This window comes from Trachurus japonicus, unplaced genomic scaffold (genome assembly GCF_045865225.1).
Source record: "Trachurus japonicus isolate A0001 unplaced genomic scaffold, Traja_1.0 AP030749.1".
Taxonomy (NCBI): Eukaryota; Metazoa; Chordata; class Actinopteri; order Carangiformes; family Carangidae; genus Trachurus; species Trachurus japonicus.
In genome coordinates, this window is record NW_028220882.1 from 467,252 (window position 1) to 539,340 (window position 72,089).

Consider the following 72,089-nt stretch of genomic DNA (forward strand, 5'->3'; position numbering starts at 1 on the left):
ATATATATATATATATATATATATATATATATATATATAATCAATTAACAAAATGCAGTGAATAAAGAGACAAGAATCCTAAATCAAATCAATATTAGGTGTGACAACCCTTTACCTTCAAAACAGCATCAGTTCTTCTAGGTAGGTTCCTGAAGGACCTGGGTCGGTGGTTTTCTCCTCAGATCCTCCTGTCTCTACATGTGATCCCAGACAGACTGGAGGATGTAGAGCTCAGGACTTCAGGACTGGTTCTTCTTCATGCTGATGATACTGTAGCTCTAAATGACACTGGCTGAATGTCTGGGGTTGTTGTGAATACATTTTGGTCCAATCAGACGCCTCACTGATGGTACTGCATGATGGAGAAGCATTCTGACTGAACATTAGCATTTTTTCACGCCTGCTTAAAACTTTTTGCACAGTACTGTATATATATATATATATGTATACATTTCTTGATTTATATTGTTCACCTCTAGCCTCGTAAACCAGCCGCTCCCGGAAATGCATTTCTGAGTGAGAGTCTGGCCTCATCCCTGTTGTAAGCGTTTGGGGTGGGCGGGAGCTGGGCGGGAGTAGTAGCGTTGACAGACAACCCCATTCAGCCAATCAACAAGTTGGTGTAGTTAGAGCTCTGTAAAAGAGAGTAACGACAGCATTGGTTCAATGGCAGCGCCTCCTGGTGGAGGAATATGGGTTTTACAAAAGAACTGACATCTCTGCATTGTTGGTGAATGAGCAGTGTGGTGTTTTCAATAATTTAAAGGGATAGTTCACCCTAGAATGATATTTCGCTCATTATCTACTCACCCTCATGTTGACTAAGGGCTGGAAGAAGTTTCAGAGTCCTCCGTCCCTTCTCTGAGTTACAGGGGGTCTTGGCGTAGCAGTGCATGTCCATATAACGGTTGTAAAGGGACACCAGAGCTCTTCGTAAAAATCACACACCAGAAAACATCCAAATACCTCCATGCTGCTCGTATGTAATGTCCGTCTTGTGCTGAAGCCCCAAATTGCGTAATTGTCCCGAAAAAAATTAAATAAGTCTATATTTTAAGCTTGTTTGTAGCGGAAGCTTCTCGAAGCTCCTCTTCCTGGTCCGTCCAAATCTCGCGTGATTCGCAGTAACCGCACTGACGCCGGCGCAAATCACGCGAGATTTGGACGGACCAGGAAGAGGAGCTTCGAGAAGCTTCCGCTACAAACAAGCTTAAAATATAGACTTATTTAATTTTTTTCGGGACAATTACGCAATTTGGGGCTTCAGCACAAGACGGACATTACATACGAGCATCATGGAGGTATTTGGATGTTTTTTTGTGTGTGTTTTTTTACGAAGAGCTCTGGTGTCCCTTTGCAACCGTCATATGGACATGCACTGGTACACCAAGACCCCCTGTAACTCAGAGAAGCCACGGAGGACTCTGAAACTTCTTCCAGCCCTTAGTCCACATGAGGGTGAGTAGATAATGAGCGAAATATCATTCTAGGGTGAACTATCCCTTTAAGGACATTTCTAGATCACCCACGTTAATAGCATCATTGAGGATCCTTTACAGATAAATATTAACACATAGGCCAGTAAAAAACATACTACAAAAAAACAGTTGTCTACATTAATGTTTCAATCTACATTTTGTAATAAACTAATTATCAGTATAATCTGATATGACCAAGACACCTAAAAACAAAAACACGGCCGTTTTCATCAATTTACAAGCAAGTGGGCAACACACATACATTGGAGTGAATGGGTTTTCTGGGCGCTTTTGCAATACCCATATCCTGCCACTAGGGGCGCAAAACCCTTAAACCCTTAAACCCTTAAACCCTTAAACCCTTAAACCCTTAAACCCTTAAACCCTTAAACCCTTAAACCCTTACCACGGGAGTCAATGGAGGTGTCCTTACTCTCTTTTACAGTGCTCTATAGGTGTGGTGACGGGGCTTTGCACCAGCCGGTCCCTGATTGGCCAACGTGCTGTGTCAATCACAGCGGCGACGCTGATTGGCTCGGCCTTCTGAGGGTTTCAGGCCAAACGTTTACAACGGGGATGAGGCCAGACTCTCCCTCAGAAATGAAATGAAATGAAATGAAATGCACTTCTGGGAGCGGCTGGTTTACGAGGCTACGTGACCTCATCTTTAGGCAAGGAATCTAAGATGAGGTCTGGCTGTTTAAAGACATACGGTCATGTTGAGATGAATCCAGTCTGAGAGTCTCTGTGCTGCTGATATGGACGTCATCACATGATGATAGAGTTGTTCAAGACTGTTCCAGTGGACAGACCAGATGCTTTGCTTGGGTGTGTTTAGCACACGTGCTAATTTTCACCACCATGCATCCATAGGTGACTGTTCTAGAAACACAGAGCACATTATCAACATAGGAGATGAAACAAAGTTCATGACACAGTAACAGAATCTAAAAACAGTCCTGACCACAGCAGTGACATTATAACAATGAGAAAGTCTCTGTGTATTTATACATGTGAACATTGTTGTTCCTGGTCTGGAGCAGCAGTCAACGCTGTCGAGTTCGATTCCCGGGGCCTCTGGCTTCCGACCACACACACACACACACACACACACACACACACACACACAGTTGTTCTCCTTAGGAAAGTACAGCAGAGACACAATGAACTCTGGGAAACTACACACACACACACACAGAAGGGAACTCTGGTTTTTCTGAACTTCCTGTTGTATGAACTCTTGGAGGAACCACAGTTATATAATTAATATTTATATATTATATTGATCTCTGATCAGTTATTAACTTATTAACGGGTGTGTTACAGTTTTACTGTGGAGCAGCTGATTGGACGATTCATCTGACACACAACAGCGTGTTAAGCTTAAGCTCGTTTGGTGAGGTATCTTCTATCCAGGCAGAAATAATACTAATAATATGTCTAGTATAACTGAAATGAATTTGTACTTTTAAGGATATTTTCTGTTTGTTTATTGTGTGTTTCTTTGTTGCTTCCCCTTCTTTGCTTTTTTCTCTTTTCTTATTCTACTAGTTGATTTGTTTTAGTGATTTTCTATTGAGGGGGATGATTTTATATAAGACCTTTGGGCTCCTTTTCCTCTCATGCACAATTATTACGTAAATAAAATTCTTGTTTTATCATTGAGCATATGAATGAAATAAAATAAAAATCATCTCTGAACCTGTTCTGTTGGACCTGGAACTTTATTCTGAAGAGTTTTAACACTTTTTAAGAGAATAAAAGTCTAAGATGACATTCAGACTAATGTTCTTATTCTTTATGATCCACTGAGTCCAGATGTGGTGTCTTCTACAGATGTTGGAGATGAATCTTTAAATGTTTGTGTGTGTTGTGTTTGATGTTAAAGTATTATCTGATCTTTTTTTTTTTCTAATAATAATGCTGCAAAGAAAACATGTTGATATTTATTCCTAAACAACACAGCAAGAATATTTGAACTCAGGAAGAGTTTATAAACCAGTTCTTGTGGGATAATGTCGATGTTTAACCCAGCAGTGGTTTTTATTCATAATCTTCCTATAAAACCAGATAGAACCAGAGCACTTTCACAAATGTTTCTTAAAAGCATCTCTACATGTGTGACAGTCATTCTTTTCTTTTCCTGAGTTAAAATATTCCTGCTGTGTTCTTTAGGAATAAATATGAACATGTTTTCTTTGCATTAAGGTCTGAAAAGACTTGATATTTCTGTTATTTAGACCAGTTTAGTCATTTTCAGCCAATAAAAGCTCTAAATGACAATATATTTTTTTCAATTTTGGGAGAAATGTTGTCGGAAGTTGATAGAATAAAACAAAAAGAAAAAAAAATTGAATTTTACTCAAACACAGACCTATAAATAGTAAAACCAGAGAAACTGATCATGTTGGGAGTGGTCTCTTCATTTTTCCAGAGCTGTATACAGTATAGTCAGTCAGTCGGTGTATTATCCTGATCTCACACACCCTGGACTACCTCAATACATATTGCAATACACCAAACTACCTCACATACTGTGCAATATACACAAATTCGCTGTGCTATATACTGTGCATATTATAATTTATTCCTATCTATTTATTTTTATATTATTGAAAGTGTCTTTATATTGTATTTTTTATAGTATGCTTGTTTGCACTGAAGGGGGGGAGGCCTTAAAATGTCGTTATACAATAATCACAATAAAGATCTCCACTCTGCCCTCAGTGACCTCGGTGCTTCTCTCAGCAGTACATAGATATATATGTCAGCAGCGGAGGGGGAAGCGGGAGTTTCCTCACCCTGACAGGAGTTTCCTCTGTGGGCGGAGCTTCCTCTTGTGGGCGGAGCTTCTTCTTGTGGGCGGAGCTTCGCTGCAGCAACACAATGCAACACAAGTCCCAAAACATTAGAAAGATTTAAACTTGATGTTGAATATTCCTGTGATTTCTGTGGTTTGTTTGATGAATCTATAAAACACATTTATTGTTTCATTGTTTATACTGTCAAATGTTTTTGGTTAAATGTACAAAATGTTATTGAAAACAAAACTGGACATTCACTACAACTACATGAAAAGGACATTTTGTTTTACTTTGAAAATAACAAAATGGAAAATTATTTTATTTTTTTTGTACAACTTGTTTTATATTTAGGTAAATTTCACATAAACAAACAAAAAAAGGACTAACAGCAAAACAAATTTTACACTTTTTTTTTTTACAGGAACTTTATCAATACAGCACCGACATTAATGGACTTCAATTTCCAAAAGCTTTAAAAACAAACTCTATTTTGCAGAAATTTTTATTTAATCAATACGTTTTCTTTTTCTTTTTTTCTCTCTCTTTGTATATTTATACCTTTATTTAGGCTATTTTCTGTCTTCCCCTGGCTTGACAGTTTTTGTTATGTATATAATTATTAATAAATAAAGTTAAAAAAAAAAAAAGCAGTGGAGGAGGAAACGGAGAGTTTTTTTTTATTTTTTATTTAAAGTATCTTCAAAATACAGACATTAAAGGCACATTGCTAACAGATAAATTCACAGTGCTGAATCAGCTGTCTGGATCAATGAAGAACAAAAGTCCACAGTCCACAATAGTAAATAAGTCCAGCAAAGAAAATAACTTTAGGGCATTTTTGTTTTTCATGTAGAACTAATGCAAAGATGTTTTCTACATTCTGAGTTGGTTTCTCCATTGAAGTGGTTTCACTTGGAGGCGGATTGTTTCCTCACCGTGACAGCTGGAGTTTCCTCTGAGGGCGGAGCTTCGCTGCAGCAGCAGGAGCAGGAAGTCCCGGACTGTAGCAGACTAGAGACCGTACAGACCTGTTGATCCGGTCTCAGTCCTCACTGAGCCGATCGATGCCTCAGGCCGTGCTGCTGGACCTGCTGCACGGCGGCTGCTGCCCGGCCTGCTGCGGCGCGGCTCTGCAGGAGGAGACCCGGTCCGAGTCCCAGTCCGCCTCAGCCTCAGCCCCCCATGTGGCTGTGCTGCTGCCCCCCCGGGACACCAGCGGCTCCGTGGATCCGCTGCTCCTGAGCTCTGGGTGCGGGGCCGACCAGGTCCAGGTCTGTAATAGAAACTTTGGTAACACTTTAGATCAGGGAACAGATTCACCATTAACTAGGCGCTTATTAATGTGTATATAAGTATCTTACTAGCTCCTTAGTAGTCATTATTAAGCACATATTAACACCTTATTCTACCTCTGTTACACCATGAATTAAGACTTTCCCTGACATTAACTCCTAATTATGGCTTATTCATTGTAAATGTATTGTTGTTTCTGAATAATGATGTGAATAACCAGTGGGCTATTGGGGAACAGTCATTCTTCCTTTATCACTCTGAATTAGTAGCATTAATGCATTAATTTACAATGAATAAGCCATAATTAGTTAGAGTTCATATCTGTGCTCTCTGTCTGATACAATAGAGAGATACATGTTGTGCTTGTTGTCACCTCACATCGCCTGGTTCTTGTATTTGAAGCCTGTAGCTGACCTGGGTGTTACATTGTAATCTGTTTCAGCAAGATAAAGTTCACTTGTGTGTGTGTGTGTGTGTGGGGGGGGGGGGGGGGGGGGGGGGGGGGGGCAGATTAAACAAAACTCCTCTGTTCAATGTATTTTTTGTTCCATTCCTTGCAAGGCATCTTTATTTATATAGCGCATTTCGTACCAAGGCAACTCAATGTGCTTTACATAAAGACAAAACATTTAGAAAAAAAGAAGAAGCATAAAACAGAATAAAAACAAACAAAACACTAAAAACAGAGTTAAAAGCAAGAGCAAATAAAAAGTAAAAGAAAAGAAAAGAGATCAAGTTTGAAGTTCTCAGCTAGAAGCAGGTGAAAAGAGAAATGTTTTTAACCTGGATTTAAAAGTGCTGACAGTTGGGGCTGATCTCAGTTCTGCTGGTAGTTTGTATTTTGTAGACTGCGTTGCACTCTGTCTGACTGAGAACCTTCATTGCAAAGAATAAAACCCTTAAAGGGATAGTCTCATTTTTTTAAAGTGTGGTTGTATGATCTACAACAAATAGCCCCTAAGTACTTTAATTGCAGTAGAAGACTCTCTGCACTCCTCCCGTTAGCAACGCCAGCCCATAATAGCCCTGCCCAGAGATTTACAACATACAGTGTTGTGAACAGACCCAAAGAAACGGCCTATTTTCACGGCCTAAAAGAGGTTTTACCTGAAAAGTTTTTATTTGGACCTAACCAACTGCTGATCGGCGGGCGCTAACCCTGGGCGGAGGGATACGTGAGTTGGTTAGGTCCAAATAAAAACTGTGTTTTTCCTGAAAAAATTATATTATAGTGAACAATGGAACTGTGTATTTTTTTTTCAGGTAAAACCTCTTTTAGGCCGTGAAAATAGGCCGTTTCTTTGGGTCTGTTCACAACACTGTATGTTGTAAATCTCTGGGCAGGGCTATTATGGGCTGGCGTTGCTAACGGGAGGAGTGCAGAGAGTCTTCTACTGCAATTAAAGTACTTAGGGGCTATTTGTAGATCATACAACCCCACTTTTTAAAAAAATGACACTATCCCTTTAAAAGACAGTCGATCTCAACATCTTTATTTCAGATCTTCTTGCCTAACAAATTTCCGCAACAGGTCCTGGCCTGCGGCTCCACGGCGGAGAGTCTGTTCCGGTTCAAGCAGACCGTGGACCGGCTGCAGCTGAGCGCGGTGCGGGTCCGGACCACGGCGCGGGGCCGCGCGGCGCTGCTCCGGTACCAGCGGCTGCTCTTCACCGGACTCTACAGCTTCCACTACCGCGTGACGGCCGAGGAGGAGGACGTCACCTGCCCCAGCTGCCCAGGCCCCGCCCACACGGACTCACCTGATGACGAAGAAGAACGAGTCCAGGTAGGCTATGGCAAGAGGATTTAACATTTAAAAGCTACGTTTGATTTTGTTGATGATTGCAAGAAAAATTATTAGGGGAGACCGGGACAGGTGCAACACTTTTTGCATTTGGCTCTGTTACTCAGAGACGGTTTGGATTAGACAAACCACATTTTTATACAATAAACTTACATTTGTCTGTTAATAGTCAACACAATTAATAGATGATTACAGAATCCACATTCTTCACAGTTTGCATTTGAGTGTAAGGAGTCAGATGTTGCAACTGACCCCGGGCCAGTTGCAACATGTTACAAATACAATATATTTCATGTCTAGTAAAAGGATTATTATCAAAAATGTAAGTTCTATAGTTATTTATTCATCAGCTTTGATCAGATGGTAATTACAGTCTAGATTTGTCTAGATTAGGAGGAATTACTGCATGTGCAGATGTCAAATATTCAAATTGAAAAAAAAAGACTTTCAGTGATGAATGGAACAATTTGTGAGGGAATAGGCTAACTTTTATATTGCCATTGTCATTTATTCTCTCATCAATTTAATATTAGCAATACAACAGTAAAAAAAAAAAAAAAAGTCAAAATACTGTTTTGTGGTCTGTTTTTATATTCATATATCCATGATTAAACCCCATGTGCTAGCTAAACAAAGTGCTCTTGATACATGCTAATCATATCACCTTAAAGTTGACATATCACTCCTTTAAACCATAGAAGTTTGAGCAGAATCACAAAAAGAGTGACAACAGTTCTAACGAAAACAAAGCTCAAGAAAAAAATACTTTCATACCTCAAAAACTGTTTTCTTTGCAATAAATCCTGGAGCATCTTTAGAATTGAACTGATTTTTCTCTGCAAGGGGGGGGGGGGGGTCCAACTGAGCATGTGCAGTGTGATGTCATCACTCTAGCTTGTTCATGATTGGAGAAAAATGACATGTTGCAACCATCCCCTGTTGCTACTGACCCCGGTCTCCCCTACTGTACATTGGATGACGACTGACCCCACCCCCCCCCCCCCCCATGATCACTCAGTGGTTACAGAAAGTAAAACATGTCTACATGATGGAATATATGACGGCCCAATTACAGCTAAAAGTACCTGTTTTTATGAGAAAGTGGACCCCAGTTACCGATTATATCGCTTAAGACTCTTATACACTATTATTATCTAAAATATCCCTTTTTTTCCCTTTTTTTTTGGAATATAGAACCAGATAAAATATGTGCAATACCCTTTACAGTGCTATTTGTGTGACAGATGAGACCCAATCTCAAGATGTTTTGATCTGTTTTCCTTTGTGATGTTACAGTAATTGTCTGTTAATGTGCATAAAGGCAATAAAGTTAAAAAAAAAAAAAAAAGCTAAGTTTGACTCTCCGTAATTAACATTGTAGATATCAACAACGTCTTTCTGACTGGTCCTAACTACATTTTGAATAGTTGGATTTTTTGTTCAAGATATCTGTGATTCAGTTTTGCCTCTTGTCAAAAAGAACATTTCAGATCCACAACTACGTTCTTTCTATAGGACAAATGACGTCACTTTAACCATTCATGTGTATGGGGTTTGTCATTACAGATATCTACAATTCAGTTGCAGATATCCACTATGTGAATTACAGATATCTGTAACTGAATTACCACTAGTACTAATTCCAGTTTGAGATATCTACAATTTGATTTTGACTAGTCATAATTCCAGTTACAGATATCTACAACGTCATTTCGCCTAGTCAAAACTTAATTACAGATATCTGAACAGGGACATGTAGATATCTGTAATTGAGGTGAATTAAATATATCTTGAACTGGAATTATGACTAGTCAGAATCAAGTTGTAGATATCTCAAACTGGAATTTGAAGGAAGAACGTAGTTGTGGATCTGAAATGACAATTGTGGAGAGGAAGAACGTAGTTGCAGATATCTGAAATGTTCTTTTTGACCAGAGGTAAAACATATCTACAACACACATCCAGTCTGGTTTTTACATGTTAAATGTCTCCTTGTGCAGGAGGAGGTGGCAGCGTTTCTGCAGCAGCTCCCGGCGCTGGGAGGTGACGTCACCGTGCTGACCTCAACACTGATCCCAGGTATCTATTTTTTATTTTTTTTTATTAAGAGATATAGGATATATGCATACATACAAACAATAAAAAATATATATATATATATACATCAATCAATCAATCAATCAATCAATCAATCAATTTGTTTATTTCGGGCATGTCAAACACATGGCCGAAAGGGAAAGCGGGAGAAGCAAAAATACATACTATATATATACTATATATACTATATATACATAGAAAGGGGTATTAATATTATAGGTATATATTATAAGTATTATTAAATCATATAGTTGTTGGTAATAATTTATCATTTTATTAGTTCATCAGGAACTAATGTATTTACTAATACTACTATTATACTAATATTAATAGGTACTAATTTACTAACTAATTTTATTAATTTATGTATTTATTAATTTAACTGTGATCTAGGGCTGCAATTATTTTCATTATTGATTAATCTGTCGATAATTTATACAATTAATCGATCAGTTGTTGTAAAAGAAACCAGAAATATTCACATTTAAGAAGCTGGAATCAGAGAATCTGGACTTTTTTTTCTTAAAAAAACGACATGTTGAGATGAGTCCAGTGTGAGTGTCTCCATGCTGCTGTTGTTTACAGACCTGCACTGCAAAAACTCAATATCTTTCCAAGAATATTCGTCTTATTTCTTGTCAAAATGTCTCATTTCTAGTCAAAACTAATCTCTTTCCATTTAAAATCAGACTCATCAACTAAAAATTTACTTGTTTTTAGATCATTTTCACTTGTTTCAAACTAATTTTCACTTGAAATAAGTAGAAAAAGTTTTTTGTGTTTGTAATAAGAAAGAAAAACTTGCTCCACTATCAGATTTTTCTACTTATTTCAAGTGGAAATAGACTTGAAATAAGTAACTAACTAACTAACTGTATTTATTTATGTATTTATTAATTTAACTGTGATCTAGGGCTGCAATTATTTTCATTATTGATTAATCTGTCAATAATTTATACAATTAATCGATCAGTTGTTGTAAAAGAAACCAGAAATATTCACATTGAAGAAGCTGGAATCAGAGAATCTGGACTTTTTTTCTACTCAAAAAACGACTCAAACTGATTATTAGATTTTCAGAATAGTTGATGATTAATTTAATAATTGATTATTGTTCGATTAATCAATGAGTTGTTGCAGCTCTACTGTGATCCACTGGTGATCATCTATTGATAATCTATTGATATTTAATTTAATTTATTGGTTTATTTGACAGCGACAGTGCAACTGATCAACAGAATTTAAAAGAAACTGAAGTGATCATCAGACTGTAGTTTCAGCTGCATTAGATTTATATCAAACACAACAATACATGATACAGTTATAATCAAAGTAAATGAGGAAAAGAACTAGAGAAACCTGTTAGCAATGCAAAAGCCAATATAGAAAAAAATTGCTTAACAAAAAAAAAAAAATTCTTAAATGAAAAAGAATAAAGCAAAAAGAATAAATGCAAGGTTAGATATCAATTAAAGACATTATATTAGTACAACAGCTTGTTTGTTCTGTAGACAGGACAGGGTTGAGAAACTGAATTTGTTTTTTTATTTAAACTTTACATTTGTGAATGTGGCATTTGGCAAAAAGTAAAATTGAATATACATGTATTAGAAGCAGGTCCGTTAGTTTTATGAATGAGCGTTGGTGTGAGTGTGTCGTCATGACGACTCTGTCCGTCAGACTGCTTCGGTCACGGCTTCAGCTCCCGTCCGGGCGGCGTGTCCTACGTGTCCACGCTGTCCTCCATGAACCTGTTCAGCAGCAGCCGGCGGAGAGACCCCGTCGCCGTGGTGACGGAGAACAGACGCCGACTGGCCCTGCACGCCGGTTTCCACCCCAAACCGCTGCACCTGGTCAAGGTAGAGTCACCTGTGTCTGTTTCTGTCTGTCTGTATCTGTCTGTATCTGTCCACCTGTGTCCTAGTGTTGTAGTAGGCTACTTGAGAAGGGTCTTGGTCTCGAGACCGCATTTTCAAGGTCTTGGTCTCGTCTCGGTCTCGACTGCATTTTTACTCGGTCTTGTCTCGGTCTTGGTCGAGCCGGTCTCGGGATTTTTTGTCAAGACCAGCCGAGACCACAGCTGCTGTGGGGTTTTTTTTTTAAACCGCAAGAACTTCCCGAATCAAAATGTAACAATACAGTCTTTTATTTTGAAAGTGTTGACGCTGCCACCTACGTGTCAGAGAGGAGAAAGGAGGGCACCATGCAGCAGAGATGCCGTCAAAGTCGTCAATCATTCAATTTTCTTATTCAGCCCACATTTATCAATGTTTTCGTTCCAGGTGACGGTAAAAGTGTGACGTCGCCCCAGGCAGCCGCTGGCTTTAACTTTATGTTCCACTCGGCGGAGCGTCTTTTCTTCCCATTAATTTTTCATCAGAGAATCAAGTGTTGTTCTTCATACATTGGTTGTAACAGCATCATTGCTGCTTTTGAAAGCACCATGATGTAAAAAGGGTTAAGTACTTCTGCAGGCTGGGTGGCTTTACCAACAGTTTGAAATACATTTATTTTTCAATATGACCAATAGACTATAATTCTTCTGTTTGGTCTCAGCCTTGTCTTGGTCTCGGGTTAGGTGGTCTTGACTACAACACTGGGTGTCAACAATAATGGATTTGGCGATGCATTGCAATGCGGGACATGCACGATTCAGCATCGATGCGGCAACGTGCCATAATCCATTATGTCACTGTTTATTTTCTGGCCTCAAATAAAGTTGTGAAGTTTCAATTACCTCCGGGGGCGTTTCCGGAGCAACGACATGCGCAGCCTGTAGCTACATGCTAAGCAGCACTTTTTTTCTCACCCGCGGTCGGGTTGAGAATTAATTAATTAACGCTCATGAGTCCGGTCGTGGGCGGCACGGTGGTGCAGTGGTTAGCACTGTCGCCTCACAGCAAGAGGGTTCTGGGTTCGAACCTGCCGGCCGGCTGGAGCCTTTCTGTGTGGAGTTTGCATGTTCTCCCCGTGCATGCGTGGGTTCTCTCCGGGTACTCCGGCTTCCTCCCACAGTCCAAAGACATGCAGGTTAGGTTACTTGGTGACTCTAAATTGCCCATAGGTGTGAATGAGAGTGTGAATGGTTGTCTGTCTATATATGTTGGCCCTGTGATAGACTGGCGACCTGTCCAGGGTGTACCCCGCCTCTCGCCCAAAGTCAGCTGAGATAGGCTCCAGCTCCACCCGTGACCCTAGTGCAGGATAAGCGGTATAGAAAATGAATGAATGAATGAATGAGTCCGGTCGTGTTGGGTCCGAGACTCAACAAGCCGGTCGGGTTTTACCGTTACTACAGGTAGTAGTTTTACCGTTACTACAGGTAGTAGTTTTACCGTTACTACAGGTAGTATCAGTATGCCCGTTTATCACCAATAAACACAGTAGAGGAGGGTAAAAGTTAGCCTCGTAAACCAGCCTCTCGCGGAAGTGCATTTCATTTCATTCTGAGGGAGAGTCTGGCCTCATCCCCATTCTAAGCATTTGGACCAGGCACGTGCACACATAGGGCCCAAAGGGTGCTTGAGCCCCTGCCCTTTTTGCAATGTTTTTTTTTTTTTTTTTCTCAACAAATGCATTCCTGTTGTGCATGAGGATGTAAACAACCGCGCTGTAAAAATGCCACGGTTATCTACCGTACGCATTTCCTTGTAATACACACGGTATTGTGTATGTACGTCGGTGTGTGTGTTGTCCGCTGCTGCTCCACTCTGTCCCTCACTGAGGGGTGGGGGGGGGGGTGGGGGGGCTGCCCCGCGGTGCGCGCTGCCGCGCTCCCTCACATGCACGTCCAGAGAGAGAGAGAGAGAGAGAGAGAAGTAGATAACTCTGTGTGTGCCACTGCCGCACATAGATGAGACGTGACAGTGGAGAGACTTGTGTCGAATCTTGTGAGTTAAATCCACCAACATAACTTCCTTGTCGGTTCTGACAAGTCGCCGTCCACTTATTCAACGAGCTTAATTTGAGTCATATTTCAGAAAAGACCCATTTGTGTTTGTTTAGCTCACTGCTTGTTAAGAGTTAAGCCCCACCCCCTCCTCTGTCTAACATCACCTGACTGTAGTGAACAGCAGCAACAGGAGGAATCACTCACTCAGCTTGATTTCACTGACTATTTGAATTTGTTTCCAGATATTGAGTTACTGCTAATTGTGACTTTGCTGTAGCAGTAGCAGTCACAGTCGTCATTTCTTGGTTTTGTGTGTGTAGCCTGTAGGCTTAGCCTATACTATTTTGCACTTGCACTCACATGATTTTTTTTTCTGCAAGCCACGTTAATGTGCACCCAATACCATATTGGCCTTAGCCACCAGTTCAGAAGTCATGACTCTGTTTCGGGAAGTTGGGAAATTGGTCCAGTGTGTTGACTGCAGTCCTGAAGGCGTGCAGGCTTTCTCTACCGACTAAATAGTAACTGTAATTTATTTTAATTTATTTGATATTTTGATATTAAGGCCTGAAAAAAATGTAGATCTGCCCTTTTCTGATGTTGAGCCCCTGCCCCTCTATAGTCATGTGCACGTCCCTGGTTTGGACTGAAACCCTCAGAAGGCCGAGCCAATCAGCGTCGCCCGCTGTGATTGACACAGCACGTTGGCCAATCAGGGACCGACTGGTGCAAAGCCCCGTCACTACACCAACTTGCTGATTGGCTGAATGGGGTTGTCTGTCAACGCTACTACCAAAGATATTAAACCGTCTTTGCTACTACTCCCACCCTGCTGCCGCCCACCCCAAACACTTAGAGAGGGAATGAGGCCAGACTCTCCCTCAGAAATTAATTGAAATGCATTTCCGCGAGAGGCTGGTTTACGAGGCTAGGTAAAAGTGACTGAGCTCAGGCTGTAAGACGGGGGTCTCTGATGCAGAGAGAGAGAGATATAGTTGAGTCATATTGATTTTGAGTTAATATTGACAAAACACGGCTCCAAAGGTTTGTTTGTTTTTTCCTGCGACCAATCGGCCAATTAAATTTTGGTCGGCTAATTTTTGGGGGCAGCCCTAGAAGTGATTTATGTTTTCTTTTTCAGGTTTGAAAATGCCATATCCAATACCCTGTAGGCCTACCATTCAATTTTATTTTATTTAATGACATTTATGTCAAAGATACAGGAGAGTGATAATACAAACATAGCAGCCCATAAAATCTGTTGTTCAATATCTCATGACTGATGAAAAATTTGCCGTGTTGCGTGCAGTAGAATTTTGATGCATCGCAATGCATCGGAGAATCGAATCGAATTGAATCGTGCCAATGCACAAACCTAAACACTCCTGTATCTGCCAACCCGTCTCCTGCAGGTGAACCACGGCGCAGACGTTTGGGTCATGGGGAAGTCTGAGCCCGACAGCTACGACGGGATCGTGACCAATCAGCGGGGCGTTGTCATAGCGGCGCCGGGGGCCGACTGCATGCCGCTGCTGTTCGCCGACCCGGTGTCAAAGGTCATCGGAGCCGCTCACGCAGGTGAAACACTGCAAAAACTCAACATCTTACCAAGAATATTTGTCTTATTTCTACTCAAAACTAATCTCATTCTACTTAAAATAAGACTCATCATATTAAAAGTATCTTGTTTTTAGACACTTTTTACTTCTTTCAAGCAGATTTTCACTTGAAACAAGTAGAAAAATCTGATAGTGGAGCAAGTTTTTCTTTCTTATTACAAGCACAAAAAACTTGCTTTCACTGGCAGATTTTTCTACTTATTTCAAGTGAAATTTTGTTTGAAACAAGTGAAAATGATCTAAAAACAAGTACATTTTTAGGTGATGAGTCTTATTTTAAGTGGAAAGAGATTAGTTTTGACAAGAAATAAGACAAATATTCTTGGAAAGATTTTGAGTTTTTGCAGTGCAGAGTCTGACCTCATCGTTTCCTGCTGCTCACTCCTCCTCAGGTTGGAAAGGGACCCTGATGGGGGTTGCCATGGCGACGGTGGAGGCCATGGTGACGGAGCTGGTCGGCTCGCCCAGCATTTCCACCACCACTAATAATAACAAAATAACCATAGAGACAAAACCATAGATTTATCTAAAATGGACCATTAACAAGTGGTAACGTAGATTCATCCACATTAATATCAGACTTTCTTATTGTCGCAGAATTTTTCGTTCTGCCGATGGAGAAACTCCTCGTTGTCCCTTTAACATCGTAAAAACACCAACTGTCTTTTGCTACGGACTGCAACAGTCCGTTGTCATGGATGCATGACAACAACTTCCATTACCAGTCATACGTGCCTGAGGCGGAGTGATAGCCTACGCTGTGATAAGGCTTTAGAATAGAGAGCCGAAGCAGAAGCAGGAAGTAACATCGCCATGGGACCTCAACTCGGAAAAAGTCTCCATGTAAGTGAACGATATACATGGAGACTTTTTCCGAGTTGAGTTCCCATGGCGACGTTACTTCCTGCTTCCACTCTATAGTAGCCGTGGTATATGCTCATTATACCACGGTTAACAACCAATCAGATCGCCGGATTTCACCTTTCCGTTTTATAAGTCAGATTACATCATGTGTTTGTTTTCCCGCCACCACAGGCTCCTCCTACAGAAAGGTGGCGTCCTACCGGAAAACATCCACGACCACACGGTGACGGACCGCCCCCCCGTCACGCCCTGCACTTCCTGTCACCCGGAACTCTTCTTCTCCCACGTCAGGGACGGACCCAACTTCGGCACCCAGGTGGGATACCTGTGGATCAGGGACCCGGCGGAGCAGACCTGACCTCACGCTAGACTCGCTAGAGGATGACATTTGTCGGGAATTCCTGTGGGTCACGTGATTCCCGTGGGATTCCCGCAGGATGGGAGTCAAAGTTGTATTAATCCCGTGACTGGGACGGGACGGGAATAAAAATCAACGGGAGCGGGCAGGAGTGGGAACGCCATCACTAGATGATGATTTTCAGCCATGTTAAACAACCAAAAAGGACAGACGCGTCCATTTTTTATTTATTTTTCCCTTTTTTTTCTCTTTTTTTTCTCAATAGATTTTATTGATTTTTATCGACAACATACAAGTGCTCTCTGTATTCACATATCAATACGGAAAGAAAAACAAGCCACCATCCAAACCCAAATGTAAACTTAGCTCATGACTGTCCTTACCCCAAAAGTTAAAAAAAAGCATCAGAAAGGAAAAGACAAAGAAAAGAAAAGAAAAGAATAAAATAAATAAATAAATAATAATAATTAAAAAGGAATTGATAAATAAAAAATAAAAGAGTAAGTAAACGAAATACAGACAGATTATTATTATAAATTAAATTTAAAATAAATAAATAAATTACACAAGTAGATATAGTCATATAAGATCTAAACAAAAGCAGTGAAGGGGAGAGTTAGAGACTGGCAATAACACATCTGATACCATAAATCATCTGACGCGTCCATTTTTGTAGTCATCTTTCAGTGAGCCAAAACTATTTGCAGCCATCATTTGGGCGTCTGGTCTATTATGTGACAAAGGCCTCGTCGCTGTATAAAGGGGGCACACGGTGAAGCTCTGGTTCATAGGTTAACAAATGTTTCCCCTCTGTTTCCGTGGTGAGTGCACACACCACACTGGACATTCATTTAAACTCCATACACCTCCCCTACAATAACATAAAAGAAATGTACCACACACACAGAGTTTCGTTATTATTCAAGGTTTATTCAGTTATGTTACCGTTGGGTGTTTGTGGTCCTCTCCTCCTCTCTTCCTAGGGGCTAACCAGAGCACCTGAAGGGGGCTGCCTTATATGGTGGTGGCAGCTACCGGTTGGGCAGGTTGATACCACTATTCCCTTAGTGGTAGGGTTTTTTTTTACCTTGACCTTTAATTAACTGCTTATTTTTGGTGATTTATGATTGATGGAAGAATGTTTGATTGGAGAATGTATTGAATGATGTGTATTAGGGGTGGGCATTGCCAAGGACCTCACGATACGATACGCATCACGATACTTGAGTCACGATACGATACAATATTGCGATATCCAAATTTTGCGATATATTGTGATATTCTACGATATTCTACATAGTTCACTGAAAAATGTAAAAGGCATTATGCATCTTGAAATCCGAGTTGTATGTACATCAGATGATAGTGATAATTTATGGGACAAACTGAGTCAAAACAATGTAATTCAAATTATCCATGCCATTTTATACAAGTGCAAGTTACAACAACATATTTGCATGTACAACACACATTCTGAGGCAGCAGTACAGCGACGGAAGTCGTACTGGATTTACGTCTGAAACATGATTTATTATTTGAAAAAAAAAATTGAAAAAAAAATCGATATTTAAATATTGAATATCGATATCGTATCGCGATATAAAGTATCGCGATATATTGCCATATCGATATTTTTGCCCACCCCTAATGTGTATTGTTTTTGTGGGTCTATTGTGGGGCCTTTGCAGAAGTAGTTTGGTGAAGCAGAATAGTCATTTGTGAGTTAATTGGGATTTGGTTGGTCTGGGGAGGGGCATAGGGTATAATGCTCCGGCCAACAGTGACTCACGCCACAGACGGCACATTGTGGGTGGGAATTGTGATTTGAGCATTCTAAGAGACACTTTTGTTTGTTTGTTTGTTTGTTTGTTCACTGTAAATAAATGCACGGATTAACAGCAGTTTGTGACTCCAGCCATCATCCTTCTGACAAGAATCCCACGTTTATTTGACAGTCTATTTTGTGCGCTAGCCGCGAGCGATCGCGTCAATTCTGGCAGGAAGTCACACAAAGAAACACAAGACAATCCGGTCAATTTTCAAAATAAAACAATTTTCAAAATAAAATACAGAGATTGACAAATACCAGAGTCCAATGTGTGTACGTTTGTAGCCTATTTGTGTTTATCAATTTAAACAGAGCGCGAGAGAGGAACACACACACAGCTGAGGGGCAGAAGCGGTTGTCGACCGGCGCGGAGAAATAAACGACGGCGAACCGGCGTTACAGAACTTGTTGGGAAGTCACAAATATTGCAAAGGTTTATGAGAGTGGAAAGTGAAAGTGACTAATTTATTAATTTAAAAAAAACAGGAGTGGGATGGGAGTGGGAGTAATTTTCAATCAATCAATGAATCACTTTGTTTATTTCGGGCATGTCAATTAAATCATCATCATCACACTTCATCTTAGTTCAAAGATGAGTGGGAGCGGGATGGGATCGGGAGTCATTCTACAGGAATGGGATGGGATGGGATTTATTGTTTTACTCCGGCCCGGGATTGGGATGGGATGAGATTTTTTCTCTGGGAGTGGGATGGGAGTGAAAATCCACTCGTGTTTTAGAGGGAAATCAGTGGTTTTGCATGAATTTACCTCTAAAACTGCAGGAGAAAAAAAAATCTAAACATTAATTCTGTTAGAGCTAAAATATTAGAAACTAGAGCCCCAGGTTGGATTTGACTGGAATTGTCCATTTATATGCATCGGAGCGATGTTTGGCCAAGTATAAATCCCACAATGCACTGGTGCAGCTGGTGAAGTGAAGTCTGCGGTCACCGGGACCCACAAGACACATCCAGGAAATGCCACCAAATAAATTCAAATAAAATAAATTTGACTCTTTTGACTCTCTCTCTCTCATAACTATGACTTTTTACTCTCATATCTTATATTCTTTTATTTCATGTTCCTCAATTTCAATTTTGTTATCTTTATTTAGGCTACATTTTCATCACAATGTGTTTAAACCTATGTGTTTTGTTGTTTTTTTACTTAGAGAGTTGGTCTTCCACATTTATGATTTGAATCTTGCACACAGCAACACTATTGGAGTAGATGAGGCTGTGATCCAGCAGCAGACTGTTTATTCAAACTGTTGCTGTATCACTGTTTCTACAGTGTGTGACACACTGGAAGGATGCACGAGCTTGTCCCGATTGCTTTAAAATTTCCCTGTGCGATTGGTCTCTTAAAGCAGAAGTAAGCGATATATTTGTGTTAATCTAAGTCTTAAATAGTTGTATCTTCCGACAGCAATCACTTCTATAGAGTGTTTGGACCGAAACACGGGTCTGTCAGTCACTCTGCTCTGCTCTGAGCCCAGGAGAAAACATTTATCGTATCCTACAGTTTTTATCCAATGAGGAGAGAGAACGGCATAAAGGGGCAGTCCTCTCTGTGTGTGCAGCCAAGGGATGCGCCTGAATGTGGTGACGTAGGGACGAGGACCAATAGATCCATGACGAGGGCGGGGGCTGCTAACTCCATCTGCTGACAAGATGTTATGGTGCGTTCAAGGCAACTCGTAACTCGTAATTTTCCGACCTGTGAAGTGGTACCAGTTCGATCTGGTACGAGTTCACGGGTCAGAAGTTACGAGTGGCCGTTATAGTGACTTTCACCGGTAAAACAGGTCGGAGAAACACGAGTGGGTTGCCTGGAACGCTACAAAGTCGTAAGTTGTGACTTGAAGCTGTAATTTACGGTTTCAAAAGCCTGCCTGGAACGCAGCATTAGCCAAAACGACTGGATCGCTTACTTCTGCTTTAAAATAAGACTCATCACATAAAAAGTAGCTTGTTTTTAGTTTTTACTTCTTTAAAGCAGATTTTCACTTTAAGTAAGTAGAAGAATCTGACAGTAGATCAAGTTTTCCTTTCTTATTACAAGCACAAAAAACTTGCTTTCACTGGCAGATTTTTCTACTTATTTCAAGTGAAAATTTGTTTGAAATGTAGTGCCTGGCACTGAGAGTCACTTAAACATGTCAACAACGCCACCTCCTATTAAAGGACAGGAGGAACCCTTGATTAGCAATAGATTTCTCTTTGTGTTGTATGGCCCATACTTCCCCAAAACAGGAACAACTTACAAGAAGCCAGTACTGTATGAAAAATAATCTCTTTTTATTACAATCAGATCAATCTATGTTGAGGGCGCAACATGGTATAGGAGTGAGGCAAAATAACAAACAAAATGTGGATGGCGACAAACTAACGTCTCCTTATGCTCAGAAGGTCGGGTCTGCTGTGCTCACCAGCTGAAAGATGAAGCTGTGGAAGACAGAAAGAGGGGACAGCAAGTCTAGCACCGCAAACATGCACTACAAACTCTACATCTAATTACTTTAAAGATATCATGCAGTGTCACTAGGCAATATATATACACACCACTACAATGTGTCACCCTGTGCAGTCCCACCACAGACAGGAGCAGTGTGTCGGTGCAGACCCGGCCTTGGACACTCAAGCTGCAGACAAAGAGGGGAGACAGAAAATCAAACTCTCAAATCACCATCCAAGAAAATACACATTTCGTAAACCATAAAAATAAATAGCCTCAAACCTATGCTTATGAGATCACATATTCAGGAACTAAACCAATAAATGAACACACAAAAGAAAAATTTAATCATAGAAAACAGTGGCTGGGCTGATCCTTGAAAGGAAGACACAACATCTATTAGTACACATTCAAGGCACCATACTTAGTTAAAAACACTAAAGACTGGTAATAAAATATAAGCCTACTTTGCCAGGTATGAGTTCATACACCCTGGTTCACGTGGCAATTTTCTGCTTGGGCAGAGGGCAGGTCCCAGTGTGTGAGACTCTCTAAGGAGAGGACATTATAAATATCATGGCTTGGGCATACATTAAAATACAGACATAACTTAATACATTAATTACCGGACCTTTAGCCACAGTCGCTCTGTCATGGTCATGTCATCCCTCGACTGGAAGACACACAAATATAAACAGTAAGTATAAAGAGTCATGATATTGCTTCCACACAAATTAAAAACATCCAACACAGCACACTACATGTACTTGCATAAAAAAACACCCGAAACAATTCATATATTACCGTGAGGTCGTTCTTAGCCCTGAGGCACGGGAATTGTGAAGTCCGGCTATCTCTCGCTACGTGAGCGAGCTGCCCAACCGCCTCACCAGAACAAAGAAAAGGGCCCTCTGCCACTACCTGCTGAGATTTATCTCTTCTTGGGAGCTCCCTCAACAGTCCTACATTTGTCCTATATTATTTATGTATTTATTTAATCAATTTAATTTAGTTTAATTTAACCACCACCGTCTTCCCTACTGTACACATCAAACATCTGCTGTTTAAACTTTCTTTTAAACTCGCTCAGGCTTTTACTATTTCTAATGTTTTCAGCCAAACCATTCCACATAATTACTCCACAAACTGAGACACACATAGATTTAAGGGTTGTTCTTGTGAGCTGCTGTGCCAGTTTATGTTTACCCCGAAGATCATATCTCTTGGCACTTTCCCTTTCACAGAAGAGACCTTGTATAGTATCAGGTAATTGATTATGTTTGGCCATATAGGCAATTTGTACAGTTTTTAGTTTAATCAGGTCCAGGAATTTCAATACTGCTGCCCTCAAGAACAAGTCATTTGTATGATCATTGTACTTTACATTACAAACATTACGAATCGCTATTTTCTGTAGAATAATCAATGGGTGCAAATTAGTGTTGTATGTATTGCCCCAGACCTCCACACAGTAGTTCAGATAAGGAAAAACAAAAGCATAATATAGTGAAAGTAAAGACTTATGATTTAGTATATACTTAACTCTTCGGATGACACCCACACTCCTTGCAACTTTAGAACAAACATGTTTTATCTGAGGTTTCCAGCACATTTTTTCATGAATGATCACTCCAAGAAATGTAGTTTCTTCTACTTTTTCAATTATTACATTATCAATTTTAATTTGAACTGGGACATCAGTGTTGTGTTTACCAAATAACATAATCTTTGTTTTTTTCAAATTTAGAAATAGTTTGTTCAAAGTGAACCAATTTTTCAGCTTGTTAATTTCATGCGTAGTCGTTTCCAGGAGTTGCTGTAAGTTTTCACCAGAGCAAATAATGTTGGTGTCATCAGCAAAGAGTATCCATTTCATCACATTCGATATCAAACAAATATCATTAATGTACAGTATAAATAGGATGGGGCCTAATACCGACCCTTGAGGAACACCACAAATGATATCTCTACAGGTTGAAACATGATTATCTATTTGGACAAATTGCTGTCTCTCATTCAGATAGCTTCTCAGCCATCCTAGAGCAATACCCCTTATACCATAACGCTCCAGCTTATTTAACAAAATTGTATGATCTATCGTATCAAATGCCTTTTTAAGATCGATAAAGATACCGATACAGTTTGTTATTTCTTCAACCAAGTCTATCAACGCAATGCTCTTACTTCAATGCTTTTTGTTTGTTTGCTCGCTTGTTTTTTTTTTTTTTTGTTGTTGTTGTTGTTGTTATGTATGTCTCGATGGTGTCTTTATGTGGGGGATGGAAATTTAAAAGCTATGCTTCGTCCATCCCCTTTTCACACCAGGTGTTGTTGTTTTCTAACTGTGCTGTTGTTGTATTGGTATGTTGGTGTCTGTAGTTTGTTCTGTCTGGTTGCTGTGGTCTGGTGTGAAATAAACAGTGAAATGAAAAATGGTCACATGACTTGTCATGTCATGTGACATGCATCTTCTACCCTCCCACAGAAACAAATGAAAATTATCTAAAAACAAGTTCATTGTTAGGTGATGAATGTTATTTTAAGTGAAAAGAGTTTAGTTTTTACTAGAAATGAGACAAATATTCTTGGAAAGATTTTGAGTTTTTGCAGTGAAGCTCCTCTGTTGTCTGGTAGCAGAGTAAAGTCAGTCACTGTTCTGCTGAGTCATGGTGTGAGGTCTGAGCCGTCATCAGCGTTTCACTGTTTAAAACCATGTTAATATTTGTGTCCAACACTGTTCATGTTCCAGCTGACTGGACTTTATTTAACGGCCTCATTAAGGTCGGCAGCTGTTGTTAATGTGTGGGTAACGAGCAGCTGGAGGTGGAGGATGGAGTCACTGCAGAGTCCTGATCAGGACCCAAGTCACCAAGTCTGAAGTCAAGCTTCAAGAGAGAAACTGATCAGTCTGATGGAAGATCTGTGGAGTTAAGAGTTAAGATACAGTCGGACCCTTTCTACCGTATGGAGCTTTAATACAAACATCTACCTTTATTTTGAAGGAGCTTTAACACAAACATCTACCTTTATTTTGAAGGAGCTTTAACACAAACATCTACCTTTATACTGTATGGAGCTTTAACACAAACATCTACCTTTATACTGTATGGAGCTTTAATACAAACATCTACCTTTATTTTGAAGGAGCTTTAACACAAACATCTACCTTTATACTGTATGGAGCTTTAACACAAACATCTACCTTTATACTGTATGGAGCTTTAATACAAACATCTACCTTTATAATGTAATAGATTAGACAATGGGTTAAATTTACACCAGAATAAGCCTTTAATACAAACATCTCTACACTGTTTGGAATAATAATATAATAATTATAGCTGCTGCGCAGCAATGGTCGAGGCCGGGCAATTTTTTTATAGACAAAATTAGGCAATTTGAAAGTGAAAGTTGCAAAGCCGTAGCACATATGGTTGATCCGTTATGAATTTATTTTCAAAGTTTTTAAATTTAGATGCGTGTTGTAACACCACCATCAGGACTGTTGTCTTATGTTACTAGTTGAGGACATCTGGCATTTTGATATGTCATCGTCATCACCCTTGTGGCTTGAACCCACATCCACTGACACAAAGATCCAGCTCCTAACTCACTGAGCTAATTGTCTGGAAGTGAGACCCGGTGTGTGTCTTCTCAAATAGACTCAGAGAGTCACCGACCGGGCAGCTGTTGTTGAAGCAGAAGCAAAATTGTCAAAATATCAGAAATTCTGTTATCTAAACAAAAATCAAACAAAATCTTGACAGCATGGAAATGGTGATTTGTTTTTAATGATAAGTGTTTTTCTTAATAAGAGAAAATCTGATGTTTAAAAATGTCACTCTTACATTGACTGCAGTTGTTCCCATGAGAGCAGAATTCAAAATGTTCTCAAAAATTCAGTTTTTGAGATAAAATTCTGATATTTGCCAAACTTCATCATCCATGACTCCAAAATATTGTCATTTTTTCCAGGAAGATTGAAAATGTATTTAGCAGGAATTGGATGGCATATGTTTACAGTACTGTTTACAGTCAAACGTTTTCATGCACTGGAGGCTCAATTTTTGATCAATCAAAAATCTGTGTGGATGGTTTGTGGAGGACAGTCTGAAGATGCTCTCTAGCAAGTTTGGTGTCAATTGAACAAAAATTGTGGGAGGAGATAATAAGTTGAGGGATGGACTTCATAATTTGTAATGAGTTTAATTGGACTAAAGTTTCAGCAGTATTGGGGCGACATTTTGGTGAAAGTTTCAAAACTGTAGCATGTATGCTTTGGTAGGAATTTTCAAAGTTTTTAAGTTTAAATGCATAACATGGAGTTGAGTAAATCTGGCATGGGGTCAAACATTTTTGTTACATTATTTTCACTGATTATGCATGGGAAGTAGGATTTCCTCGAAAGTAGAAAGAAGAACATTGAGGAAAACAATACGGTCCTCGCAGCTGATGCTGCCCGGACCCTCGACACATTGAACATTGGCTAAATCATGTGAAGTATTTCACAGACACCACCGACATCTTTTTCAATGCAAGTTTTTATTGGACTTTTCAGAGTTCATCAGATCAACAGCTTTGACTTCAGTTTAACCAACAAACTCAACAAAGTCACAGGATTATATTGTGGCCTCAGGTTTTAAACCTACAGCTCACGAGTAAGGACCTCCACATGCCCGTTCACTCTCATGCCGACTGTTTCCCAGTCTAACACATTTCCTCTCTGCTCTCTCCTCCCAGAGTACAGGTCCTGGATGGAGCTGGCTGGGAGGACAGAGTCCCACATGTTGACGTCGGAGATCTCCCCAACGAAACTCTGACGGATGTCAAATTTTCCAAAACCATCGTCAGCATCCTGACCGAGGTAAACCTTCCCTCCAGATGGAATCGTGTGACCCTTCCTGTAGATTTTGGCCAAGCTCTTCCTCCCGTTCAGGAAGAAGGAAGTTGCACCTGAACTGGACTCCCAGGTGACACACAGGTGAGTCTCCAGAGCCCCGGGCTGAGGGAGTGCGAACAAGGCACCATCTCCAGCCAGGTAGAGGGACAACCTGGACACATGGACATAAAGGCACCTTCAGGCATTCTCAACAGTTTTCATTAGTTACGGACCTGATTTTACATTAAAGCAGAAGTAAGCGATCCGGTGGTTTTGTCTAACTTCCTGTCAGCAGATGGAGTTAGCAGTCCCCGCCCACGTCCCTACGTCACCACATTCACGCGCATCCCTTGGCTGCACACACAGAGAGGACCGCCCCTTTATGCCGTTCTCTCTCCTCATTGGATAAAGGTTGTAGGATACAAGGAAAGTTTTCTCCTCGGCTTACAGCAGAGCAGAGTGACTGACAGACCCGTGTTTCAGACCAAACACTCTTTAAAAGTGATTGCTGTCGGAAGATACAACTATTTAAGACTTATATTAACACAAATATTCCGCTTACTTCTGCTTTAAATGCATCGACATGTTTGTGTTAATAACCATTCTCCTTAAAGCCCCTACAAACAACTTTTGTGATGACTTTGGCAACTCCTGCGGACCAAAGCGGTAGCGTTTTGCTGGAATGAATACTGCGTTTCCCATGAGCTCTAGCACGTATTGTTGTAAAGATGTTTATCTGGCTCGCTTGTCAGGGTCTAGACTTAACTTTTTGTGAGCAGTTTTAAGCAAATAACTTTGGAAAAGTATTTAAAATACTTTACTGATGGCCTCATTTGCTTTTGTAGGTCAGAAATCAGCATAAACGAGAGACGGTAGGGTAAGGCAGGGTCAGACAACATGATTTCAGGCCGATTTTCACCAGGAGACCATCAGGTAAAGATAAAAACATTGTGTAGTCGCACTGAGAGAGGACATCTACCTGCCGTCTTTTTCCAGCCACACGTTGAGTTCATCATTTTTTGGACTTCTGTAGGTGAACAGGATGATGTCTCGCCCTGGAGGTGTCTTGGCCTCCATGGCCACGTTCATACACAGGGTGAAGGCACTCAGCTGGATCGGCTTCAGAGGAGTCAACTCAACGACGCTGGTGCTCGTCTGACTGGGAAACACCAAAGTCTGGATGGTGACGCCGTCTGAAGAACAGACGTTTATCAGGAGTCACAGACACAAGTTCAACGTCATTCACCTGTAAACTAAAAATAAAATGTGCATTTGTAGTCACAGAGAAGCAAATAATGACACAAAGGAAAGGTGAATAGTTACCAGCCGTCCCCATGGAGACAGCAACGAGGAGAAGAACCAAAAGTTTCATCTTTAAAAAATCAAATCTGCAGGAAGAGAAAATTCACTCATGAACTTGTTAAAGGGAAGTGACATTAATCTTATTAAACACCAACACTGGTCTGTTTTTCTCTCAGGGTCATTAAAAAAAAGCAGATTAACAACTTGAAAGTCACAAATTTCAAGATGGCCGCCATACTTGTACAATTTCTAATACGCAAAACTACATGACAGATTTTGCTATTAACCCAAAGGTCTGCGAGTGACTATAGTTGTGTACTTGTCTTAACATTAGCTTGTTAGGTTAGCTATCTAGCATTAACAAACCATATGTTTGCGAAAATTTACTTTCATTTGTTTTATAGAAGTAATTTTTGTCTTCTGGTCATTTGATTTGAGACATTATGTAAAAAAAAAAATAGTTAAAAATTACTTTTACTTTTAATTACTTTTTTTTTTTTTTTTACCAGATGTCTGTGGATATTGTCATTCATCCAGGTCATCATTATCTCTGGTCAACAAATTGATTGAACACATTTTTAACAGATATGGCAGCCATCTTGAATTTCCAATTGGCTGATGTGTTTTATGAACAGATACCTGAGCAGGAAGTTCTGCTTTTCCAACTGCTGATCTGTTACTGTGACTCTGGTTATTAATTATAAAACACGATGATGTCGCCCTTCGTTAGTGTTTGAAATCAAACACTTTTCTGCAAAATATCAGATAGGAACAGTGATGATGTCATCAAGCACCTGATAGTGGTAAGATGAACAAATTATTTCTTGTCATTTAGATCTGGATGAAGCAGCGCAGGTCGTATGAGAAGGATGAAGGAGTGTACTCACCGTGTCGCTGTGAAGATTCTGCTGCTGAAGATCCAGACGAGAGCTTTTTTATGTCATGAGTCCAGAAGCTCCGCCCCCTCGATCGCTCGATGTGCAAACAATAACGCTTTTCTTGAGAATTACAACAGACCAGGGAGTTTACTCTGTTTACACACGTAGAACCAGATGGTGTGATGGTTTTGTCTTTGCATGAGGGTTCAGACGAACAGGAAGTGACCAAACACTGTGAGAGTCCAGAGTCCAGAGAGTTCAAGGGTTAAGTTTTGTCATAATTTCTGTGTTAAGTCCTCAGTTATGGCTAAATAATGTGTGCAGACAACGTTTGTGTGCTGGCTGAGTTTGCCGAGCGCACAGCAAGCCTTTCAACTTCATTTACCACTGACCCAGGTGAACCAGGAACTCTGGCTAGCTCGACCTACTAGCCCAGCTAGGCTAGGCTACCTGGATCTAATTCAACGCAAGCCCGACAAATCCATCTTTTGTTTTTCCATTTCAAAACAAAAACAATGGGTCTGTTTTTCTGTTAATCTGTTTCAAAACTAAGATGGAAAACCTGAAAACAAAACAACAACGTTTAGGAATTAAAAATGGGAAAAATAAAAATAAATGTAACCCCTTTTTCCCTTAGTGTTTATAAACTACACTGTGGTCACCCCCAATAAAATAAAACAGGTCCTAGGTTCTCAGCTAAAGATGGTGAATTCGCTGTGGTTCTGAATTAAACAAGGGAATTTATCATTAGAGTGGGAAAAAGGAAATAACTGGCGCGGTGCCTCCACTGAAAACTTACTATGCTAGGTGTTAGCAAAGATTATGTAAGCCCTCAGAAAAACAAATTACTCTTAAAAGAATGTTAAACCACAATATATAAAAGGTAAGACACAAATATTTATTTTTATTAAACCATTTTAGATTGTTTTGGAATTATACCTTTAAATTTAGGAATGCTTCAGCAAATAGAAAATAACAAACAAAAGACCTGTACCCTTTAAATCAATACAGTAATACCTGAAGCCTCAAAATGCTTTCTTTTTACCCTTTTTATATCAAAAGAACAGTTTCTAGTTTATTTCAACCAACCAATAATTTTTAATCACCAGATATATCTAAGTTTTAATCAAAAGAGTGTTTAGTTACCTTACTTAACTGAAATTAATTTGTTTTTAGCTTAGTTTTAAACCAAATCAAAATATGGTTATCTTTTTAATAAACCATTCACTTATTGTATTCACATCTTTTAAAGGGATAGTTCACCCTAGAATGATATTTCGCTCATTATCTACTCACCCTCATGTTGACTAAGGGCTGGAAGAAGTTTCAGAGTCCTCCGTCCCTTCTCTGAGTTACAGGGGGTCTTAGCGTAGCAGTGCATTTCAATGCAACGGTTGTAAAGGGACACCAGAGCTCTTCGTAAAAAAACACACACAAAAAAACATCCAAATACCTCCATGATGCTCGTATGTAATGTCCGTCTTGTGCTGAAGCCCCAAATTGCGTAATTGTCCCGAAAAAAATTAAATAAGTCTACATTCCAAGCATGTTTGTAGCATTAGCTCTGTGTCTGTTGTCCGGTCTTCCGCTGCCAGCGCGCATGCTGTGTGTGTTTTTTTACGAAGAGCTCTGGTGTCCCTTTACAACCGTTGCCTTGAAATGCACTGCTACGCTAAGACCCCCTGTAACTCAGAGAAGGGACGGAGGACTCTGAAACTTCTTCCAGCCCTTAGTCAGCATGAGGGGGAGTAGATAATGAGTGAAATATCATTCTAGGGTGAACTATCCCTTTAACTGTTCAAAATGTGATTTCAATAACCCAAATGCAAAGAAATATCAGTAATTGTACCCACCCAGTAATTGTACCCACACCTGTACCACAGTATTTTTCACAGTTCACACAGATGATAATGATACCAGAAAAAAGTCTAACCCAAGCTTGGATCATTTCCCCTAACCGTTGGGGCCCATTTGAAGCGTTGGTGCACATGAAGTTTTATCCAGTCGTGAGAAGAAGAGTTAACTTTGAAACCGAGTCTGTTTTACCACAGTCCCGTGCCTGTATCCTGCACTCGGTATCGTTCCAATGTCAAGAACTCACGCAGCCTCTCAGTGTAGCAGCAACATGGCGGTGTAGCCAGCCAGGCCGCAGACTAGAGCGATGTCCAGACAGCTCCCCGCCGACTCTCGTAGCTCCGGCTGCCTGCGACATGTCCTGGTTCCCTGCTGTCGACTCGTCCGCTCGTCCGGTCCGTCCGGTCCCGCACGAATGTCCGGTGGCGACTTCCTCGTGTCCGTGTTGTGCAGCAGTCTGGTTTCTCTGCCGAGGAGCTAACTGATAGCAACACTGCTAAGCTAATGTACGGAGATAATGGCGTAAAACTTCGCCGTCGTGTAAAGTAAACACAGTCGACTGAGATACGTGAAAAGAATATTCTGACCGGTTAAAGTCTCTCTGGCAGGGCAATATCTGGGCCAACCTTTAGTCCGAGTCTCCAAACATCGACTTCTTTCTCTCTGCCGAGGGAAAAACGCAGCCAGCAGCTTCACTGTCCCGGAGAACTCGAATACTAGAATGTTCTAGTCTCTTTTTTATTAAACAGGAGAAGTTAACCTTTATCATTTTTTTTAAGACCATAGAATATTTTTAAACAATATAATACATGAATTACAGAGTTAATATATGAACAATATTTATTTTAATAGGACTATTGCAAAAACGAGAAAAACCAGAGGATTCTGGGAAATGAAGTCCTACTTTACTCTGCCTTCTAGAAGCAATATAAAGGGATAATCTGTATATTTTTAACATGACTAAGATTATAGAAACCGGGTAATATAAAGAATGAATGTTTCTACACATTTTTAGAAGTTTTTAGAGAACCCTACATAAAAATATTTAAAATTTGGTTGGTGAATTACTTTCTCGCTCCCCTTTCTTCTCCGGGATGATGTCCTCAGGCTGACTGCTGTCTCTGGGATGCCACGATCTTCCCTGGGATGACGACTCAGGTTGACCACGGCATCCTGGGGAGACCACGGTCAGCCTGCGTCGTCACCCGGGGGAGAAATCGAGCTGATAACTTACCCGCAGGTTTTTAAGATTTACCGCTGACTTGTTTAATTCTTTTTTGGAGATAAATGTTGGTGTCGTAACTGGAAACTGGAAGCCACATTAGTTTGTTTAAATGAACAGTGAAGCTTCAGGTGTTAACTGGACAGCATCCAGGCTCTAAAAGCGGTCATTCTTGAAGAATAGAAAAAAGATAGATGTTGCAATGTGTCACCAACTAGTTCATTCCACACTAGAAGACTTGGTGCTGTCCTTAAAAATCATGTCAGGTCATAGGCTACAAAATACCAGCTGTATTTTTTGTAGCTTTTGTTGTGGGATGTATTAATGTTTGCTTCAACTAATTTAAGTTAATTAAAATTCTTGTGTTCATTGAACACAAGAATTGGAGCCTGGATGCTGTTCATTTTGATTAAAATCGTACTTTTTACAGGGCGTGTACTCATTTATGCTGATCAGTATACATGTCCAGGAGACTTAGTTCCGTCTAGATGTGAGCGAGGGAGGATCAGATTATAGAATAGGTTTAGTGATGAGGAAAGTCAATGTCAGCAGGTCAGCTCCACCCCGGCACTGCAAACACTTTAAGACTAGATGTTGACTTAGTAAACGATGACATGTTCTAAAGAAACACTTTAGCCTTATTTCTATTGTATTAACTTACCACATCCGGCACCTGTTTGCTGGGATTTGTCAATCAAAATCTGTAAATAACCTGCACAGGTAACTTCATGTGACACACACACACACACACACACACACACACACACACACACACACACACACACACACACACACACACACACACACACTTAACCTAATGTGGTTACAGCTCCACCATATCAGTGCTTAGAGAAAGATGATCATGTGTCTTTCTGATCAGCTCTGTCTTGACCACAGTAGCCCCGTGGCCCATTCAAAATTTCCCCAGAGGAAATTTTCTAGTTGGTCTGTCTTATTGTATCTGTTCTCTGTCTGTGTTTTACTAATCTATGAAGTTAGTCATAGATCACCTGTTTGCCTACTTGGGATGCATTTTAATCTGTGAAAAAAGAAAATAAGTGGGAAATGATCATCAGGTCACAGAAAGACACAGCAAGTGACTTTTGGCCACAAATAAAGAGGAAAGCTGAAAAAAGAAAATAAAAGGACACAACAAAATGACATTGAAATGCTCAATGCCATAAAGTAAAGTAGAAATATAGGAATCCGTTTCTAGTCAAGTCAAGAGTCAAGATAAGTAATAATATTATCCTTATCTTCATTTAAAGTAAACAAATGTTTTTTGCTTTTGTGTTCATTGAGATATTGATTAAAATAAATAAAAAAATAAAAGCTGGAAAGTCACTGCCAGCTGCTGCACATCTGTCAGCAGGTCAGCTCCACCCAGGCACTGCAAAAACTTTATTTTTTAAGACTAGATGTTGACTTAGTAAACGGTGACAGGTTGGTTATAGGCACTAAGCAGTAAGCACTACTTGTTTATATGATAATTGAATTTTAACATAACCTAGTAACTCTCTTGGCTGCTGTGCAGTCCAGTACAATCACATGTCTCTGTGGGTGTGGAGGCTGCATCGTCTCCAGGTAGAACAACTGTAAAACATCTGGTTGATAATAAACTAAAGGCTAGCAAAAATAACCATCCAGTAAACAGCGACAGTGACTTTTGACATGAGAGCAGCACATGTCCAGATCAGAAATATGAATTTGAACAGCCAGCATACTGTAAATCCTGTGTGTGAAAAAGTGAAATGAAATGAGAATATATCAGATATGAAAAAGAAAAAAATATATTTAGCCTATAGTTTTCTCTCCTGTGTCATTTGTGCATGCCAGATATTTGGCATCTTCTCTTGGCTGCCAGTTCATTTACTGTATGTTTTGGCACTGATGTACATATGCCTGCACAACGATGGGACTTACAAGTTTTCATTCGCCATATAGTACACACTCATTAATCCACAACACAAACTCACACACGCATCGCTCCTCAAGGTGCTTACCTTTCAGTTTATTTGTTGAAAACCCCCCACAAACCATCCATAGAATGCCATGGCGCTGGTAATGGCGACATGCAGCAGCAGCTCCTGTGTGCTCCGTGGTTTTTAACCTGTCTCGTCTTGTTTTTATGTCGCTGCTATCGCTCATTTTAAGCTGATTCACAAGTGATAAACTGCAACTATGCTTCACCTTAGTTTGACGGCCCTGGCTGTACTTTGCCGAGGGTCTAAGGACAGAGGATGTTGTTATGATGCCATGTAAAGCCCTTTGAGACAAACTGTTTGTAAAAATGGGCTATACAAATAAAATTGCCTTGCCTTGCCTTTGGATACTTTTACTCCACTTTATGTACGGACTCTGTGAAAACAGGGAACCGCTCCAGTATGGCCGGGAGTTTCTCCTACGCTTTCACAGCTCCAGAGTAGGTGCTGTGGACTCCTCGGCTGTCCTCCCCGCGGAGATCATCCGACAGCATCACACGGGAGGCCAGAGGTGGTCATCCAAGCCGACAGGCGTGAGCAAAAGGGGCAGACGCGGTGGTATTTGCCAGCGCCTCAAAAGAGTAGGGCACCGCCGTATTCCCCTGCCGACCATCATGCTGGCCAACGTCCAATCCCTCCGCAATAAGGTGGATGAGCTCCAAGCTAACGTCAAGTTTCTGGAGGAGTACAAAATAGTAGAATACGATCATTGGTAAATCAATCCTGTATTTTAACTTGTTATTACAGCTTAATTTATCCATATATCGTGTATTGTAATTCTGTGTGGGCAGCTACATGTCCTACCTATCTTAACAAGATTCTCTTAATTCAAAAGAAATTTTTGAGAATGGTTAGTTTTGCTAAAAAAAAGAATCTTCTGTTCTTCTCTTTAGGAAATTTAATCTGTTAAAAAAACATTTTTTTAGTTAATATTTGTAGCATTTCTGGATCTGTCAATTTGTAATTTAATTTTTTTTTTTCCTTTTTCATTATGTAACTGTTTTTTGTTTTTTTAATTAATTCAGTATCGCACATTTTTCTATGTTAACTTGTCTTTCTTTTTCCTTGTTTTTCTTTCTTTTCTGTTTTTTATGTTGTTGTGTCTGAAGACCACCACTGTTGTTGTTATTTTTTCATAGGGGAGGTTTTGGCTTCTACCTCTCCTGCACAATGTTTAATTTTACTATTTTCATTGTTTATACAGGTTTTATAATGTGCAAATAAAAACTAAAAAACTAAAAAGTGCTTGCCTCCTTGCGATCACAGAAACCTGGCTCAAGGATCATGACTTACAGTCCGACCTGAGGATCGACGGCTTTGGAGAGCAAGACTTACTAAGTGCTTGGATCTGTGCTATGGTTCCATAAAAGGGGCTTATAAGTCCCTCCGGAGAGCTTCACTGGGTGTATCAGACCATAACACTGTTTATTTGGTCCCGTCCTACAAACCAGTCCTGAAGAGACATAAACCGGAACTAAGATTAGATGAGTTATGTATCCTTAAAAAATCAATCTCCATTTTTCCTAACAATAAGCCATGGGTCTCAAAATCAGTCAAAAACGCTATTAATAAAAGAAACATCAGTTTTAATTTTGATATGGATACATATAAGGTGCTACAGAAGAAGGTCAGGAAAGAAATAAAACTTGCCAAGCAGCAATATAAGGATAGGGTGGAGAACCTGTTCAGCACTGGCAGCACACACCCTGCATGGGAGGGGGTGAAATCCTTGTTGGGGACGCAGCCCCATAAAAGTAATATCTCCTTAGATGAGAAGTCTGATTACGACCTGGCAAATGAACTAAATATTTATTCAAATCGTTTTAATGTCCATGATTTTAGCCATGAACTGTCTGTGTTTAAGGGCGCTGCGTTAGAGCCGAAGAGCACTGTGGCGGTGCATGTCGATAAGGAGAGGGTACAGACAGTGTTCCAGAGGGTAAAGTAGAGGAAAAGTCCAGCTCCTGATGGGATTGGAGGTCGGGTCTTGAGGAACTGCGCCGAACAGCTGGCAGGCATCTTCAGCTTCATCTTCTCCTGGTCACTCCAGACCCACAGTGTCCCCCGCCTGTGGAAGGACTCAATTATTGCCCCTGTGCCCAAGAATAAATGCAAAAAACATTGAATGACTTTAGACCCGTCGCCCTTACCTCTCTGGTAATGAAGTCTTTTGAGAGGATTGTGAAAGACGAGCTTATGAACACTGTTCAGGCAAACTTGGACCCTCTCCAGTTTGCGTATCGGGCAGGGAGGGGGGTTGATGATGCAATAATCACTCTTCTTAATATGATTGTGTCACACTTAGAAGGGGCCAAAAGCTTTGTCCGTCTGCTTTTTATTGATTTTACATCTGCTTTTAACTGTATCCAGCCCCATATTTTAGCCGAGCGTCTCTTAAATTATAACATCGACAGGGGTCTGATTTACTGATTTACTGGCTGTTGGACGATGCTGAATGTAAAAAAGCAAACCAGCGCATGTATTTCCTTCGGAAGCTCAGGAACATAAACGTTGAATTCAAGTTCTTGGAAATCTTTTATTCTTGTTTTTTTTAATCTGTCCTGACATTTGCTTTTATCTGCTGGTTTGGGTCAATTAACCTGAAAAACCGCAACAGGCTTTAGGGCATAGTCAGAGTGTGCAGTGAAATTCACAGACATCACTGCCCTGAACAAAGCAAAACTTGTCTTGTCTGACCCCAGCCATCCCAGGCATCTGAATTTAAACTGCTTCCATCTAGACGCAGATTTAACGTGCCCAGATGCAGGACTGACAGATTTAAAAAATCCTGGGTACCAGTGGCTATTGGCCTTCTTAACAATTGACAGCACTGCGGTCACTTTAACTCCTTGTTTTTATCCAGTTTTATCCAGCGTGGCACTGTTGCACTTTGTTTGTTGCTCGTTGGATTGATGTTTATTGTTGTCCTGTTTCGTTGTCCTATGTCACCCATGTTGTTGGTATTCTATTGTCACTCTTTTAATTATTAGCTTCTCGTTGTGTTACTATTGTGTATTTTTATTGTTGTGTTTGCTGCTGGCTGCAACGTAAATTGCTCTCCAGGGACAATCAAGATATCTTGACTCTTGACTTGACTAGAAACGGATTCCTATATTTCTACTTTACTTTATGGCATTGAGCATTTCAATGTCCTTTTGTTGTGTCCTTTTATTTTCTTTTTTTCAGCTTTCCTCTTTATTTGTGGCCAAAAGTCACTTGTTGCGTCTTTGTGTGACCTGATGATCATTTCCCACTTCTTTTCTTTTTTTTTCACAGATTAAAATGCATCCAAAGTAGGCAAACAGGTGATCTATGACTAACTTCATAGAGAAATAAAACACAGACAGAATAAGACAGACCAATTACACGCAGGTTATTTACAGATTTTGATTGACAAATCCCAGCAAACAGGTGCCGGATCTGGTAACTTAATACAATAAAAATAAGGCTAAAGTGTTTCTTTAGAACACGTCATCGTTTACTAAGTCAACATCTAGTCTTAAAGTGTTTGCAGTGCCGGGGTGGAGCTGACCAGCTGACAGTGACTTTCATCACACTTTTTAAGACTAGATGTTGACTTAGTAAACGATGACATGTTCTAAAGAAACACTTTAGCCTTATTTTTATTATATTAAGTTACCAGATCCGGCACCTGTTTGCTGAGATTTGTCAATCAAAATATGTAAATAACCTGCGTGTAATTGGTCTGTCTTATTGTATCTGTTCTCTGTCTGTGTTTTATTTATCTATGAAGTTAGTCATAGATCACCTGTTTGCCTACTTTGGATGCATTTTAATCTGTAAAAAAAAAAGAAAATAAGTGGAAAATGATCATCAGGTCACAAAAAGACGCAACAAGTGACTTTTGGCCACAAATAAAGAGGAAAGCTGAAAAAAAGAAAATAAAAGGACACAATAAAAGGACATTGAAATGCTCAAGGCCATAAAGTAAGTAACAATATAGGAATCAGTTTCTATGGATGGATTGTGGGGGGTTTTCAACAAATAAACTGAAAGGTAAGCACCTTGAGGAGCGATGCGTGTGTGAGTTTGTGCTATGAATTAATGAGTGTGTACTGTGTGGCGAATGAAAACTTGTAAGTCCCATCGTTGTGCAGGCATGATATGTGCATCAGTGCCAAAACATACAGTAAATGAACTGGCAGCCAAGAGACAACACGTTCTCACTCCCAGTGCGTCAACCCCCTGACGAACGGTCACTGTCCCTCCTCGTCACATGCCTGACTCATTAGGTACCCGTTTTTCGTCATGAGGTGACGAGCGGGGATTTCAATTCATTCCAATGCAACCCCCTTCGCGGCGATATGTGACGCTCAGAGTAAAGTGATCCAGCCGACCGGACGCGGCGCTGAACGATGCACTGAGCTGGAAAACTTTTTTTCCCCTTTGAAGCTTTATTGAACCTGGTGTGTCTGACATAGCTTTCATCCAAGCCGTCATTTTGGTTATTATTTATTTACTGATCTTGGCGTTGGTGCAGAATAATAAATAAACAAACAAACAAATAAATAAATTACATCCTTGTCGGAAGACCAGACGGGGTGGGGGTGTGTAATAAATAAATAAAGAAATAAATATTTTTGTCCCGTGCGTAATTGTCAAGATCCGCATTTCGATTAAACTCGCCTTTCTTCTTTTGTACGAGTTGTTGGACGACTGCATTTTCATTTTATTTACTTATTTCCCTGTCCTAAGTCATGTTTATGGATACACAGTTGAACATATTGTCATTTTACCCTCGGCATTTTCCCCTCACTTTGCTGAATATCTGTTGATTCATGTCATAAACACGTTTTGTTCATTAAAAATATGTGGTGTTTATTAAAAATATGTTGTTCATTCAAATCGGTTGTTGTTCATTGCAGAACAATAGAATATTAATACGGTGATTTATATACAGATATTGATCGCGCAGTGTGACCACAATCACTACGCACGGAGGCGTGAGGGACATTTGAAACAGCTGTATCAATCGTCCCTGCAGCGACTACTGACACTTCAACCTGTTTTGGCTCTAAACTTCAAAACTATGACATTGCATAGTTTAGGACCTGTTTATGTACGAATTCATCTGTTGTTAGGTCATATTATTATTGCATGAAACACACAATACAACTTTTGATCACAAAAAAACTACCGCACGTAACATTTTACTTTCCGTAGTAAAAAAAAACAGGTTCGCGCTAATAACTTTTGAATGGCGTGACGTAATTTCACAAGCTTTCCCAGGATTGGTCGGTGTTGAGTGCTGAACTAGAGGATGTGACGTCATTGCAACGGCGCCACCATAGACTGCGACACTGCCATCTACGGCGTCTGGACGGAACTACAACACCTTAACAGTGTGTTTGTGATCATGAGGAGTGGAAATTAAGCCATGTTGATTTAATTCAACAGCATGTGAATAAACAGTGAGGAATCAGAACAGTTAGACAGCTCTTTTTCAACAAAGTCCAAATAATTCAAGTAACTCAAGTCATATAGGCCTTTTTTTTTTTTAATTGCAGAAAACAACATTTCTCCCCCCTTCTCCCTCCTCCCGCCCAGGAACCTTAGTTTATAATATAGTGTAGAATGAACCCATCCACTGTAGTAATGTTTATGCACAACTGCACCACTTTAGCCAGCTCCTTTATTTCTGGTTTTACATTGGACAAACTGATTAAGGCTCCATTTTCAGGAGACACAGCTATTCTTTAATAACTTCCACATTCGTTGGGTTACGTTCAGAGGTTTATCAGGGCAGGGCCTAGGGTCATCCAGTGTTAGCAATTACAGACCCATCTGACCTTCACAGGGGTCACAGGTCAACTTTTCATGTGAAATTTGACGATTTTTGCTATCAATTCAGGCATAAAACACCAATACTTGGAGCTGGGAAGCTGAAATCTTTAGATTCTAGTCCAGACCTTGGAGCAGATTGACGGTGCCAAATATCAGAGCTCTGCTCCACTCGGAAGTGTCCAAAATGGCCAAAAAGCAGTGTTCATTTCTAATCCCCCATTGTGTACAAGACTAAATTCAACAGATAGTCTTTAATAACTTCCACATGCTTTGAGCTGGAAGTCTGAAAGTTTCAGGGTTTTGTCAGGGGCCTAGGGCCACCCATTATCTGCAATTTCAGACCAATCCCACATTCAGAAGGGGTCAAAGGTCAAGGTTTAGTGTGAAATTTGACGATTTTTGCTATCAATTCAGGCATAAAACACCAATACTTGGAGCTGGGAAGCTGAAATCTTTAGATTCTAGTCCAGACCTTGGAGCAGATTGAAGATCAGAGCTGTGCTCCACTCAGAAGTGTCCAAAATGGCCATGGTAAGTGTCAAAGGTCACAGGGGTCAAACATCAAAGTTAATCCTAACAAAACACACACGCTTTAAGTAATCATCATGAAATTTAGATGAGTTGTATATCAGAGAGTCCTCTATCATTATATTGTATTCCCATTGCTCTGGGGGCCACGGGGGGCCCCTGGGGGCCACTTCGCTTTCCCATGCTCTCACAGATTTGGGTGTCGGGTCAGTGGATAAGGGCCTCACAATGAGTCCACAGGCCAAGTTTCAAGTGATTCGGTTGGTTTCTATGGAAACAGCGGCCTCCTGGAGACAGAGGAATGCGGCTGTTTGAAGCCCCGCCTCTCGAAAAGTAATGGCTCAATCAGGACCGAACACACATCAACGCGTTCGTCTTGGGCCCCCGGAACCACTGATATCAAATTCAGAACTGTACGACTTTTAGAAATATATTTCATCCATTTCAGCTTTTCAGATTCAGAGCCTCTCAGACTTAATGCCTGAGAGACCTTCTGAGTCAGAAAAGCTGAAATGGATGAAATATATTTCTAAAAGTCGTACAGTTCTGAATTTGATATCAGTGGTTCCGGGGGCCCAAGACGAACGCGTTGATGTGTGTTCGGTCCTGATTGAGCCATTACTTTTCGAGAGGCGGGGCTTCAAACAGCCGCATTCCTCTGTCTCCAGGAGGCCGCTGTTTCCATAGAAACCAACCGAATCACTTGAAACTTGGCCTGTGGACTCATTGTGAGGCCCTTATCCACTGACCCGACACCCAAATCTGTGAGAGCATGGGAAAGCGAAGTGGCCCCCAGGGGCCCCCCGTGGCCCCCAGAGCAATGGGAATACAATATAATGATAGAGGACTCTCTGATATACAACTCATCTAAATTTCATGATGATTACTTAAAGCGTGTGTGTTTTGTTAGGATTAACTTTGATGTTTGACCCCTGTGACCTTTGACACTTACCATGGCCATTTTGGACACTTCTGAGTGGAGCACAGCTCTGATCTTCAATCTGCTCCAAGGTCTGGACTAGAATCTAAAGATTTCAGCTTCCCAGCTCCAAGTATTGGTGTTTTATGCCTGAATTGATAGCAAAAATCGTCAAATTTCACACTAAACCTTGACCTTTGACCCCTTCTGAATGTGGGATTGGTCTGAAATTGCAGATAATGGGTGGCCCTAGGCCCCTGACAAAACCCTGAAACTTTCAGACTTCCAGCTCAAAGCATGTGGAAGTTATTAAAGACTATCTGTTGAATTTAGTCTTGTACACAATGGGGGATTAGAAATGAACACTGCTTTTTGGCCATTTTGGACACTTCCGAGTGGAGCAGAGCTCTGATATTTGGCACCGTCAATCTGCTCCAAGGTCTGGACTAGAATCTAAAGATTTCAGCTTCCCAGCTCCAAGTATTGGTGTTTTATGCCTGAATTGATAGCAAAAATCGTCAAATTTCACATGAAAAGTTGACCTGTGACCCCTGTGAAGGTCAGATGGGTCTGTAATTGCTAACACTGGATGACCCTAGGCCCTGCCCTGATAAACCTCTGAACGTAACCCAACGAATGTGGAAGTTATTAAAGAATAGCTGTGTCTCCTGAAAATGGAGCCTTAATCAGTTTGTCCAATGTAAAACCAGAAATAAAGGAGCTGGCTAAAGTGGTGCAGTTGTGCATAAACATTACTACAGTGGATGGGTTCATTCTACACTATATTATAAACTAAGGTTCCTGGGCGGGAGGAGGGAGAAGGGGGGAGAAATGTTGTTTTCTGCAATTAAAAAAAAAAGGCCTATATGACTTGAGTTACTTGAATTATTTGGACTTTGTTGAAAAAGAGCTGTCTAACTGTTCTGATTCCTCACTGTTTATTCACATGCTGTTGAATTAAATCAACATGGCTTAATTTCCACTCCTCATGATCACAAACACACTGTTAAGGTGTTGTAGTTCCGTCCAGACGCCGTAGATGGCAGTGTCGCAGTCTATGGTGGCGCCGTTGCAATGACGTCACATCCTCTAGTTCAGCACTCAACACCGACCAATCCTGGGAAAGCTTGTGAAATTACGTCACGCCATTCAAAAGTTATTAGCGCGAACCTGTTTTTTTTACTACGGAAAGTAAAATGTTACGTGCGGTAGTTTTTTTGTGATCAAAAGTTGTATTGTGTGTTTCATGCAATAATAATATGACCTAACAACAGATGAATTCGTACATAAACAGGTCCTAAACTATGCAATGTCATAGTTTTGAAGTTTAGAGCCAAAACAGGTTGAAGTGTCAGTAGTCGCTGCAGGGACGATTGATACAGCTGTTTCAAATGTCCCTCACGCCTCCGTGCGTAGTGATTGTGGTCACACTGCGCGATCAATATCTGTATATAAATCACCGTATTAATATTCTATTGTTCTGCAATGAACAACAACCGATTTGAATGAACAACATATTTTTAATAAACACCACATATTTTTAATGAACAAAACGTGTTTATGACATGAATCAACAGATATTCAGCAAAGTGAGGGGAAAATGCCGAGGGTAAAATGACAATATGTTCAACTGTGTATCCATAAACATGACTTAGGACAGGGAAATAAGTAAATAAAATGAAAATGCAGTCGTCCAACAACTCGTACAAAAGAAGAAAGGCGAGTTTAATCGAAATGCGGATCTTGACAATTACGCACGGGACAAAAATATTTATTTCTTTATTTATTTATTACACACCCCCACCCCGTCTGGTCTTCCGACAAGGATGTAATTTATTTATTTGTTTGTTTGTTTGTTTATTTATTATTCTGCACCAACGCCAAGATCAGTAAATAAATAATAACCAAAATGACGGCTTGGATGAAAGCTATGTCAGACACACCAGGTTCAATAAAGCTTCAAAGGGGAAAAAAAGTTTTTCAGCTCAGTGCGTCGTTCAGCGCCGCGTCCGGTCGGCTGGATCACTTTACTCTGAGCGTCACATATCGCCGCGAAGGGGGTTGCATTGGAATGAATTGAAATCCCCGCTCGTCACCTCATGACGAAAAACGGGTACCTAATGAGTCAGGCATGTGACGAGGAGGGACAGTGACCGTTCGTCAGGGGGTTGACGCACTGGGAGTGAGAACGTGTTGCAAGAGAAGATGCCAAATATCTGGCATGCACAAAATGACATAGGAGAGAAAACTATAGGCTAAATATATATTTTTCTTTTTCATATCTGATATATTCTCATTTCATTTCACTTTTTCACACACAGGATTTACAGTATGCTGGCTGTTCAAATTCATATTTCTGATCTGGACATGTGCTGCTCTCATGTCAAAAGTCACTGTCGCTGTTTACTGGATGGTTATTTTTGCTAGCCTTTAGTTTATTATCAAAGAAATGTTTTACAGTTGTTCTACCTGGAGACGATGCAGCCTCCACACCCACAGAGACATGTGATTGTACTGGACTGCACAGCAGCCAAGAGAGTTACTAGGTTATGTTAAAATTCAATTATCATATAAACAAGGGTGAGTATATAGTGGTAGCCACATAGAAGTTCCCCTGCCATGCTGCTGCCATGCTGCTCCCATCAGAGCTCCAGCAGCGCTCAAGCAAAGTCCCAGCAGCTGGAGTGACCCCCTCCTTTTCCTGGGCATGACTAGTTTTTACTGGAACTCCACCCATTCAATGAAATACAGGACATGACCAGGAGATGGCGCTTCTCTCACAGAACAGTACATTCTGCCAGAGGTGGCATTTTAAGTGCCGCCGCTGGTGGTGAGTGGAAATTCACATAATTCATAGAACCACTAGTACATACATGTTTGATTTAAGAAGTGAAATTATAACAGACCTAGCTACTGGAGATGCGCTGGCCACTGTTTTATCTGGAAATAAATTACTGTAGCTAATAATACCTACTGTCAAATTTTTTATCACAATTTATTTACTGTGATTCTACATTTAAAGAGGAAAAACTAAAGGAGTGATGAAAAGCCTTTTGGAAGATGTTTGCAATTGCAGGTATTCAGCGCATGCCTTCGACCAGGGAATTAGCATTATCATTGCTCAATCTTTTGTTTGCACTATAATTCTTCTAAAAACTCAGAATAAGGTGCAGGAGGACGATACACTACAGCAAGTAAGAGTGGTTTCTCTGCTTTCCAGTCTGGGTGAGAGAGGCTGACAGTAAGGCTTTCAAATGCATTATATGAACTATTAGGTCGAGGGTTGATAAACAGATTTGACTGATAAATAGCAGCCACTCCTCCTCCTCTGCCAGTGTTACGAGGCACATGACAGTTAATGTAACTAGGAGGGGTAGATTCATTCAAACTAACATATTCATCTTGCTGCAACCAGGTCTCAGTGAGTGTTAATATATCAATATGGTGACTTGTAATTAAGTCATTCACTAGGAGAGACTTGGATGAGAGAGAACGAATATTGAGCAAACCACATTTAATAGTTCTATTAGGTTGGCTTGCTGGAGCAGTGGTTTTGATTTTAACTAAGTTGCTATAAACAACTCCTCTAGATTTGGGTTTAGGCTCGACCCTCTACCTACAAATCTTGTTAACCTTTGTACCTTAACATTTTTTACTGGCACATTTACCACATTGGACAAACCATAGAACATCAAGAGCAGCGAATTGGATCTGACATAAAGTTGATCGCACAACAGCAGTAAAGCAAAAGCATTTCATGGAGATGGAGTGAACGCCTACTTCTTCCCCTTCCCAACGCCAACTCTCTCAGCTTGCACAATCCTACAACCCTGTGTTCCCCCCACCTGTTTCCCATCTTCCCTCATTACCTCTTGTATTTTACCTTGTGTGTCTCACAGTCTAGTTGCCAGTTCGTTGTACTTCACAGTCCTCGTCCCAGCTTCTTTCATTGCCATAGTCATAGCCTGCTTTGTGTACGACCTTGTTTGCCCCTTTGACCTGCCTTTTTGCCTCTCGATTTTGGATACCTCTGCCTGTCTGACTGCCTGTCTGTGTACCGAACTCTGCCTGGAATTGAAACCTGCCTTTTTTTCTGAACCTTCTGTGTTGTGCATTTGTGTCCACCAGTTCTGTGCTCTGGGGAGTTCATGAAATTGAGAGTCACACTATAGTTGACACATTGAAAATTGGTTCATCATTAAGTATTTCTGCACCACCGACATCTTTTTCAATGCAAGTTTTTATTGGACTTTTCAGAGTTCATCAGATCAACAACTTTGACTTCAGTTTATTAACCAACAAACTCAACAAAGTCACAGGATTATATTGTGGCCTCAGGTTTTAAACCTACAGCTCACGAGTAAGGACCTCCACCTCCCCGTCCACCTTTATGTCGACTCTTTCCCAGTCGAAGACATTTCCTCTCTCCACTCTCATCCCGGAGTACAGGCCCTGGATGGCGCTGCCTGAGAGGACATAGTCCCACATGTGAAGGTCGGAGATCTCCCCAACGAAACTCTGAATGGCTTCAAAAGCTCCAAAGCCTTGGTCAGCATCCTGACCGAGTAAAACCTTCCCTCCAACTGGGACCACGAGACCCTTCCCGTAGATTTTGGCCACGCTCTTCCTCCCGTTCAGGAAGACAGAAGTTGCACCTGATTCGCACTCCCATGTGATGCACATGTGAGTCTCCAGAGCCCCGAGCTGAGGGAGTGCGAACAAGACACCTTTTGGATCCAAGTAGAGGGACAACCTGGACACATGGACATGAAAGTACTGAGAGGGTTTTCATCAGTTACATATCATTGATAGAGACAAACTCATCGACATGTGTTGGCCTCAAAGCCGTGTTCACGTTTGTGTTAACCATTCATCTTAAGGCAGGATCAGACTACACAAGTTCAGGCTGATTTTCACCAGGAGACCATCAGGTAAAGATAAAAACATTGTGAGTCGTGGAGAGAGGACATCTACCTGCCGTCTTTTTCCAGCCACACGGAGATTTCATCACGGTTTGGACTCCTGTATTCAAACAGGACGATGTCTCGCCCTGGAGGGGTCTTGATCTCCATGGCCACGTTCATACACAGGGTGAAGGCCCTCAGCTCGATCGGCTTCAGAGGAGTCAACTCAACGACGCTGGTGCTCGTCTCCTTGGGAAACACCAAAGTCTTGATGGTGACGACGCTGCCTGAAGAACAGACGTTTGGCATAAGTCACAGGTACAAGTTCAATCTCATTCACGTGTAAACTAAAAATAAAATGTGCATTTGTAGTGTCAGAGGATCAAATAATTACACAAAGGAAAGGTGAATAGTTACCAGCCGTCCCCATGGAGACAGCAACGAGGAGAAGAACCGAAAGTCTCATCTTTAAAAAATCAAACCTGCAAAAAGAGAAAATTCACTCTTGTTTAAGGGAAGTCACATTAATCTTATTTAACACCAACACTGGTCTGTTTTTCTCTCAGGGTCATTAAAAAAAGCAGATTAACAACTTGAAAGTCACAAATTTCAAGATGGCCTCCATACTTGTACAATTTCTAATACGCAAAACTACATGACAGATTTTGCTATTAAATTAAAATCCAGAGTCCCCCATTTGGGGGACTTGAAGACATGCATAACAATAACAGAGCCCCCAGTGCACTGATTATGAAAGAATATGGTCATATTATATGTCAAATTAAACAGCAGAAGCAGGGCTACAACGTGTAAAAACCATGTTTATATGACCCAAACACAGCCCAAACACTACTCAAACAAACAACTAGACATCAAACTTCATAAAGCACCTCTGTGTGGACCCAGTCGCCACATTTCTGGCTCGTATACTACTGTACATTATGCAAAACACATCAGCGACCTCTCATCTGAACGTGAACATCAGGGCGTCCCCCAACAACAGCTGCTAACACAGCAGCTAGCAGCAGCACGGCAGAGGGAGAAGACAACAACCAGCAAAGTCGAGCAAAAACAGACACTGCGTGGCCAAAACATGGTCGTACATTTGCTCTTACCTTTGCTGTTTTGCCGTGAAAAGGTTGTGTTATGGGTAAATCCACAATATTTCCAGTTGAACTCTGCCTAGTGTGTACATCTGAACTAGCCGGGCCGAAACCCGACGGCGCTAGGACCCTACACGGAAGCCTGCACGGAAGCCTGGTGCGCGCGCATACAACCCCACGTTGGCCTGCACGTGGATCTGCTGATCTGACTGGTTCATGGCTGTCACATGGCTGCCAGTGCGGCCAATCACATCGACCTGGGTCTAGCGTCATTCCTCTCTCTCTATTGGTTAAAATGAGCCGCCCCTCACTCGAATCGACCACTGCGCTGCAGAGATGGAGGCTGAAAGCCAAACCCACCCAGAAGCTGCTCTGAGAGTGCAGCAGTACGCAGAGACACTGAATCCACTATGTTAGTTATTTCCAATCGGTTCCAGTAGATTTATTTTCAGTTAGTTTATCCAAATTGTGTGAAAATAAAGATTAAACAATAGTTTATAGTAGCAGGTGGTTCCAAGCTGTGCCAAAAATGGACATTTTGGAAAGTTCGCCTGGATATTTTGTAGTAAAATCTCAATAATTTTGTCCTGCTTCAATTAATCAGAATCAACCACTGCAGAGACAATGTTCACATGTTGTACAATGATTTTATAGAGAGTTTGAGCTTCATCAGCATTATTCTAAAGGGCACTCATCAAAAATATGATTTTTTTTTAGGCGAATATTAATTTTTATTAATTTTTTTCTGTGTGTCATCTTCATTTACTCTTCACCAGTAACAGATATACTGAAATTTACACATCTCAGCAATTCCTCATTTTTTTCCCTTTACTATGACACCAAAAGTATTCAAATATACCTTGTGGTTGCAGAGATACACTCATTTTATTATGGATATGCAATTTTCGAGAAAAGGCCTAAAAAATAGGCCTGTTAACCCACAGGTCTGCGAGGGACTATAGTTGTGCACTTAACATTAGCTTGCTAGCAATAATGCTAGTTAACAAGCCATATTTTTGCAAAAATATACTTTATTTCATTTATTTGATTGAAGTGAATTTGTCTTCTGGTTGTTTGATTTGACACACAAGATCATTTATGTAAGAAAATAGCTGAAAATAACATTTACCAGATATGGCATCCAACTTGAATTTCCAATTGGCTGATGTGTTTTATGAACAGATGCCTGAGCAGGAAGTTCTGCTTTTCCAACTGCTGATCTGTTACTGTGACTCTGGTTATTAATTATAAAACACGATGATGTCACCCTTTGTTAGTGTCCGAAATCAAACATTCACTTTTCTGCAAAACATCAGATAGGAACAGTAATGATGTCATTGAGCACCCGACAGTGGAAACATGACCAAATTATTTCTTATCATTTAGATCTGGATGAAGCAGCGCAGGTCGTATGTGAAGGATGAAGGAGTGTACTCACCGTGTCGCTGTGAAGATTCTGCTGCTGAAGATCCAGACGAGGGTTTTTTTATGTCATGAGCCCAGAAGCTCCGCCCCCTCAATCGCTTGATGTAAAAATAATAAGACCTCACTTGACAATAACAGCAGGCCCAGAGCCAAAGAAACAGTGATGATAGCGTCTGGCTCAGTTCACAGTTTACCTATATTTAATTGGATCTGTCAATCAAAATCTTTAGATAATCTTTGTGTAATGGATCTCATTGTATCTGTGCTCTGTCTGTGTTTTATTTCTCTATGGAGTTACTTGCAGATCTCCCGTTTGCCTGAGTTTGGACACATTTTAATCTGAGAAAAAAGAAAAGAGGGGGGGAAGGAAAAAAACTCGATTGACAGATGTCAATCGTCAGGTTACGCAATGAAGCAATCAGTGAAAAATAAAGTGAAGGTTGTCCAGTTGCATGTGCACGCAAGTAACCAGCAGCAAGTAGACAGTGTGTTTGTACATGTTTTTTGTTTCATCGTCTATTGTGTTTATGGTGTGAGAGTACCATCTTAAATCGTTTGTGCCGACAACGTTTATGTGCTGGCTGTGTTTGCTGAGCGCACAGCAAGACTTTCAACTTATAATATGTCCCCTTTTATGCCACATAAATACTTATATTACAACCAACTACTCAATATAATATAACTTATATTCTATCCCTTTTACTTTGCACGGCATTATACAGACCCTCCTTTCACGAAATTTATTGAAAATGTATAATAAAAGTAATTTATTATGCGGATTGGGAGCAAGCAAGCGAGAGAGAAAAGACACTGGGCATGCACCAGGTTTCACATTCCAGCAAAAACTGAAACAAGTTTGTTAGAAATGAAGAGAAGAAAAGGAGAAAAGATGTGCTACATTGATTGCAAACACAATATGTAAATTTGCACACACACTGAGCATCACTCTCCATCCAGCATCCAGGCTCTGAAAGCGGTCGTTCTTGAAGAATGGAAAAATATAGATGTTGCAATGTGTCACCAACTAGTTCATTCCGTACTAGTGTAACGAGGTCCGCAGGTATAGCCACAGTCATGAGGTACCAGTGAGGAGAAGTGACGACTGAAGTTAAACTCACTGGCCCATACAAGACATGCTAACCCACTTGCCAAGTGGTCATTGACCTCTTGGCGAAATGGTTTGCATCGTTGCCCATGGTGCGGGAGACCCGGGTTCGAGACCCACTCAGGGCAGGTCAGACCACATCGGTCACACTAGAAGACTTGGTGCTGTCCTTCAAAATCATGTCAGGTCATATGCTACAAAAATCCCAAATGTGGTAGTTTTTGCTGTGGGATGTATTCCTGTTTGCGTCAACTAATTTAAGCAAAACTAAAGATTTTGCAATTTTGTAATCTGAGTAATATTATTAACCTTACTTTCATTTTATGAGTTAAACAAATGTTTTATAAAACTCAGTCTTGTTAAGATTTAACAAATTGCTCGTGTTCATTGAGATATTGATTAAAATCTTACTTTTAAAGGGCGTGTACTAATTATGCTGAGCACTGTACATATATGTCCAGGAGACTTCGTCCCGTCTAGACGTGAGCGAGGGAGGATCAGATGGTAGAATAGGTTTAGTGATGAGGAAAGTCACTGTCAGCTGCTGCACATCTGTCAGCTGCACATCTGTCAGCAGGTCAGCTCCACCCAGGCACTGCACAAACTTTATTTTTTAATACTAGATGTTGACTTAGTAAACAGTGACATTATGGATATAAGCACTAAGCACTATATACTCAGGGGTGCACATAACTTTTTTTGTGAGCTACTCAGATGAGTACCAGGGGATAGTGTTTGGTACTCACCCCTGCGGCGCGCGGTCCTAATAAGTGCAGTCTTCCTCACTATCGTCCTCAGTCGCCCCCCCACTGTCCTCTGCTTCAGCTTCCTGCGTGGTGGATGATGAAGATTCGCCTTCCTGTCTCTGATTGAGCCTCCGAGCAGCTGTCTCCATCCAGAGGTCAACAGCTGGCTTTGGGTCAAATGTCTCTGTGGTCTTTTTTGACAGGTGAATGTGCATCAAGGCTGAGAGACGAGCAGGTGACAAACGAGATCTGTACTTGGTTTTTATGATGTTGAGATGTGAGAATCCCCTCTCGCAAGCTGCACTGCTTAAAGGCAGTGTAAGAGACAGTTTAACCAACTTGTTGATGTTAGAGTAATCATCTGGGCCACTTGTATTCACTATTTGAACTAAGTCATACACAGAGGAGGCTCCCAAACGTTTTCCTGCCTGCTTTAAGCGCATCCATTCTCTCACAGTGGTGTCTCTGTCAAGTTTCAAGGTGGCCTCATATTTCTGAAGAATGCTGCAAACTGTTGTGTTGCCAAAACGGTGGAGTTCTTGCATTTCTTGAGGCCATGTTGAAGGATCAAATACTAAGAAATGATCACATGACTTGAGGGAGTCAAATCTGATTTCAAACTGTTCAATTAATCCCCTGAGTAAGTTTGACTTGTCTCTGTCAGCATCAGCATTAGAAACAGTCTTGCTGCTGTGGTGGCCTTCACTGTCAAGCAGAAGTGTGAATTGTCCAATAGCCACCATGAGTTCATCCTTACATTCTCCAATGGTCAGCTTTTCCTTCTGAAACCTAATGGATGTGGTCTTCAAAATGTTGCCAATATCCAGCATGTTGGCCAGAAAGCACTGAAAACGCTCTGTGCAGACATGCTGCAATTCACTGTTATCACTAGTGGCCAGTTGCATTTTAATGGCTGGCAATAGTCTAGATATTTTTAACAGTGTTTCATGTCTCCATGCAGACCATCTGATATTATGAAACTTGCCCAGTTTCACAAAGGAGATGCCATTTTCTTCACACAATTTCTTCAGTGCTGCAGTGTGTTTTGCTCCACCTTTTTGTAAATAAAACTGCAGCAGCTTGACCACAGAGCGATTAAATGTCTCGCAGTAAGGAACGTTGCGATCAGCTGATTTTGCGCAGTTCTCCAGTGTGTGTGCAGTGCACAGAATATGCACAAGAGAGTTTCCTACCGCCACAAGTTGTCGTAGTTTGGGCACAACACCGTTGTACGTACCAACGTTAACAGCAGCCCCGTCTGTGCACATGGCGACCAACTTCGTTGTCCAGTCATTCAAGCCTGCGTCGTGGAAAAGCCTCACAAGTCCATCTGTTATCGCCTGCGCGGTTCGGTCAGCACCCAGTTCAATCAATCCAAGAAAGTCCGACGTGAATTCTCCGTTGCTGGACACAGACACGATGTAAACGATTTCCTGCTCGGTTTTTGTGATGTCCTCAGATCCGTCAAAAAGCAGCCCCCAAAATTCAGCAGACTGCAACTTTTCTCTTAACTCCCCGCTGATAGTGTGTGCGATGGTCTGCATTATCCGTGTCCCTCCTTCACGTGAGTGATAAGCACCTCCGACATTCACTCCGAGCCGCTTCAGTAAAGTGATATCCTCAGAATAGGAAGACATGGGACGTGTGTGTTTAGCCTTATGAAAGGCAAGGAGAAAAATATTACACAGGGCTTGCCGTTGTTCTTCATTTAGCTTGTCTCGCCATTTGGCAAGTGGACGAGTGGATATTTCTTCTTGACTAGCTTGTTTATTAGCAATGGCGTTTGCCACATTCACGTGCTCCTTGCTCTTTTCGTGTTTATCAAATAAAGGATGATTGAAATTTTTTGAGCCCTTATAAAACGCACCTGTTTTGTCTGCTAGCTGGGGATGCGAGCGGCAAATCTTGCACCACATTTCAGTGCGTTCCTCATTAACATCAAGCCACTGCACATCTTGGAGCCACTTTTCAGAAAAACCTCGTTTCTTCGGCTCAGGCTCAGTTTGTCGTTTCTTTGGTGGTGGTGGTGAAACGCCAAAAAAGCTGCTTAATGTCTTTTGTTTTTTAGACATGTTTTTTAGCTTCGTGTAGACAAGGTCTCCGATGGCGGTAACTGTTGGGTACGCAAATGCGCTGTAGCGACACACGTGATGTTACGCATTTCTCATTTTCGCCGCGCATGCGTACCTGCGTACCAGTTATGTGCACCCCTGTATATACTCACCCTTGTTTATAATGATTATTGAATAACCAGTGATTAATTTGTGCCGGAACCTGCTGGAACAAGATCCGGCACCTCGCCGGTCGGTACCAGTAGATTGGATCCTGAACCTCGATAATCTGTCAATCAAAACCTGTAAATAATGTGCATGTAATGGGTCTGTCTCATTGTATCTGTGCTCTGTCTGTTTGCAAAGGACATTGACATTCCGACATCCCACCACTCCGCCATCCCGCCATTTAGACATACCATCATTCCGACACCGCTATTCCGACATGCTATCGTCCCACCATTCCAACAAGGCTTTGTATAAGGAAATGTGCGTTACTCAACAGGCTCCTCCCTTCTTTAAGACATGCTGATAGAGGAAGACCCACATGGTTGTGTGTAATTACGCAGCAGAGCGCAGACAGGGACTAGTTTGACCACATTTGACCACGTTTGACCAGGCGAGATTTGTAATATTGAGCGTGAAGAACCTGATAACTGATAACCTGCTGAAGAATCTGTTAGTTAACCCTAACCCACTATAAGATCAGAAGAGAGAGATCTGGTGAGATCTGTCTTTTGTTATCATCAAGTGTATGGTGTCCTAATCTGTGAATGTTTGCGGAATCCTGTAGTTGTGTACCCGCCTTTAGTGGAGCCCTTCTTGTGGATGGGAATGACCCAGGAATGTTTCCACTTCCAGGACACTGTGCTGCAGTCCATGGAGGTCTGGAACAGCTGCTGGAAAACCTCCCCCAGCTGCTCAGCATCGCCCACAGATGTTGTCGGGTCCAGTGTGTTGAGTTGTGTCATCTTGGGGGCTCTCACCACCTCTTCCCTGCTGAAGGTGATAGCTGAACCACCAGGATGGAGTGAGTAGATGACGGTCTTCAGCTTTGTGCTATTGTTCTTTTCAAATCTTGAAAAGATGAGTTGAGGTCGTTGAGTAGAGATCACATGAGGAGATAAAAAGCCCTCATCAGTGGAACAAAGATAACATGATTCACCAGTGGAGTTAGACATGTTTATGAATGCTGTCGCAGAATATGAGAATATATTACAAAAAAGAAGAAAAAAAGAGTTTTATCTCAAGTGTTCCACTTCATCAACATTAACTCTAGGCCTCTGTGTGTTTGTGCAGGTGCAACTCAACACACAAAACTAATTAGCAGCAGCTGAAAGATGAAAATGAAGTTTGGGTGTGGTGTAGCCTAATGTAATTATAACACATCATGATATATTTAACCTACAAACAAACTGGGCAGCAGCTATTAAATATGAAAATAAAGTTTGGGTGTGGTATAATTAACTGCAGTTATTGTTTAACCTGTATTCAACATGTGATATCAGAATCACATTTAGGCCTATTGATCCCCACAGGATCTTTTGTTACAAAACTTTTAGCGCTGTTACTGGTGTTAACGGCCCAGCACTAGATGTAAAACTTTGTGGCATAAGCAAGCACTAAACCTCCATGCTCAGTACAGCTGCTGCTGCTGCTACTCAAGAGGTAGGGGGAGAGATGCTAGCTTCCAGTCCATTTAGCTAGAGTCTAGACTGTGGTCTGGAGATGAAAGTAATTTTCCAGCAGCCCATACCATTTATTAAATGTCTTGTTAACACCTTAGTCTGCATATACATTCACCTCTGTTGAAAGGCAGTGGTAAATTTATCAGTTGATCGTATTTTCAGCTAAAGTTTATAATCTATTTTATCACCACACAAGGATATAGCTAATGTTATTTTAATGGATGTAAAATGTCACCATCTGTTGGTGAATTTAATCTATGACAGGCAGCTTTGGAGGAGATATTAGAGATAAACAGAAATGAGTATATTTGATACTTCAGTTGACAGAAGGAACTAAATTTGAATGTAGCTACATTTTGATATATCAGTCTGTTTGGTACTGAATTTGTATGTTTTATTAGGATTGTAGTTGTAGCCTATAATAATAATAATATTAATAATAATGATAATAATTATGACAATAATAGTAATAATAGATAGCAATTAGCAATATTTTTTTTTAAATTAATATTAGTATAAGTATATAATAGAATATAATAGAAGTAGTAGTACTGCCAGTATTAGTGGTTGTAGTTTGCATTATAATCGATTATAGTAGGGCCTGAAGAAATTTTTTCGCTTAGGGCCCCATTTCGGTCAGGGGCAGCCCTGGTGTGGAGGCTGCATCGTCTCCAGGTAGAACAACTGTAAAACACCTGGTTGATAATAAACTAAAGGCTATCAAAAATAACCATCCAGTAAACAGCGACAGTGACTCTTGACATGAGAGCAGCACATGTCCAGATCAGAAATATGAATTTGAAAAGCCAGCATACTGTAAACCAATAAAATAAAATATGAATATAATGAATGAAAATAAAATAACTTCAATGATGCCTCCAAGCAAAATGAGAATATATCAGATATGAAAAAGCAAAGAAACATATAGCCTAGTTTTCTCTCCTGTGCCATTTTGTGCATGCCAGATATTTGGCGTCTTTTCTTGGCTGCCAGTTCATTTAGGGGAGACAAGGGATGGTAATACTTTTTGTCTCAGCTCCCATAACTTGCAAAGCTTTCGTGGTAGGGCTCTCAAATTATGACACAGAGTCCCCTCATTTGTCCACTACAAATAGCAACGCCTTAGTAGTAGTAGGCCTAGTAGTAGTAATTTATTTGTCCCCGTAGGGAAATTGAGTTGCAGCACATCACACTCTTGATTTCATCTAAAACAACACAGATAAAAACAGCACAGTACAATTTTCACACATAGATTAACACTCATCATTAACACTCATCATCAGTGGGAGTCGCAATTTTTATGTTTGTCTCAGCCTTAACCAGATCAGACCAGCTGAGCAGGCTATGAGCTGACCAACACTGACAGTGACTATCGATTATTAAGGGATTTAATGGCCTGAGGCACAAAATAAAATTTTGCTCTGTTTTTAGTAAACAGAGGGGGGCGATATCATCGCCCAGATGGAAGAGGGTTAAATGAGTAGGCAAGGGGGTGCCTTTGTCCTATCTCTGTAGATGCCTTCCATACATGGCAGAGTGATGCCCAGCAATTTACAAGATATGGTTATAATTTCTCTAACCCTCTTTTTCTGTGCCTCTGTGGCATTGCCAAACCAGCAAGTGATACAAAAAGAAAGGATGCTTTCAGTAAAGGCACAATAAAACATTTGGAGCATTCTCCTTTCAACATTAAAGGACAGAAGTTTCTTTAAATGGCAAATTGCAGGGGGTCTAAGAGATGCTGTGTGTTAGACAAAATAAATTTCTTTACAAGGCGCTCAAAGCACTTCATTATAAGTGATGTCGGAGCTATAGGACGAAAGTCACTAGGCTGACTAGGATTTGAGGTCTTTGGCACTGGTGTAATGACCGCAGTTTTCCAAAGAGCAGAGACAATTTCAGAGGTGATGGAGGACTTCAAAAGGCCTGTAAACTCAGGTGCTAATTGGTCTGCACAATTTCTTAAGACATTACCACTAATATTATCAGGACCTGGGCTTTTCTGCGTATTACAGCCTCTGAAAAGCTGACAGACCTGAGATTCCTCAATTTTAATGAAATTTTAACAGTCCTTATACCTGAGTTGTGGTCAGTTAACATACTTTACTAACCTGTTTTCACAGGAAAAGAAGAGACAGAAGTCATTCTGTGCGTTCTCCATGGCAGGCTTGTAGCTGTCTGAGCGTACCACAACAAGCGCTCACACACAGGGATACTCCCTCTTGTGGTGGGATTAGAGACCTACACTTTTGATACTCTCATTAGAAAACACATCAAATTGGCTTATCTTTTCATACAAAAAACACGTAAAATATAATAATTCAAAATTTGTGACCATACACATTTGTAGGCATCACATGAGCAACAGAGGAGGGATCCCTCATCCAGGACGGGCAGACGTGCAGAGAGGAGTTGAAAGAGGCCAGTTCTGCGGCACACTCTCTGAGGACCCTTGTTGGAGTTTTGTCAGGCCCTAATGCCTTCTTTGGGTCCACGTTGCGCAGGATGTTCCTAATGTCTCTGGGTCTGAAGTGGACGCTTTTCCCCAAGAGTGATTTTACTATACCTCACCTGACAGCGAGGGAAATACCTGTCAGCTGTCAGTTTTCAACCTGCTGTGACCTAATCTCTCATCAAAAGCCAATTTCATCAAGAGCCAATTTCACCGGAGCAGGCCTGTCTCAGGCCCCTGCCAGTAAGTTTCCTACTATTCAGCCACCCTTATCCACATTTCTGAGTTGATTTCTCCGCTGCAGGCTCCTATACGGAGCCCTGGCGTCTATAAGTCTCTGTCGCTTCCACCTCTCCCTTTGGACTCCCCTTCCCTGACGGCCCCCGGCGGCAAACAACCTCGCCCCCCCCAGACACTCTTGCCTCTCACATGTACTCTACTACGCTCTGCAATAAAATTATGGACTTATTCAATGGCAAAATTGTTAGCATTCATGATCAATTAACTCCTCCACGCAAAAGCAATGACTGCTGTATTCCTGCTCCACCTCTCATATCCTCATTCTCTCATTTTGATCTCCACACTACCACAGAAATATCCACCTTCATACAGAAATCCAAGTCCTCCACCTGTAGTCTCGACCCTTTGCCTACAAATCTGGTTAACCTTTGCACCCTAATATTTATTACTGGCACATTTACCACATTGGACAAAAATGTCCAACGTGTTGATGCCATAAAATAGGCATATTTTACAATTTTTTCCAGTTTTTAATAACATCAATAACATAGAACATTAAGAGCAGCGTACTGGTACTGGCATTAAGTTGATCGCGCAACAGCAGTAAAACAAAAGCATTTCATGGAGATGGAGTGAACCCCAACTCTCTCTGCACAGCTTGCACAATCCTACAACCCTGTGAAGACACATTTGGCGACGACAAACACAAAAACAACAAGAAACAACTAAAATGTCTGGTATTATGGGCTGGGACCCTGTTTGCACTGTTGATGTTTGGTGCTCTTCTGGGGATTATTTGTGGCTACGAGCGGCTTTTTGATGGAGGTTGGCTGGTGGCTCCATAGACAGCAGTGTTTTCTATCTGGCTGTGTGTGCTGAAGTTGCTACAACTAGCGAAGATTGTGGTCGGTAACTTGATCTCTGGAGGGGGGGGGGGGGGGGGGTTACACTGGGTTCTACTGGGTCTGACGGTGACTTAGACCATGGGTTAAACTTACACCAGAATATCCCTTTAATACAAAGTTCTACCTTTCTACTGCATGGAATAATAATAATGACTCTTGAGAGTCACACTATAGTTGACACATTGAAAATTGGTTAATCATATAAAGTATTTCTGCACCACCGACATCTTTTTCAATGCAAGTTTTTATTGGACTTTTCAGAGTTCATCAGATCAACAGCTTTGACTTCAGTTTAACCAACAAACTCAACAAAGTCACAGGATTATATTGTGGCCTCAGGTTTTAAACCTACAGCTCACGAGTAACGACCTCCACCTCCCCGTCCACCGTCATGTCGACTGTTTCCCAGTCAAACACATTTCCTCTCTCCACTCTCATCCCGGAGTACAGGCCCTGGATGGCGCTGCCTGAGAGGACATAGTCCCACATGTGAAGGTCGGAGATCTCCCCAACGAAACTCTGATTGATGTCAAAAGCTCCAAAGCCTTGGTCAGCATCCTGACCGAGTAAAACCTTCCCTCCAGCTGGGACCACGATACCCTTCCCGTAGATTTTGGTCATGCTCTTCCTCCCGTTCAGGAAGAAGGAAGTTGCACCTGATTCGGACTCCCAGGTGAGGCACATGTGAGTCTCTTGGATCCCGAGCTGAGGGAGTGCGAACGGAGCACCATTTCCTTCCAGGTAGAGGGCCAACCTGGACACATGGACATGAAAGTACTCAAAGGGTTTTCATCAGTTACAGATCATAGATAGAGACGGGATCATCCCTATGTTCCCCACTTTTCCCCAAAAGGACCAGGGGAACATGCAATTATTGTACCCATACCTGGAAGTGGAGTTGTGACGTATTGTAAAGTATATATTTTTTGGGCTTTTAATGCCTTTAATTGATAGCACATTTGAGAGAGAGAGACAGGAAATGGGGAGGCAGAGAGGGGAAACGACTCGAAGGAAAGGGCCGTCCGATGCGGGATTCGAACCGGGGCCGCCTGCAGTGAGGATTATAGCCTCAACGTGGGGCCAAGTGAGCTAAACGCCGCCCCGATTTTTGCCTATTTTTGAGTGAGAAGTTGAGTTGTCCCATTGGTTGGGTTTAGGCAATAAAGAAAGTTGGTTAAGTTTAGTAAAAAAGACCAGATAGATAGAGAGAGTCCATGGATCAGCAACAGTGGGGAATATAGGACCCTTTTTCTGAAAAAGGGTCCTATATTCCCCGATCGGGGAACATAGGGACAAACTCATTGACATGTGTTGGCCTCAAAGCCGTGTTCACGTTTGTGTTAACAACCATTCATCTTCGAGGCCGGATCAGACTACACAAGTTCAGGCCGATTTTCACCAGGAGACCATCAGGTAAAGATAAAAATGTTGTGTAGTCTGAATGCGGCCTTGTGTGGAGAGAGGACATCTACCTGCCGTCTGTTAACATCCACACGGTGAGTTCATCACGGTCTGGACTCCTGTAGGCAAACAGGATGATTTCTCGCCCTGGAGGTGTCTTGGCCTCCATGGCCACGTTCATACACAAGGTGAAGGCACTCAGCTGCATCGGCTGCAGAGGAGTCAACTCAACGACGCTGGTGCTCGTCTGACTGGGAAACACCAAAGTCGGGATGGTGACGCCGTCTGAAGAACAGACGTTTGGCATAAGTTACAGACACAAGTTCAACATCATTCCCTTGTAAATTAAAAAATAAAATGTGCATAAATGCAGTTACAGAGAAGCGAACGACACAAAGGAAAGGTGAATAGTTACCAGCCGTCCCCATGGAGACAGCAACGAGGAGAAGGAATGCAAGTCTCATCTTTAAAAAGTCAAACCTGCAGAAAGGGAAGTCACATTAATCTTATTAAACACCAACACTAGTCTGTTTTTCTCTCAGGGTCATTAAAAAAGAGAAGCAGATTAGCAACTTGAAGGTCACAAATGGCCGTCACACTTGTACAATTTATAACATGCAAAACTACATGACAGATTTTGCATATAACACAAAGTATTTTAAAACTGCTATAAACCCAAAGGTCTGCGAGGGTCAACAGTTGTGCGCTTAACATTAGTTTGCTAGCATTAATGCTAGTTGACAGCCTTATTTTTGCGAAATTATACTTTCATTTATTTGATTGAAGTGAATTTGTCTTCTGGTCGTTTGATTTGACACACAGATCATTTATGTAAGAAAATAGCTGAAAATTACGGAAGCGTATTACATTCACTTGAATAAAAAAAAAAAATCCAGTTTTTCTGAGTAATTTATTTTTTGGTCTGTTTTTCAAGGTAATTTTTTCTGTTTTTCTGAGTATTTTTTTCCCCTGTTTTTCTGACTAATCTTTTTTCCTGTTTTTCTGGCTATTTTTTCCCCCTGTTTTTTTGAGTAATTTATTCTGTTCGGAATCTCGCGAGAACATCCAACCTGCAAGACTCCCATCTATGGTGACTCCTGCGCCGCACATATGCCCCGTCTTCAACTTTCTATACTGTACCAGGTCAATTAAGGCATGTGAAAAACAGAAAAAATTACTCAAAAAAACTACTCAAAAAAATAGCCAGAAAAACAGGAAAAAAGATTAGTCAGAAAAACAGAAAAAATAACCTCGAAAAACAGACCAAAATATAAATTAAAAACTGATTTTTTATTTTTTATTTAAGTGAATGCAATACGCTTCCGTAGAAAATAACTTCTTTTTTTTCTTTTTTTTCCAGATATGGCGGCCGTCTTAAATTTCCAAGTGGCTGATGTGTTTTACAGTATGAACAGATACCTGGGCAGGAAGTTCTGCTTTTCCAAACTGATCTGTTACTGTGACTCTGGTTATTAATTATAAAACACGATGATGTTGCCCTTCCTTAGTTTCCTTAATCAAACATTCACTTTTCTGCAAAATATCAAATAGGAACAGTGATGATGTCATCGAGCACCCGACAGTGGTAACATGAACAAATTATTTCTAATCATTTAGATATGAATGAAGCAGCGCAGGTCGTATGAGAAGGATGAAGGGGTGTACTCACCGTGTCGCTGTGAAGATTCTGCTGCTGAAGATTCTTCTGCTGAAGATTCTGCTGCTGAAGATCCAGACGAGAGGCTTTTTATGTCATGAGCCCAGAAGCTCCGCCCCCTCGATCACTCAATTTGCAAATAATAAGACAAAGAAAATGTATAATAAATGTAATTTATTATGCAGATTGGGAGCAAGCGAGCAAGAGAGAAAAGATACCACGCATGCACCAGGTTTCACATTCCAGCAAAAACTGAAACAAGTTTGTTAGAAATGAAGAGAAGAAAAGCACAAAAGATGTGCTAAATTGATTGTTATCACGATATGTTAATTTGCACACACAGTCAGTACTTTACATGACACTTGAAAAAACCGAATTATTGCCTTAATCCAATTATAACTGGACAACTGAAGTGCATGTAAACACCTTAGTCCGACTGAAATCGGAGTTGGAGAAATCCGATAATGCGATTGGAATTCGATTTCATTTCTCCGTCATGTATTCGCCTTAGTCGGACTGAAGCTGGACAATGCATGTGCGCATGCTCCACAACAGTAGAGACGGCACCAAGTGCAGAGAAGCCGCCTGAACCCGGCCAAGTAAAGAAGAAAACCCAATGTCAGCGCCGATTCAATGCATTTCACACAGCACGACCAGCAAGAGTGTTTTATAAAAAATAAAAAAAGAGAGAGAGAGAGAGAGGAAGCCCGTACCCTATTCTCAGCGTAAATCCGGCCCAGACTGGCGCATCTGGTCAGGAACTGTAGTTGTAGCAGTTGAGAATGTATTATTAAGCTTACTAAGTTGTTTATGTTCAGTTTTTTACGAGTTGACAGAAAAGTCAACAGGACAGCGGGCGTATTAACCCACTGAAACAACGGGCGACACCGCATGAGGGGGCATGAGTTGCATGTATATTGACACAAGGACAGAAGTCCGATTAGACACCAAAATCGAATTTTGAGCATAGCTCGATTAAGCTCTGCATGTAAACGTACTGACTGAGCATCACTCTCCATCCAGCATCCAGGCTCTAAGAGCGGTCGTTCTTGAAGAAGAAGAGGAGAAGTAACGACTGAAGTTAAACTCACTCGCCCATAAAAGACGTGCTAACCCACTTGCCAAGTCATCGTCACCCATGGTGCGGGAGACCAGGGTTCGAAACCCACTCAGGGCAGGTCAGACCACGTCGGTCACACTAGAAGACTTGGTGCTGTCCTTAAATATCATGTCGATATAGATGCAGTATCTTTTGCTGTGGCGTGTATTCATGTTTGCTTCAACTAATTTAAGTAAAACGATTTTGTAGCGGAAGCTCCTCTTCCCGGTTCGTCAAATTTGGACAAACCAGGCTCCGTCCTCTTCCCAGTTCGTCCAAATTTGACGACCCGGGAAGAGGAGCTTCGAGAAGCTTCCGCTACAAACAAGCTTGAAATATAGACTTATTTAATTTTTTTCGGGACAATTTTGCATTTCGGGCTTCAATACAAGACGGACATTACATACGAGCAGCATGGAGGTATTTGGATGTTTTTTGGTGTGTCTTTTTTTACGAAGACAGTTGGTATCCATTTGCAACTGTTATATGGACATGCACTGCTACGCCGAGACCCCCTGTAACTCAGAGAAGCCACGGAGGACTCTGAAACTTCTCCCAGCCCTTAATCCACATGAGGGGGAGGAGATAATGAGTGAAATTTCAATTTTGGGTGAACTATCCCTTTAAAAAGTTGAGTTGAGGTTGTTGGGTAGAGATCACGAGAGATAAAAAGCACTCATCAGTGGAACAAAGATAACATGACTCACCAGTGGAGTAAGACAAAAGAGTTTCATCTCAAGTGTTCCACGTCATCAACATTAGGCCTCTGTGTGTTTGTGCAGGTGGAACTCGACAGGCACAAAACTAATTTGGCAGCAGCTGAAAGATGAAAATTAAGTTTGGGTGTGGCTTAATTGACTGTAATTACACACCTAAAACGAACTGGGCGGCAACTATTAATTATGAAAATAAAGTTTGGGTGTGGTATAATTAACTGCAATTATTGTTTAACCTGCATTTAACATGTGATATCAGAATCACAATTAGGCCTATTGATCCCCACATGATCTTTTGTTACAAAGCTCCTGAACAGAAACATTAAAAAAAATCTTCTCAGCAAAAAACCCAACCCTGCCTCTATTTAGTACTGTCTACTTAACGAGAGGCTCATTTCCCTGCGCCTTCGGGTCGGGGATAGGCCTCTCACTGTTGTCTCGGCCTACGGGCCGAACGGCAGTGCAGAGTACCAGGCCTTCCTGGAGGCCCTGGGAGGGGTGCTGGAAAGTGCTCCAACCGGGGACTCCATCGTTCTGCTGGGGGACTTCAACACTCACGTGGGCAGCGACAGTGTTATGGAGAGGTGTGATTGGGAGGAACGGCCTCCCTGATCTGAACCCGAGTGGTGTTTTGTTATTGGACTTCTGTGCTAGCCACAGTTTGTCCATAACGAACACCATGTTCGAGCATGAGGGTGTCCATCAGTGCACGTGGCACCAGGCCGTCCTGGCCGTGGAACGCTGGACCAGCTCTACACCCTCCGCAGGGTGCTCGAGGGCGCATGGGAATTTGCCCAACCAGTCCACATGTGTTTTGTGGACTTGGAGAAGGCTTTCGACCGTGTCCCACGTGGCATCCTGTGGGAGGTGCTCCGAGAGTATGGGGTCGGAGGCCCTCTGCTGAGTCCCTGTACTACCGGAGCAGGAGCTTGGTTCGCATTGCCGGCAGTAAGTCAGACCTGTTCCCGGTGCGTGTTGGACTCCGGCAGGGCTGCCCTTTGTCACCGGTTCTGTTCATTATTTTTATGGACAGAATTTCTAGGTGCAGCCAAGGGCCGGAGGGGGTACGGTTCAGGAGCCACTTGATTTCATCTCTGCTTTTTGCGGATGATGTTGTCTTGTTGGCTCCCTCGAGCCAGGACCTCGGTTTGCAGCCGAGTGTGAAGCAGCTGGGATGAGAATGAGCACCTCTAAATCCGAGGCCATGGTTCTCGACCGGAAAAAGGTGGCTTGCACCCTCCAGGTCGGGGGAGAGTTCCTGCCTCAGGTGGAGGAGTATCTTGGGGTCTTGTTCACGAGTGGGGGAAGGATGGAGCGCAAGATCGACAGGCGGATCGGTGCAGCAGCCGCAGTAATGCGGTCGTTGTATCGGTCCGTCGTGGTGAAGAAGGAGCTGAGCCAAAAGGCAAATCTCTCGATTTACCGGTCGATCTACGTTCCCACCCTCACCTATGGTCATGAACTCTGGGTCATGACCGAAAGAACTGGATCCCGGATACAAGCGGCCGAAATGAGCTTCCTCCGCAGGGTGGCGGGGCGCTCCCTTAGAGATAGGGTGAGGAGCTCTGTCACCCGGGAGGAGCTCGGAGTAGAGCCGCTGCTCCTCCACATCCAGAGGAGCCAGCTGAGGTGGTTCGGGCATCTGTATCGGACCCTGGACGCCTCCCTTGGGAGGTGTTCTGGGCATGTCCCACTGGGAGGAGGCCCCGAGGAAGACCTAGGACACACTGGAGTGACTACGTCACTCGGCTGGCCTGGGAACGCCTTGGGGTCCCCCCGGAAGAGCTGGAGGAAGTGTCCGGGGAGAAGGAAGTCTGGGGATCCCTGCTCCGACTGCTGCCCCCGCGACCCGACTCCAGATAAAGCGGGTGACGATGGATGGATGGACCTAAAAGTCTTTGCACTGCAGTCTCGAAATGTGTGTTTACTGGATCTGTTCAAGATTGTCTCCATTATAACGTGATGGTGATATGCATCACCTTGAAATAAATTAATAAACTGATAAGTCATTGAGTCTCTTCATATTACATTGATTATTGATAGACAAATGTGAACATCTAAATACTCAGAGGAATGATAAAAACATCCAATTTTAAAGCTTATGTTTTTCTTATTGAGCCTGTTTATGTTACCTGTAAACATGCTGAGCCTCAACTTGATTCTCGTGCAAGACTTTATTTTCCAGCTCCATTTACAAACATGTCATTTTTCTTGAAGTGAACAAACCCCTCGGTGTCGGTTTGAAGACATCTGATGTTGTCTGTGTAGAGCCCCAGGTTTAATTTACCAGACAGAGTTGTTTGAGAGGTAAATACAGACACTGTTTGATGAAAAACTGTCCCTGAAGGCAACGTGCATCAGTGGTTTTGCATGAATTTCCCTCTAACACAACTCTGTCTGGTGTATATTTTTATTTCCAATTTATTATATATTCTAAATGTTATTAGTAGTAGTAGTAGTAGTATCATCATCATAATTCTATATTTTGTTGTTTCGATTCTTCATCGTATTGTTGTCATAATGGGAGACAGTTAACGGACAGAGAGTAGCCTACACTGAAAAGGAAGAAAGGAGTGTACTAGTTACATAAATGTAAATATCTTTTGAGCGCCCCGTCCATATGGCAACATGGTATCGTTTATTGTGTCTTCTGATGTTTTAATGATTGTGTTGGTGATTTGTGTAAATATCTACATTAATGATTTGTATATATTTTGTGTTCATGAAACAGCTCTTCAGAAACTTAAGGTCTGAAGGTTGTGACGTTTAGAAAATGTTCAAACACTAGTTGTGAACGTGTAGAAACATGAAACCATTTCAGTTCATATGTTCAACTCATGTTAATATTTTGGATGTTCAAAAGTTTAAAAGACGACAGAAGTCGGACATCTCTGGGATACAGCGTTTTATTTTGACAGTCTTGATTCGTCTTAAAAAGCAGCCCTTTTTCTAAAAAAAAAACACCCAAAGTAAAGACGACAGAGATCAGCTGATCACCCACGCATCAAACAAACACCTGCACTTTCAAAATAAAATCCTCAAATGAAGGTTCTCTCAGCTCAGTGCAACTTCACATCGAACAGCGTTCTTTATAAGAAAGAAATGAAGATGGAGATAAAAACACGACCTCCTGACAGACGAGTGGAGCATGAGGAGCGGTGGACGAAGGTGAAGCTTCAGTCTGTAAACATCAACATGTTTGTTTTGTCTTCACGTCTCCGAGTGAACAAGTGAACAAGCCACAAAATCCACAGAAGAAGAGTTCAGTCCAAAGAGACTCAGGAAACTGAACGAGTCCTTTGAAGCCATGAGTTTAAAGGGATAGTTCACCCAAAATTCAAATTTCACTCATTATCTACTCACCCTCATGTCGACTAAGGGCTGGGAGAATTTTCAGAGTCTTCCGTGCCTTCTCGAAATTATGGTGGGGGGGTGCTGCTGTATTTGTCCATATAATGGTTGTGAATGGTGCTCACTTTTCTTCGTCCAAAAAGACACATCAAAAAACATCCAAATACCTCCATACTGCTCGTCTATAATATTCCTCTTGTATTGAAGCCCCAACATGAAAAATTGTTCTGCCAGTCAGTGCAAATTTGCACTGACACATGAAGAGCAGTGAACTGAGACACTGGGAGCTTGTCCCTACGTCACCACATTCACGCGCATCCCTTGGCTGCACACACAGCCCTTCATGTCGTTCTCTCTCCTCATTGGATAAAATTTATAGGATACAAGAAAAGTTTTCTCCTCGGCTCAGAGCAGAGTAGAGTGACTGACAGACCCGTGTTTCAGACCAAACACTCTATAGAAGTGATTGCCGTCGGAAGATAGAACTATTTAAGACTTATATTAACACAAAAATATTGCTTACTTCTGCTTTAATCCAGGTGTGTCTGAGGAGTCACAATGGTCAGACACACCTGGATTAATGTAAGACAGGAAATGAAGGAGCAGCATTAAGTGCAGGAAGTAGTGGACCTGTGCAAAGTGCCCATAAATACCTAAGAATTTAGCCTGAATAGCCAGACTACATCATGAACATGTCTAGTCTGGCAACGACCGGTAGACCTCGGCTCAATCCAGGGGGCGGGATAAAGGCTGTCTTTCAAACCATAGATATATATAAGAACTAGATGACTCACCCGCAGCTGTTTCCCAATGACAAAGCGTAGCCAGTACGGCGGCCATCTTGGGACGGGCAAGTCTCTCCCTCAGAGCATTAAGCCTATGGTGCATGTTCTGCTATAATGACCATAACTTGCTCAGTTTTTGTCCGATTTCAAAACGGTTTGATTTTTATGAACGTTTATGCAGTTACGATGCAGCATATTTAGAATCACGGATAATTTTAATAATGTATTTTTTTTTTGTAAAAGTAACATTATAGTGACATTATGCAAATAGTTAAAGTAATAGCTACATACTGATATTTTCACAGAGTTATGAATCGTTTTTTTAGTGCAGATGACTGGATCACCATCTACTGCACTGTAACTGCAGCCAGAGTCAGAGCAAGTTGCCCGTCCTCATATGGCCGACTGTGAGCTACGCTTGCGTGTAGTCCGATCCACCCCCTTGTTTCAAACTGCCTCTGCACGCAATAGGGTAGCGCTACGACCAATCAGAGCAAAGAGCAGGATGACGTAGTCAGAGCGACGATTCCTTTGCCGAAGCCATCATGAAGAGTTCTGGTTCTGACTTTAGGTCATTTGACTTTAAATGATGAACAAGACAAAACCAGCACATGAACAGATTTCCCAGTATGCATTGCTTGAGAGGAACAACAGGCCAGGCTGAGCCTCTCAAACAGTGGTGATGGCGTCTCGCTCAGTTCACTGAACCAGATGGTGCCAAGTTTTGGCTTCACACGAGGGATCAGAGCCAAATCACACAGAGAGGAGGATGAACGGGAAACGACTGGACACAGTGAGAGTCCAGAGTCTGAGCAGACTCACCTGCTCGTGTCCTCCACCACTCACTTCCAGTTAATCAGAGAAAAGATCAGAGGTTAAGTCTTGTCATCATTTCTGTATATATTTATATGTAGTATATAATAAAATAAAAACTAGACTAAAATAGAGCATATGAGTTTGCAGCATGAAAGATTGATTTGTATTAAAACAATTAAGAGGACTCACAGTGCAAATCCAAGATTCCTATTTAAAGTTGTTAAAAAGAGCTCAGCTATAAGCACATGAAAAGAGAAATGTTTTTAACCTGGATTTAAAAGTGTTTACAGTTGGGGCTGATCTCAGTTCTGCTGGTATTTTGTTCCAGGTGTGAGCAGCATAGCAGCTAAATGCTGCTTCACCATGTCTGGTCTGAACTCTGAGCTCCACTATCTGACCTGAGTCAGTAGATCTCAGAGCTCTACTGGGTTTATACTCTACTGACATGTCATTCATGTATTCTGGACCTAAACCATTCAGTGATTTGTAAACCAGTAGCAGAACTTTAAAATCTATTCTGCAGCTGACTGGGAGCCAATGTAAGGTCTTAAGAACTGGGGTGATGTGATGTGATCTCTTTGTTCTGGTTAAAACTCGAACTGCAGCTGTTTGATACTTTTCTGGGGGAGTCCAGTCAGAAGACCGTTACAGTAGTCGAGTCTGTTGGAGATGAAAGCTCAGCTTCTCCTGGTCTGTTTGGGACACAAAGCCAGTGTGCCAAATACCCGTCAACAATTGTTGCGCAATACCGATCAAAATTTTCTCAATATGTAGTAGGCCTATAACATTACAATATTTCATGGATGCAAGAAAATCAGTCTATATAAATAAGTCAAAGATCAGTGATGCTTCACAAAACACTATTTAGCCATAACTGAGGACTTCATATACAGAAATGATGACAAGACTTAACCTCTGATCTTTTCTCTGACGAACTGGAAGTGAGTGGTGGAGGACACGAGCAGGTGAGTCTGCTCAGACTCTGGACTCTCACTGTGTCCAGTCGTTTCCCGTTCATCCTCCTCTCTGTGTGATTTGGCTCTGATCCCTCGTGTGAAGCCAAAACTTGGCACCATCTGGTTCAGTGAACTGAGCGAGACGCCATCACCACTGTTTGAGAGGCTCAGCCTGGCCTGTTGTTCCTCTCAAGCAATGCATACTGGGAAATCTGTTCATGTGCTGGTTTTGTCTTGTTCATCATTTAAAGTCAAATGACCTAAAGTCAGAACCAGAACTCTTCATGAATGAACCTCAAATAAAAAAATCTACACGTTTACACAATGTTAGGAGAATATTAGTTTTTCTAAAAAAGTATGAACATTTTTATTTCACCTCTATTTATTCAGGGAAGGTCAATTGAGAGCGAGCTCTCTTTCAGTGATGCCCTGATTACAAAAACACACAATTATACAATATACAAATACAATCAAAATCATAATCTACAATTACATACAGGCTGTAGAACATTTGATAGTAAGTTCTTAAAGCTATCTAAAGAAATAAGATGATCCAGTTTCAGACAGCTTTGTAAGTTATTCCACTTTTGAGGAGAAAAGAAGTAAAAGGCAGTCTTCCCTAATTCTGTCCTGATACTGGGAATTTGTAAAACCAAGGAATCCTGCGAACGAGTGTGCAAGTTACAAACTCTAAGTGAGATTAAACTGGTAAGAGAAACAGGTAGAATTACAAGTAAGGCTTTGTTAATAAAAACCATGCAATGTTGTTCCCTCCTTACACTTAAGGATGGCCATCCAACCTTGTTATAAAGAACACAGTGATGGGTTCAAAACACATCTCAGTCATAAAACAAAGAGCAGAATGATAAAGTGCATTAAGGGGTTTCAATGTGGAGAGAGCGGCGTGCATGTAAATGACATCACCGTAATCAAGTGCTAACAATTGTGCGCAACAATTGTTGACGGGTATTTGGCACACTGGCTTTGTGTCCCAAACAGATCAGGAGAAGCTGAGCTTTCATCTCCAACAAACTCGACTACTGTAACGGTCTTCTGACTGGACTCCCCCAGAAAAGTATCAAACAGCTGCAGTTCGAGTTTTAACCAGAACAAAGAGATCACATCACATCACCCCAGTTCTTAAGACCTTACATTGGCTCCCAGTCAGCTACAGAATAGATTTTAAAGTTCTGCTACTGGTTTACAAATCACTGAATGGTTTAGGTCCAGAATACATGAATGACATGTTAGTAGAGTATAAACCCAGTAGAGCTCTGAGATCTACTGACTCAGGTCAGATAGTGGAGCTCAGAGTTCAGACCGGGGGCCTCATTTATCATTGTGGATACACCTTTTTTTACGCCATTTTCCCCCCGTTTTGTGCGTACGCACTTTTCTCCGCCAAATTTGGGATTTATCAAGCCAAAACCTGACAGGGAAAAGTGCGGACATTTACACCCATTTTAACCCTGGCGTACGCCTTTTCTGAGGAACAGGAGGAATTGGCGACACCGTTGCTGAGTCAGAGAACTGCAGTGTGAGAGGGAGAGAGGAGCGGAGTACATTTAGAAGAGCACAGTAGGATTTTTTGAAGTAATTGTGGTAGTGGTGGACCGTTGATGCTGGCAATCCAACCCGCTCTATAATAACACTAGGCTATATGTTCATTGATAAACAGAGCGGATTGAGGATTTTGCTTTTTTGATTAGGCTATGTGTGACGTCCGACAAGGATCAAACCATCCAAGTTTAAAAACACATCGGCAGCAGCGCACACTGATCTGCAGCTACTGAGACTGTTATTATTCTGTCACCTGAGTTAACGAGGTGCACGTGTGTTTGGAGCTGACGAGAGGAGAGAATAAAGAGTGAGACAACGCGGCTCTGAGGAGGAACTGTGAAGGACTCAGCTGTAATGGAAAATGACCTAAACCGAGTCCAGTAGAGCTGTAACTGTGTAGTGGGAAGGCGTGCAAAGTAATGGTAACTATCGTCCTGCTTCCTACATTGTTTAAACATCTAGGTAAAAAGAAAGAAAAAAAAAAGATTTTCTGGGATAAAGGGGCAAATTACATAAGATTCTTCTTCTTTCTGCTCCCTTTTGTTGAGATTTGGGAGGTTTTTGTTTTTATTGTAGCTTATTAAAATGCAAGATCATTTTCTGACTGATTTATTGCCCGTGTATCTGCTTTCGGAGAAGCGGAGAGGTTCCGCTTCTTTCCCCCACCCTCCGCCCGTTGTCTCCGTTGTCACTTTGTTGTCACTTGTTGCTGCGCCACAGAGAGCACATGGCTAATTAAATATGCACGTGCTGACCATATATAGTTGTATATAGGCGTTCCGGGGGCGGAGTAAGAGGTGTGTTCACGTGTGCACCATTCTTGAGTCCGCTGTGATTAATTGCGGAGAGTTGTGCGTACACACAGTTTGATTGATCTGAAAAAGGTGTAAATATTTCGGGTGTACGCCATTTTCGTCTTTTCGCCGTACGCAAATATTTAGTAGCAGTTTTACACCCTCTTTGATAAATGAGGCCCCGGACATGGTGAAGCAGCATTTAGCTGTTATGCTGCACACAACTGTCTGGAACAAACTACCAGCAGAACTGAGATCAGCCCCAACTGTAAACACTTTTAAATCCAGGTTAAAAACATTTCTCTTTTCATGTGCTTGGAGCTGAGCTCTTTTTAACAACTTTAAATAGGAATCTTGGATTCGCACTGTGAGTCCTCTTAATTGTTTTAATACAAACCAATCTTTCATGCTGCAAACTCATATGCTCTATTTTAGTCTAGTTTTTATTTTATTATATACTATATATAAATAGGTCAAAGGTCAGTGATGCTTCACAAAACAATATTTAGCCATAACTGAGGACTTCATATACAGAAATGATGACAAGACTTAACCTCTGATCTTTTCTCTGATGAACTGGAAGTGAGTGGTGGAGGACCCGAGCAGGTGAGTCTGCTCAGACTCTGGACTCTCACTGTGTCCAGTCGTTTCCCGTTCATCCTCCTCTCTGTGTGATTTGGCTCTGATCCATCGTGTGAAGCCAAAACTCACCTTTATTTATTCAGGGAAGGTCAATTGAGAGCGAGCTCTCTTTCAGTGATGCCCTGATTACAAAAACACACAATTATACAATATACAAATACAATCAAAATCATAATCTACAATTACATACAGGCTGTAGAACATTTGATAGTAAGTTCTTAAAACTATCTAAAGAAATAAGATGATCCAGTTTCAGACAGCTTTGTAAGTTATTCCACTTTTGAGGGGAATAGAAGTGAAAGGCAGTCTTCCCTAATTCTGTCCTGATACTGGGAATTTGTAAAACCAAGGAATCCTGTGAACGAGTGTGCAAGTTACAAACTCTAAATGAGATTAAACTGGTAAGATAAACAGGTAGAATTTCAAGTAAGGCTTTGTTAATAAAAACCATGCAATGTTGTTCCCTCCTTACACTTAAGGATGGCCATCCAACCTTGTTATAAAGAACACAGTGATGGGTTGGGAACACATCTCCAGTCGTAAAACGAAGAGCAGAATGATAAAGTGTATTAAGGGGTTTCAATGTGGAGAGAGCGGCATGCATGTAAATGACATCACCGTAATCAAGAGCAGATAAGAAAATGGCCTGAACAAGTTCTTCTCTACATTCTATTGTCAGACAAGCTCTATTACGATAAAAGAAAGATCATTTTCCCACCGTGTGATGGCAGGGATGAAAGCAATCTTGTGAATATCATATATTTTGTCTTTTTTGGATTAAGTGTTAATTTAAGATTAATTAGCGCTTGCTCTAGAGCAACAGAATACATAATTGTGTCATCAGCGTACAGATGAGTAAAACTATTAGCTATGCCAATGCCTAAATTGTTAAAGGGACAACAAGGAGTTTCTATTTGGTTATAAAAAAAAAAGTCTCACATTAATGTGGATGAATCTACGTTACCACTTGTTAATGGGCCCATTTTAGATAAATCTATGGTTTTGTCTCTATCGTTATTTTGTTATTATTAGTGGTGGCGGAAATGCTGGGCGAGCCGACCAGCGTTTCTTTACTTTCGGTTTCGTGGCGAGTCATGAGAATAACGCCGCCGAATCTCCGTTTATGGTCGGAACTACGACGGTATGTGATCGTCTTCGAACCGCTGACTTTAAGTCTTGTGCCGGTCAAAGAATTTCACGGTGCGCGGAGGCTCATAAATGTAGTGTGAAAAGACTTCGCTTTTCCAAAACTCCTCGTTGTCCCTTTAATATAAAGGGTGAATAAGATAGGGCCTAAAATAGATCCCCAGTTCCACATAAAAAAACATGGCTTCAGGTTGCTGACCTGAAAACACTTAAACCGGGTCAGTGTCCTGGCTGTCTGTTGACATCCAGTTTAGGGTAAACAGCATCATCACAGACTGATGGGAAGTCAACGGGTGTTGTTTGTGTGACAGTGGTGGTCCTGTCACTATGCCTCCAATTGATCATGTGCCCTGGCTACTTGGCCAAGGGGATGTCCCTTTAGGTGACTGGCAAGCGCGCATGACTCTTACCCGGGAGGTGTGGGTTCAATCCCCGCCCAGGCCCTCTTCATCTTGCCACACTTGCACATCAAGCGATCAAGGGGGCGGAGCTTCTGGACTCATGATATAAAAAACCTCTCGTCTGGATCTTCAGCAGCAGAATCTGCGAAGCGACACGGTGAGTACACTCCTTCATCCTTCTCATACGACCTGCGCTGCTTCATCCAGATCTAAATGATCAGAAATAATTTGTTCATCACTGTTCCTATCTGATATTTTGCAGAAAAGTTTTATTTTATTTTAT

At 41.3% G+C, this 72,089-nt stretch overlaps 3 protein-coding genes across 6 annotated transcripts in view; 2 read left to right on the plus strand and 1 right to left on the minus strand.

Annotated features, from left to right (window-relative positions):
* Nucleotides 1-5,346: 5,346 nt before the first annotated feature.
* Nucleotides 5,347-16,209, plus strand: LOC146960061 (purine nucleoside phosphorylase LACC1-like). Its single transcript, XM_085772642.1, has 7 exons — nucleotides 5,347-5,553; nucleotides 7,107-7,361; nucleotides 9,380-9,458; nucleotides 11,157-11,335; nucleotides 14,781-14,946; nucleotides 15,380-15,449; nucleotides 16,023-16,209. The coding sequence occupies exons 1-7, from the start codon at nucleotides 5,347-5,349 to the stop codon at nucleotides 16,207-16,209; spliced, it is 1,143 nt and encodes a 380-aa protein (XP_085628768.1).
* Nucleotides 16,210-25,017: 8,808 nt separating this feature from the next.
* LOC146960062 (C-reactive protein-like) lies at nucleotides 25,018-59,612 on the minus strand. 4 transcript variants are annotated; one of them, XM_085772667.1, is made up of 4 exons: nucleotides 59,553-59,606; nucleotides 58,299-58,363; nucleotides 26,353-26,566; nucleotides 25,018-25,545 (listed from the first exon to the last, which is right to left on the minus strand). In XM_085772667.1, the coding sequence occupies exons 2-4, from the start codon at nucleotides 58,345-58,347 to the stop codon at nucleotides 25,140-25,142; spliced, it is 669 nt and encodes a 222-aa protein (XP_085628793.1). In that variant the 5' UTR covers nucleotides 58,348-58,363; nucleotides 59,553-59,606; the 3' UTR covers nucleotides 25,018-25,139. The 4 variants fall into 4 exon arrangements, with proteins under 4 accessions (XP_085628793.1, XP_085628791.1, XP_085628794.1 ...); XM_085772665.1 differs by lacking the exons at nucleotides 58,299-58,363; nucleotides 59,553-59,606 and adding exons at nucleotides 26,697-26,761; nucleotides 27,563-27,578; XM_085772669.1 differs by lacking the exons at nucleotides 25,018-25,545; nucleotides 26,353-26,566 and adding exons at nucleotides 56,709-57,236; nucleotides 57,955-58,168 and having other exon boundaries at nucleotides 59,553-59,612.
* A 12,288-nt stretch (nucleotides 59,613-71,900) lies between these two features.
* Nucleotides 71,901-72,089, plus strand: part of LOC146960063 (C-reactive protein-like) — a 1,517-nt gene continuing 1,328 nt past the window's right edge. Inside the window, exon 1 of the mRNA XM_085772663.1 lies at nucleotides 71,901-71,963. The gene's annotated coding sequence lies outside the window, so the exon portion shown is untranslated. The remainder of the gene's footprint in view (nucleotides 71,964-72,089) is intronic.

Coding starts and splice junctions, on each gene's coding strand:
- LOC146960061 (XM_085772642.1), top strand. CDS start 5,347: ATGCCTCAGGCCGTGCTGCTGGACCTGCTGCACGGCGGCTGCTGCCCG. Junction 9,459..11,156: donor GACCTCAACACTGATCCCAG/GTATCTATTTTT, acceptor TCTGTCCGTCAG/ACTGCTTCGGTCACGGCTTC. Junction 14,947..15,379: donor CATCGGAGCCGCTCACGCAG/GTGAAACACTGC, acceptor ACTCCTCCTCAG/GTTGGAAAGGGACCCTGATG.
- LOC146960062 (XM_085772667.1), bottom strand. CDS start 58,347: ATGAGACTTGCATTCCTTCTCCTCGTTGCTGTCTCCATGGGGACGGCT. Junction 26,567..58,298: donor TGTCTCCATGGGGACGGCTG/GTAACTATTCAC, acceptor TCTGTTCTTCAG/ACGGCGTCACCATCCAGACT. Junction 25,546..26,352: donor TGGCTGGAAAAAGACGGCAG/GTAGATGTCCTC, acceptor CCATGTGTCCAG/GTTGTCCCTCTACCTGGCTG.